The sequence below is a fragment of the Prionailurus bengalensis genome, chromosome C1, assembly GCF_016509475.1.
Source record: "Prionailurus bengalensis isolate Pbe53 chromosome C1, Fcat_Pben_1.1_paternal_pri, whole genome shotgun sequence".
NCBI lineage: Eukaryota > Metazoa > Chordata > Mammalia > Carnivora > Felidae > Prionailurus > Prionailurus bengalensis.
In genome coordinates this window covers 104,160,991-104,222,235 of record NC_057345.1, presented here as the reverse complement: position 1 = coordinate 104,222,235, position 61,245 = coordinate 104,160,991, and the positions used below count along the sequence as shown (strand labels likewise).

Below are 61,245 nucleotides of genomic sequence, written 5' to 3'. Positions count from 1 at the left end.
CTCCCAGCTGCCTCTTATTCTCCTTAAGCTCAGTACTACCATGAAGTGACATGGGAGCCAGGACGCACGGTGGCAGGATGCCCCACGCACAGCCCCCAAATCCTGCTGGCCTGCCAGCCTAAGATGCTGGGCAGCCTGTTAATACTGATCCCCAGTTTTTCCTCCCTTCTGCCCCCATCGCCGATGCCTCTCTTTGGCTAGGCAGCAGAAACGTGCCCAAGCCGGGGGGGGGGGGGGCAATCCCCTGGAGAAGGTTTCCAAGCTTCAGAGAAGATGTGCTTGCAAGGAACAGCACTAGAAGCACTGGAGGTGTCTGTCAGAGTGGCTCTGGGAGCCTCCTGGGGTCTCCCAGGAGAAGGCCCTAGAAAGCAGGGAGTGAGTCCTCAGTAGAAGGCCTTCATGAAGAAAGCTGCTGTCCTCCAAAGGCCCCCTTTGCCCTTTTGAATGGATGGTTTAGGTTGTCTACCCATGTTTCATCGTCTCCCACTTGCAATAAGTGAAACGGTATTTTGCAATTGCTTGCCATTGATGGGTCACTTGTGTTTTTGCAGTCACTCTACGCCACTTTTAGAAGCGTGCCATCCACTACTGCTATTCAGTTACGGGGTTCTAGGGGCTGGTGGGAACCCACGCATCTGGGTGCCAGTGGCTTGTAAGAAAGGCCTCGCTGAGTTCTGGTTGGTTGTGGCCCCATTGATCCCAACATCTCTCTGCACAGCGCGTTCACAAGATGGCAGGTAACAGTAGCCTCTCTGAGGGTGAAGGCACATGGCGAGTGTGTACCTCTTGTAAGGCAGGGGACAGCTGTAAGTAAAAATCGTAATGGGAGCTACCATTTATCGAGCAGTGCACACGTGAGGCCCTGTGATGAGGCCCTGTGATGAAAGAGCTTATTTGACCCCTCCAACAACCCTCCAAGGTGGACTATTTATTTTTTATTTTTTATTTATTTATTTTTTTTAATTTTTTTTTTCAACGTTTATTTATTTTTGGGACAGAGAGAGACAGAGCACGAACGGGGGAGGGGCAGAGAGAGAGGGAGACACAGAATTGGAAACAGGCTCCAGGCTCTGAGCCATCAGCCCAGAGCCCGACGGGGGGCTCGAACTCAGGGACCGCGAGATCGTGACCTGGCTGAAGTCGGACGCTTAACCGACTGCGCCACCCAGGCACCCCTAAGGTGGACTATTTTTATTTACATTTTACAAATGAGGAAGCTGAGACTTAAATAACTTGCCCAGGGTCCCACAACCTGCAGGGGAAGTGGGATCTGGTCCTGTTCATTTAGGTCAGTGGATTTGGCATGTGAAATTCCCCCAAACTGACTTAAAAATAAAGGCACATTTAGGCTACATCATTTATGAAATGTGCTCATGCGTGCATAAAATGGGAAGACCATCACCCTTAACTCTTCCGAGCTTTTGTTCGAGGCCAGGAAGGAGTTCACTGTGGTCTGACGTGAGCCTGCGGCCCAGAGACGAGCTTGCAGGTAGCAGGCTGTAGATGGCCACCAAGCTCTGATGATGGTGGTCCCCTCTGTGGGCCGGTCTAAGGTACCCCCAGAGGGCCGAGCTGGACCCCTCCCAAGGTCACATGACTCTGAACAACAACAGGAAATTCTGAGAGAGTTCCAAGAAGTGCCTGCCTGCCCAAGTCACCCTGTGCTCATCCTCCAGGGACCTATTGGGTCTGAGTGCGGGCCATGTGCTCCTGTGGGTGCAGTGCCTGAGCCAGCACTAGAGGTTACAGCACACGCGACAAGGCCGATGCCCACCCTCCACAGCCCCTCCCTTAGCCTCTCCTCCTGTGGCCTCTGTCACCTCCCTCACCTCCTTCAGGAGGCTACCAGGCGGGATGAGTGAATAGGGAGCAGTCAGGATAGGAGGGGGCTGGCATGGCAGTCTCCTTGTCACCACAAGCACAGCTGAGGCTGGGCCCCATCCAGTCACACTCTAACACTGGCTCCCACAATAGCCACACCCCGGCTCCGCTTCCAAGAGTCAGGGTGGCTGTGCCCAGTGACTCCTGGGGTGCTGACAGAGCCGAAAACTCAGACTGAAAAGTGACTCAACACAAAGCCAGAGCTTGAAAATGATGCTTTCCCACCCCTGTCCCCCGTCCCAGTCTGTTTCCATGTCTTATCCAGGAGGTGTTCAAGCTGCCTGTTACATGCAGAGGAAGGGTACAATACACATAGCACACATAGAAGTGTAAGCCTTGTGATGGTCATGTAGAACTTCTCTAGAAAGGATTGCAGCGAACATGTGTTGCAGACACATGGGAAACCCAGGAGGCCAGAGGCTTGTGTCACACAGATCACAGGTGATCACATGACTTCCGCCAAGCTTTGAGGCTTGTTAAATAGGAATCTATAAAAACTCATTTCCTCTCCTTCAAAAGGGGTTGGCACAATACAAATATGGGAAGACATATGAAACGAGGATATTGCCAATGACCAAACAGAAACCTTTTCACTTCAAGGTGAAACCCCTCCCGTCCCCTGCCCTGACCAACCCCACCCAACCTCCCTTACAGGTGGTGATAGAATCTGCAGATGGGGCCGAGAGGGTCTAAAGCAATGTTATCTCTAAGCTGCTTGATAGTGGTTCAGGCCAGAAAGGGACTAAAGGCAGTGAGCCCACAGTTCTAACCTCCTGTGATCTAGAGAACTCCTTATTCTGGGGATGCTGAGACCACCGAAATTCACAGATGAATCTCCATGATGAGAACAAGGCAGGCATTGGGAGCCACTGAGAACCTGCATTCTCTTCCTCTGGTGGATGCCTTCTACATTGCTGCTTTGCTTATATCCTGATTTGCCAGGAAAACAAGGTCCAAGTAACTTCAGCTCAGTGTGTGTCACCCTTCCGGCCAGTCCTCCAACTGAGACCTACTCTATGTAGTAAATGCATGGACAGTGAATTGAAAGGACATACACTAAAAACACAGGAGTGGGGACCTGTGGAACAGGGAGAGGGGTAAAAGGGATAAAACAACAAACAGTTTAAAAGGTCCTTGAATAAGGAGAAGCCAGGAACTGAGTTGGGTGGCCAATCTATAAAGAATTGATACAACTTAACACCTAAAAAACAAATAATCCAATTAAAAATGGGCAGACAACATGAACAGACATTTTTTTCCAAAGGAGACATCCAGATGGCCAGTAGACACATGAAAACTTGCTTAAAATCACTCATCATCAAGGAAATACAAATAAAAATCACAATGAGATACCACCTCACACCTGTCAGAATGGCTAAAATCAATAACACAAGAAGCAACAAGTGTTGGTTAGGACGTGGAGAAAAGGAACCCTCGTACACTGTTGGTGAGAATGCAAACTGGGGCAGCCTCTGTGGAAAACAGTACAGAGTTGTTAAAAATAGAACCACCCTACAATCCAGTAATCACGCTACTGGGTATTTACCCAAAGAATACGAAAACACTAACTCAAAGGGAGACCTGCTCCCCCCCACTATGTTTTTAGCAGCGTTATTTACAAATAGCCAAATTATGGAAGCAACCCAAGTGTCTATTGATAGATGAATGCATAAAGAAGAGGTGGTATATATATGCAATGGAATAATGTTCTGCCATAAAAAAGAATGAAGTCTTGCCATTTGCCATGACATGGACAGAGCTGGAGAGTATAAACCTAAGCAAAATAAGTCAGTCAGAGAAAGTTAAATACCATATGATGTCACTCATATGTGGAATTTAAGAAATAAAACAGATGAGCAAAGGGAAAGAGAAAGAGAGAGAGAGAGAGAGAGAGAGAGAGAGAGAGAGAGAGAGAAACCAAGACACAGACTCTTAACTCTTAACTTTGTTCTCTATAGAGAACAAACTGATGGTTACCAGGGGAGGTGGGAGGGATGAAGGAAATAGGTGATGGGGATTAAGAGGTGCACTTGTCATGACGAGCACTGAGTAATATTTGGAACTGCTGAATCACTATTGTACATCTGAAACTAACAGAACACTGTGTTGACTCTACTGGAATTAAAATTTTAAAAATAAAATGACAAAACTAGCATTAAAAAAACCCACCCCAAACCCAAATAAATAAGTAAGTAAATAAACAAAATGGTTTTCGTGATTGCTGCATGTCCATCTACTCATAGCCTTGGATAGTCAACTGAGAATCACACCCCACTGAGTCTTGAAGGAAATACCCTTAAATATCTTAAGTGAAGTGACGCCTTACAACAATATTAGATTTGTCTCCATCTGGGAACACTGATCTGGACTAATCGAATCCCATCTTCCATTTTTTTACCCTCATTGGCCCTCCCTTCAAGTCCAGCCACCTCTGTCTATGAAGTTTGTGGCTTTGTCCATGTGGCTCTCTGTGCCTAGAACGCCCTTGGTAATCAGGCTGAAACTTACCTCAAGGCTGGCCTCGAGGTCACTTCCTCTGTAAAGTAACCTCAGTAACCATGATAGAAAAAAAATCATTCTCTTCTCTGTGCTGCTTGGTACTCCTGTGGCACTTTTCATCCACAGATGTCTATTTTCCTATACGGCTTCTCCTTTGGCATCAGGATTCTTGAAGACAAGGACCGGGACTTGGCATTTTATCACCACATGGTGCTTGGCATATTGTAGATAGGCAATAAGTAGTTGTTGAATAGACTTATCGAAGCATTTCTGGTCTGCATTCAGCATTTTTTTTTTTTTACACCTCTATTAACTAATGATGTCAAAGCCAACCCCAGTCTCAAGAATCAGAAGCTAGATGTCCTAACTCCTTCGTGGGGTCTGCTTCTTTGGCAGCAGCCTCTAGCTGCCCCGGTCTTCTCTTTCATTCTCTCTTTTCGGCTCATCTCTCTTCTATGTTTCCCCAGAAATGAGAACGGAACAGAGCCTCTGTAATGCACACTATTTGAAAAGTTTTTCCTGCTAAAAAAATGTTTTTGTAGAAATGCAATTAAGCTACATCTTGTATACGTCTGTAGCCCTCCCAGTACCTAGCACGGTTCTTGCCTAAAAAGGTATTTGCTCAATTAATATATGGTTTTATGCAATGCTATACTTCCAGCGAACTTAAGATGTTTCAGACAGTCAAAATGGTTGATTATGAAGATATCATTTTTGTGGGGTGCATGCGTGGGGTTGGGGAAATTAAGTGCCTGAAGACTCTGTGCCTGCCCTGTGATTACCCTGACAGGCTACTGGGAGACTCGGCATATGCTATTGTGGTTAGCAAACCTGTTTCATAAGCTTAGCAAAGATAGACTTCGATTCAACCCATGTGAAAATAACATCAATTTTGAATCATCGTATCAAAATGGATGAAGATTGACTGTACTGCACACAGAAGCACAGCTGGCCCCCACATGCCTCTTTTGGTTGGATCTCTAGCCTCCAGCTCATTTCAGCTCACCAGAAGCATAAACATGTCATAAATTTAAAGCCTTTTTGGAGTAGAAGTGACTTTAGAGATCACCTAGCCAATCTGTTCAAGCTCAGAGACCATGTATATGCTCAGGAATATACTAAAGTGACAACGGGAGAGCCAAAGCTATTTCCAATATTTCAAAAAGTCTGCTGGAAATCATGCACTTAACCAGGAATAATATGACAGAACGTCTAAAGAAGTCTGGTCTATTTATATTTGCTTTTCGTTGGGCTTTTGTGAATTCAGGGTTATTAAACTCTCCCTTGCTTATTAAAGTTTCTGATTAATTACAGATGGTAAAATAAATTCTTGAAAATGCAGAGGATTTTTGGAGGAAGATCGATCTTTCAAAACATGAAGTCCACGCAGAGAGAAACGATAAAAGGGATGGTGGTGAAAAGTTGGCAAACTACTGACTTCACCCAACACGCCTGCTTTACAACCCAGGGAAGGAAGCAGACTGAGGTAGACAGACTTGCCTGGGTCACGTGACTCGCTGGCGGCAGAGTCAGGGAGAACTTGACCTCTATTTCCTGGATCAGTGCTTTTAAAGCTCCCACACTAGAACATTCACAGCTGCCTTCCCTTCACCTGTCTTTGCTTCCTGGTATTCCTAACATCATTGGATGCACAGAATGGCAGGAGCCCACCACGTCCAGAGCGAAGGAGAATGAAGCAGATCCCCAGAGCAGGAGAAGCTGGAGACCAGCGACACCCACTGCTCAGACTGTGATGAGAAGCACAGGTGTCCCAGGCAAATGACCCCAGGACAGGAACTCAGGGGGATGTTGGGGATGACTGACAGTTGTGGCTAACGGAAGTACGCTGCACAAGAATAAAGATGGTTTCTGTTTCCTGGAGGCAAGGGCTTCCTCATGAAAGAGGCATTGAGAATAGGAGACTTACTCTGCTGGCTCACGATGGCAAGTTACTGGCACTGTGGGGTGGGGTGAGCAGGCATGTGGTTTGGTAGAGACTCGGGAAAGCCCAAGAGAAATAAACGCAAAGGTGCAGAACGACCACCAATTGTATAGGGGACACCCTGCCTCTTGACACTTCCCTGGCTCTTTTCCCATAGTACTTAATGCCCACCTCCACGACTGCTCAAGTAATAACACTTTTATATAGTGTTTATTCCAGGCAACGCACTCTACCCTTGCCACAACCCTATAAGTAGGTACTGTTATTATCCCTATCTCATTGATGGGAAAATAGAAACCGAGAGTGGTTAAGAAATTTGCTCAAGGTCTCACAACTAGTAAGTGGCAGAGCTGGGATTCAGATCTAAGCAATCTGACTTAGATGAAAAGAGTCTATACTTTTTTTTTAATTATGCTATAAATTCTTTTTATTTTTTTTGCTGTAAATTCTATAAATTAAATAAATTTTAAAAAGACATTCAAGTATGGGGTGCCTGGGTGGCTCAGTTGGTTAAGGTCTGACTTCGGCTCAGGTCACTATCTCGCGGTTCCTGAGTTCGAGCCCCGCATCAGTCTCTGAGCTGACAGCTCGGAACCTGGAGCCTGTTTCAGATTCTGTGTCTCAAAAGAGTCTACACTTTTAACCACCTGCAGTATAATTACCAAACTCTATTGAAATGCTCCTTTTCCCCTTTTAGTTTCTGACTGAATTCCTGAAGCTCGGGCATTTGGTTTTTACTCATTGTTGCATCCACTCTGCTTAGCCAAGGCCTGGCATGTTGTATATTCTCAACAAATGCTTGTTAAACAGAACCAAACCCCATCCTTGTTCTCAAACCCTTTAGATTTCTTAGATTCCAGAAGCTGTCCTAGCTGGTGTAGATTTTATCCCATCATCTCCACCCCAAACCCGATTTACCCAATAGGCTTTTTCTCACCATCAGTGTCCCCTGCTCGGAGTGTTCCTTTCTCTTTCTCTGCCCTTAACCTCCCCCCTGTGCACCCCCACCAAAATCCTACAGGGCCTCCAGTTTGACAAAATCCTACGCTTAGCCATCAGAAATATCAATATCTTACAACACGTTGCCTTTCTTGGTGGGATTTCCTAACCCAAATGGAAAAATAGAAATTCATTAACTCAGACAATTCAATTCTTTACAGCCTGATTGATGGAAGATTAAAGCAAGACAGGACTTAAAAGCCCATCGGAGTTCAATCTCCTCATTCTACAAAGAAGGAATCTGGGTCTTGGAGAGGAAGTGCCTGGCTTTCAATCATACAGCCAGTTAAAAGTAGAGCCAGCTCTCAATAAAATTAAAAAAAAAAAAAAAAGTAGAGCCAGCTCTCTTAAACTTTTATTGTTGGTTAGGAAATGGTCCTTCCCTTCAAGAAGGAGGGAATGTAATGGAGGAACTGCTGTAGGTACTAGAAGGGGTGGGATTGGGATAGAAAGACCTTCCCAAATCATTCCATGTAGGCGGCTATCTCCTGGGTTGTCCCCTGCCTTGGATACCTAATGGTGGTTCCTAGAAATCTGGGCCAGAGGCAGGCAGCCTACAACAGGTAAGTAAGGTCTAATTATAGCCAGAGCCAAATATCACAAAGTCCTCACCCCATGTGTGCTTATGGTTTCAGTGCAAGTAGCACCAACTGTCTGCAAACTCATTTTTCAGATCTCTGAATTGACAGAACAGATCAAGAAGAAGGTGTTCATTTGCCTCAAGTCTTAGATTTGGGGGAATATTCCATTTCAGTACGGTTTGCCTTTAGCTACTCTTCTCTGTCGGCTGCCTGTAAAATGCTGTCTTTTTCATGGCTCCATCCCCGCTTTTTTAATTTATACACTTCTGATTAATCTCATCCATTCTCATAGCTCCGAACGTGACCCTCAAATCCTTATCTCCCAGAAGTTCCCCTGAGCCCCAGATCACTACGTGGAATGGACATCTTCCCTTGGCTGATGCACAATCTGTTAAGACTCCATAACTTTCAGAGAGCCTTCATCAATCCTTTCCTCCAAGGCCCTGCCCTATACCTACCACCCCAACAGATCAATATCCTGTGATCTACTCTCATATCCCTCTGTGCCCACAATTTATTATCACTGATAATAGTTGTGATGGGTAATTTTATCTTTCAACTTGACTGGGCCACTGGATACCCAGATAATTGGTCGAACATGATTCTGGGTGTTTTTGTGAGAGTGTTTTTGGATGAGATTAACATTTACAGGGGTAGACTGAGTAAAGCAGATTGCTCTCTGTCATGTAAGTGAACTTCATCCAATCAGTTGATGTTTTGAATAGAAAAAAAGGCTGACCCTTTCCTGAGTAGGGGAGAATTCCCCTGCCTAATGGCCTTTAAACTGGGACATTGACTCTTCCTGGTTCTACAATGGTCTGCTGGCTTTGGGACTTGAACTGAGACATCGGCTCGGTTGGTTTTGGACTTGCCAGCCTCCATGGCCATGTGGACCAATTCCTTATAATGAGTCTCATATACCCTATTGGTTCTGTTCCTCGGAAGAACCCTGACTAATTCAATAGTAATATTTATTTCACTGTTTTACTATGTGCTAAGCACAAACACATCCCAACTGCACTTACTCCTCTCTACAACCCTACATGGTAGGTATTAGCTCTGTTTTACAGATAAGGAATCAGGCTCAGAGAGGGATGGTAGTGTGTTCCAGGCACTCTCATTCCAAAGTCCAGCACACGCTGTACTGATAGGACTCACCAGTTTTCTGGTCACCCGTGTGACCCTTACCAAACAGGAGATTTCCTTTCATTAGATCCCAAACCAAATATTTTACCTTTTCTTCCAAGTTGCTTTTGGCAGACATTCCGGTCATCTAAGGAAGGAAGCTAGGGAAACTGGAGAGCACTAGCCAGATTTTGGATATGCTACTCTAGATGTGTTACTCTAGAATCTTTTAAAAGAGTGATGGAAAGTTCCTACCACCAACCTGCTCAGTACAATGCCTCATGCCTATGCACCATGCTGGTTCTTCCTCACCAAGATCTTCAAGTCTATCCATTAATTAACTTCTAAATTTTAACACAGAGAAGACAAAGCTCCAGTTTTGTGATGAAAGTCAGTGGGAAACAGAATGCACTTCATTCATGCATGTATCCACCCATTCATCACTTTGAGTGGCTACCATTTGTCAAGTATTGGGCTAGGTATGAGGTGGACAGATATTTCTAGATCATAGATATAAGTAGATCTTTTTTAATGAGAATGATATGTTCCTATATGTTACCAGATATACTGTTTTTGCAGAAGTAGAAATGATATGAGATGCACTACACAAATGCAAGACTTGTTTTTAAGGACATTTGAAGTGATTGGAGGTTTCTGAGTAGTATTTGAAGTCTGGCAGCATTCTGCAGAATGAATCAGAGAAATAAAAGAGAGAGAGAGAGAGAAGACAGAAGGCAGAGACATACATTAAGAAGCAACTTCAGTAAGTTGGAGAATTTTGTAATTAGGCATAAGTTAATAAAGTTCTGGCCTCAGGTACTGAAAACAGGAATGAAAGGGGGGGGGGGTGAAACAGTATTGCAAAGAATTGACAAGATGTGTGATAAGCAGATGTTAAGGAAAGGAAGAAACAGTGACTCTTGGGTTTTGAGTGGGGGTAGCCAGAAGAATGGAATTTGGAAGGAGGCAATAGTTTGGAGGAAAAAGCCCTGTTTGGAGATATACTGAGGGTGTGGGAATGTGGTCTCTGGAGAGGCTACCTGGTGGGCAATGGATGAGGCAGTATATAGGACCGCATAAACCATGCCTTCTTGTTCTACTCAAATACCTCTTCAGTTGATTCACAGGAATACTGCACAACCATTTAAAGTGATATATTGGAATTGTTGAATCATTATATTGTACTCCTGCAACTAATATAACACTGTATGTTAACTCACTGGAAGTAAAATAAAAACTTAAAAAAAACCCCACTCATATCTTCATGAAAAAAATAAAGTGATGTATTTGGAAGTATATTTATTAGTATGAAATTAAGTTTCCATATTAAGTGGAAAAAGTCAGTGAAGAGAAAAGCCTGGATCCCCCACATGTTAACAGTGGTTATCTCTGGGTGGTATTATGGGTGACTTCTTGCTTCTTCATGAATGACATTTTTAAACTTGAAATTTTTTTTTATGTTTATTTTTGAGAGAGCGAGGGAGAGAGACAGAGCATGAGTGGGGAGGGGCAGTGAGAGAGGGAGACACAGAATCCGAAGCAGGCCCCAGGCTCTGAGCTGTCAGTACAGAGACCGACGCAGGGCTTGAATTCACGAACCCCGAGATCATGACCTGAGCCAAAGTCAGACGCTCAACTGACTGAGCCACCCAGGCACACCCAAACTGTAGCATAAATATGCTACTTTTGTCCTCATCTGAGATTGTCCCCAGGTCAGGGACCGAAGGGGATCTGCTAATCCCTTTAGTCCATGTGGTTCATGCCTCCTGGGCTCGTGTCCAGAAGCTTCCCACAGCTCTCTTCCTGGAGAACACTCCCTCCTCATGGTAGGGCAGTCAACAAAACTGCAGTGGCCACAGCACAGCCATCCCCAGCAGCCTCAGTCCCCTCCCCTGATAGCAAAGCCCCCCTACTGCAATGTGTGGCAGAGAGGGGAGCAGGGGTGTCCAGGCACTGCCAGGAGATAAGGTCTGCCCTCAGCCGCACCCTAGAAGGCATCCTCCTCTTTGAAGAAGTCAGAACGGGAAGCCATGTGGGGAGAACTGGTGAGGAGGTTTGGCCCTGTCAGAACACAGGGAGCTCAGAGCCTGCTTCTCCTGAACGAGCACGGAGACCTCTGAGCTGCCTTGGGTTGCCCTGCTCCACCTCTCTTTTCTCTCCCCCAAGAAGTCCCCAAGAGATCTCTGAACATGGAAACCTTTGAGTAGGCATTCCTGATGCAGCTGAACGAGCATGGGACTGGCACCCAAGGATGAGAATATGCATTCTGGCTCCACCACCTACTAATCAAGTGTGTGCCAGGCATTGACACTCTACCTGTATTAACTCATTTAATCGCCTACCAACCCGAAGAGGCTGCTGATTATTATGTGAATATTTCTCCCTGCTAGAATACTCCTCACTCCAACTGCATCTGCAAAGACCTCCAGTGATCTTCAGGCTGCCAACTCAAATATGGTTTCTTCATTTTACATCACCTCGGTGCCTTTCAGTTGGCCAGTATCTCTTATTCAGCTTCCAAGATTCTCTCTGTTTCCCTCGACTGCCCAGCCCTAGATCCACCTGTTGTCTTTCAAAATCTAGTTCAGGCTCCACATTTCTGGGAAACCATCTCTGACTCCTGCGTCTCTCCTCTCTAATGACTCTCCTGTGTCACCTCCTTGTATAACATTATAATCTGTTTCCTATCTGTGTCCTGTTAGGCAGAGAGCGCCTTGAGCATCGAAACCATACTCCATCGCTCTATTCACAGTATATTATATATAGTAAGTCCTCAATAAATTGCTTATATGAACAAATGAATAACTGGATAAATTGATGAGGAAGGCCAGGAATGTGAAGAGCTCATTTAACAAGTTTGCTAAGGAAAGACAAATGGTGGTTGGAAACGGGACCAAGTGGTTTTGTGTGTGTGTGTGTTCATTGTACCTGGGAGATAGCTAAGCCCTGAGAAAAAGTGGTCCCAGGAGAGAGGAGAGATTTTTTTAGGAAAGGGGAGACCTGATCACATTTTCAGATTGAGGGGGTCAGTCTGTGGTAGAGAAAGAAGCAAGGGATGTATGTGGAGAAATGGAGGAAGCAAGAACTCGTGAGGGAAAGTCAGGATGAGCCCCAAGAGCACAGATGGAGCCATGAGCTGTGGACGGAGGAGAAGCCAGGGCTCTCTCCTCAGCAGCTCGCCCTGCTGCCTGCTCCTTCACCACTGCCCTCAGCTGGGATTCCTCCTCCTCAGGTACCAGCATGCCCCCTACCACCTCAGTTGCTGGCATTGCCAAGACCCAGCAGGGAGGAGACAGATGCTTCTCCTCTCAGTAATTCCTGAATACTGGTGGTGGCAGGATCGCCACCCCCCCACCCCCCGGCATGCTAATAATTCCTTTCTTAGACCACAGAACGGAGCCACCATGTGCCCTTGGTTCTCTTGTGCAACCTTCACTCCAGAGCTTTGTCCTTTGACCTGCTCCTTCTACGTACCATCATTCCCTTAGCTACTTAGTCCCAAGTCAGAAGATATTGTGAGACTTCATTACTTTTATGTACATAAGTAGGCATGAAATGGTCAAAGAAAAACTCTTACTGTGCAAGTGTGTATAGCGATGGTGTTGTTGCGGGGGGCGGGGTGCTCCAGTGGAGAAGATTTTGTTTTTAGCTCAGATCTCAATCAGGAAGTTATTCACTCTGGCAAAGGCACTAAATGGATTGGGTCAGAAAACAAAGATGGGTCACTGAATGCTCAGGGAAGTGTAAAGAGTCTGCTGGAGCTGCAGCTTTTTGCAATTTAAGACAGAGAAGCTTCTCCAGAATAACAATCAGGTAGGCAGACAGAGTTTTACAGGGTTTTATATTCAATTGCTCATTTGACAAATATCTGAGTGCTTCCTCTATGCCAGACACAGTGTAGACACCAGAGATCTAACACTCAGTGAAACAGATCAAAACCACCACCCGCAGGGACCTTACATCCTAGTGTGGGGAGACCAAAAGTAAACATCTGAAATAGGTAAACAATATGGTGTCTCAGAGGGTGGTGAGCACTATGGAAAGAAACAGAGTGAAGGTGTGGTGGTCAGCCTTCAAGATGGTGCCCGTGATCCCACCTCTCTGTATAGATCTGGCCTATGTGACCAACAGGAGACTGTGGGAGGGATAGTGTGTGACTTCCAAGGCTAGGTTAAATTGATGTTGTGGTCTCTGTGGGCTGTCTCTTGGATCGCTTGTTCTGGGGGAACCCAGCTGCCATGGCACAAGGCATACTCAAATACCCTGGGAGACATCCATGTGAGGAAAAACTGAGGTCTCCTGCCCACAGCCAGGTAAATAAACCATCTTCTAACTGAATCCTCCAGGGGCGTCTGGGTGGCTCAGTCGGTTAAGCGTCCAACTTTAGCTCAGGTCATGACCTCACAGTTTGTGGGCTCGAGTCCCGTATCGGGCTCTGTGCTGACAGCTTGGAGCCTGGAGCCTGCTTCGGATTCTGTGTCTCCCTCTCTCTCTATCCTTCCCATGCTCATGCCCATGCTCATGCTCTGTCTCTCTCTCAAAAATAAATAAACATGAGAGAAAGAAAGAAAGAAAGAAAGAAAGAAAGAAAGAAAGAAAGAAAGAAATGAATCCTCCAGCCCCAGTCAAACCTTCAGATGACTGCTGCAGTGACGTGTGACCTCAGCCTCACGGGAGAGCCCAAACCAGAATCCACCCAGCACTCCCAAATTCCTGGCCCACAGAAACTATGAGAGATAAGAAATATCTGTTGTTGTTTTAAGCTGCTATGTTTGGGGACAATTTGTTATGCGGCAATAGTTAACTAATATAAAGGAGAACCGGGAGGGAGAGCAAGCTGGGGTGGGGACTGCAAGGTTAAGGAGGATGGTCGGGGTGGGCCTCACTGAAAAGGTGACACTTGAGCAGAGCTTTAAGAGAAATCTGGGAGATAGGCATGCAGATCGCTGGAGGAAGAGCATCCCAGGCTGACAAAACAGCCAGTACCAAGGCCTGAGGAGAGAGTGTGCTGGAGGATTTGTGGAACAGTAAGGACTGTGGAGAGTGGGGACGGAGGGAGCCAAGTCGGTGGTGGGGTTGGAGAGGTGATGGGGGGAGGGGCAGTGGCCGATCACGAGAAAGGACTACTGGCTTTAGCTCCGTAGAAGTCATTGTTGACCCTGTGGACGGTGGCCTCAGCGACCTAATGGAGACAGACGCCTGCTTGAAGTGGGTTTACGAGATAATGGGAGAAAGGAATTGGAGGCAGCACCTCTTTCAAGGAGTTTTGCTATAAAGGGGAACGGGGAAATGGGATGCAGCTGTGGAAGGAAGTGGGGTCAAGAAAAGATTTATTGTCTAGATAGGAGAATAACAGCACGTGTGCATGCTGACCATAGAGAGCAGGGAGGCGAGGGCGGGTAGAGCTGCGCTGGAGTCGGTGAGAGAAGCTGGGATCAGAGGTCCAAGTGGGGGAGCTGGGACTTTTAGACAAGACAGAGGGCTCATCTACACCGAAGTCAGAAAGGCAGCATAGCCCCAACAGATTCGGGTGGGCGGGCTGCTGTGCTGGGGGCAGCTCTAGTCTGATTGTTTCTCTTTGCTCGTAGGAGGAAGTCAGCAATTTTCTTGGCAATATGCCGATAAAAGCCATGCATAAAGTGAACCAGCGTATAATAAAGACAGGGAAGAAAGGCCCCAGGAGCAGAAATACACGTCTCGGGGTGGCCTGTCATTTAGAAAAACTAGCATGGTGCATAGAAGAGAATCTACAGAACCAGAATAAGTGAGTCATGAGTTGGACACGAACACAGGTCATTCTCTCAGTCAGACCTGAGGATTTTTACCAGTGTCCTAGCACGTCTACTTTATATGCTTTGCAGCTTGTGTATGCATTTATGTGTGTGCGTTAGTCATATGGTAAAACGCAGGAAATTCTAATTCCAGAATGTGAGCTTAGTCATTCTTAATTCTTCCAACTTCATGAATTCCCAAAGCAATAAGACTTTTGTAGTTCTTAATATAGAGAGATATCTGGGATTGGATGGACATTACCTGACTTTTGAAAGTTAGTATGCGATTGTCCAAAATGCTCAGAACCAGGCAGAGACAGAGACCCACCTAAAGTTTTATTATCAGGGATATCACACCCCACAGTGTCATGCAGTTATGCTCAAAACCATCCCTCCCCATCACCCCATACAGCCTCCTTGGACTGACTCAGTACACTCGGTCTGTCCTTTTTCTCCAGGTAAAATGTTCCAGTTGGTGACGTTAAAAGGTATCCCTTTTACTGGCTGCAATTATTAAAAGGAGCAACCATTAGCTCCAGCTGGCCCTGGTCCTCTCCCTTGAGGCTCATTAAGCCCACACTCGAACAGAACCCACGGCCAGCCGCCCCCAACGTTCTGACATGCTCTGATATGCTTGAGCTCCCTAAATGGGCAGGCCCACTCAACTCCTCCACCCTGGACCCGCCTACACCTGCTTTGTGCTATATACTGAGGGGAGGATACTTCTATCTTAAGACCCATCTAGGATAAGTTAAATAGCCTGCCGATTTCCCCTGAAATACCGTGAGTTATTTTCAAGTCTCCCTACATGGCACTGGGGGAGGCTGGTGAAGAAAAAGGGGTGGGGAGAATGTTTGACTCATGTTTGAGAATTGTTCTACAATAGAGATTAAAAAATATATATATATTCCTTCTGTATGTGACTTTCATTCAACCACAAAGCTTTTCTTAAGAAAAATAAAAATCCTTAATGTGCTAACAACTGTGCATTACCAAAGTCCTCAATTAAATTGCAAGAGAATTGAGAAAATAGGGCTATTAAAATATTTGGGTTATTTAGTGACATTGAATGGGGAGAAAAAAAGACTGTTGTAGCTCTCTCCTGCCTTCTACCCCCTACCCACATTTCTCTCAGTCTCTGTCTCTGTCTCTCTCACTGTCTTACTGTCTCTTAATCACACTGACAGGACAAATAGCTTTGGGAAATGATAGGAGGGTACCTTGGGAACAAGGTACTGCCACAGCTTTAACTGACCACCATATGGACCCTCAGATGGATTTGTCCCCTTTCCTGCTCTACTCCTCCCTTTCAAAGCATTCCAGTTGGAATTATTCAATCCATATGCATTGAGTTCCTACTATGCTCAAAGCACTATGATCTGTAATTTGGGGGGAAGTGGGGCTTAAATAATTGAAAGGCATACTCTCATATTAAAGGAGAGGAGAACCAAGATTTTTCTTTTGCCTTATATTTGCCAGGCACTGTGCTAGAGAATTTATCTATTTCATTGACTCTTCGCATCAAAACCATGTCATAGATACAGCCCATTTTAGTTAGGGAAAGTAAGTCTTGGAAAGGATGAGGAACCCACCCAAGGCTGCAGAGATGGTGTGGAAGGAGGGGTTGCCTTCGATAGGAATAGATGAATATGCTGGAATTTTAAAGATTGACAGGAAAGAGAGGGGAGAGCGACCCAGGTTGAGCCTAGAAGCCAGGTCATAAGCAGTGCAAGGCTGTGCTGGCAGGGCTCAGGGAACAAAGTCAAAAGTCATCCTATCCACAGCGCGATGGACCACCATTATGGGGCAAAGTCCTGAGCTTACTGGGAAACACAGGAGAGAAGATCCATTACTCCTGAGGGAAAAGAGTCTCATACTCACCACCATCCAACAACTATTAAAATCTAGACCAGCAGATCTTATTGAACTGGCCGCCTGGAAAACCACTTTTATTGAACGGAGCTTTGGTGTGGTCACCCCTAATGAGTTCCACCCCAGTGCCTACCTTAAGAATTGCTGTGGTGGGTGAGGGCCTTTGTGATTGCATAATACACGATCTTGTTTAGGATATTCTTTCGGAAATTTTTTCTTTCTGGTTTTAGTATCAGGAGTATGTTGGTATGGCATGTTTATACGTCATGATCCCTGGGACTGGGGCAGTTAATTCGCTCTCCTCTTTCTGAATCATCTCCAGCAAGCACGGACCGAAGGAGGACCCGCTAGTAACCAAGAGTTGGGACTCTAAGAGATATACATTTGCATCTCCCTTATTACTTGCTCTCGTTTTTCTTTTGTTCACTTTTAATTTAAAATTAATTTAATATTTTAAATTTACTTAATATATTATCTTGGTCAACTACATCTCTATGGGCACCTTAAGTCCTTTTCTAGAGCAGGGAAGAGAAGGAGGAAAGGAGGACGTAAGGAGGACAATCAGAGACCACGAAGTCTGAGGACACCATGAAAGGCTAAGGCAGAACGGACTGCTAATTCTTAAAAATCACAGGGTGATGAATAATGCAGAGCAAAATAAAAGTCAAGAATAGAAACTGAATCAGAGCATCAGAGCTGGTCAACTGCGGGAGCCATGAAGCAAGAAGGGCATTTAGGAGAAGCTCCGGAGAGCACAAGGTCCTGTATGAACCACGAGCAAGGACTGTTTGACCCCGCCCAGATTTCCACTTGTGGCAAGAGAAGAGGGGGGGAAATAAATGTCAGTCTTGTATTGCTTATTATTAATAATGGTTTGGCAATGCCAGATCGCTAATATTGTCCTTGGATTATGCTTCTGCTTGTGATAGTGTCAGTGATTTTGTTAGCCCTACGGTATTTATATGACCTGGAGGTGCTCAAATTCTCTGACCTTTCATCCCCAAATAACATTAGCTTGAGCCCCTGTCCTCTATGACTGCAGGAAGTCCGGTCTCTATCCGTCTCACCTTCCCAAGCACCTCTAGTGGTCACTAAGAAAAGCTTACTTGTTCATAAATCCTGTTTGTCACATGTCATCTCAGGCGCAGTCCTTGCTCTAGAACATCAAGGCACTAAGACCCTGCTTTCACCTTGTCTCCTTGTAAGTGGAACAGCAGCCCATGCCACACACTGTGCCTTCCGTGTGAGCATAATCATACTCTTCAACTCCCCAAACATGGCTAACACTGGTCTGAATGTGTAATAAATGCCCTTGGGCCAAGGAACATACAACAGAGAGTAGCTAACAGATGTCATTACATTTCCACGTCCAGAAACTGGGCTCCACTTCCCACAGACCCAAAGTTCTCCCCTTCTTCAGTGCAAAGCCCACCTCATTTCTTTGCCTCTGTGTCTTCATCCTCATACGAGGTGCATCATGCCCCCTATCTGTGACACAAATGGCCCGCCTGCTGCTAAGTAAAACCAAAGGGTACGCCGCCCACCTCGTCCTCTTGTTTGTTCTCTGGTGTGCAACAAAGGAGCAACCAGGCCTGTGTGTCACACGTGCCTGCAATCTGGGCTCTAGGCCTTAGAGGGTAGGTGCTGGAGCAAAGCCCACGCGTGTCTTCCACACACACGCAGCTTGCAGAGTGCACAGGCTCGAATGCAAGTGTAGAAGGAAGTGTCCTCATGCTGCAGGTAACAGATCACACTCCGGGAAACAGATCTAAATAGCATACTTAACACGTGTGAGGCAGGCTTCTCCACTTATATCTCCTCGACCACACTGATCACTAAGAAGACCCTCTCAGAACAAGAGGAAGGTGTTCGCAAGCACACTCCGGCCTCCCCACCCAGGAGTGCAGAAACTGCCCCGAGCCCCCAGGTGGCAGTGTCGGGCTCTAACAGCCTTAGGATCCATCCTTCATCTGGCAGTCTATGACCCCTTTAGGACTCCTTCATCGTGTCTGTTCCTGATTCTGCTTCTAACACTGTTCAAGACAGCAAAGCATTTTACACACAAGACATGAATATATGGAAATGTCCAAATCTACCTGTGAACTAAATAATTATCATCATAAGCAGTGCAGTGGTGCTCGTGATGTGTCGTCATTTACGCTTTTTCAGTGCAAACTCGGGCATTTTAGCTTAAGCCCGTGTCTCCGTATATAGTCGGTTGGACATGAAAATAAGTAACTGCTTTCTAACCTTCATGACGGTTAGTGACTGAGTAATGGATCAATCCCCGAAAGAGCGAGTCGCTGTCGTTATCCTAAAGACTAAAATAACAATGTGAGTTGAGTTGCCATGAGTCGGGCTTCCAAAGCCTGGACACTGTGAAGGTCCTGATGAAATGGGCCCCATGAAACTGAGGACTGCAGCCCACATTCATGATAAGCTCTCACAGCGCAGCAGCGACAGGAGGACCTTTCTGAGCCATCACTTGGCCTCTCTCTTTGACATCTCTTCAACAACAGTAGCACTCAGGTGCCAGCTAAGGACATTTAAAAAAAAATTTTTTTAATCTTTATTTATTTTTGAGAGAGAGAGAGACAGACAGACAGACAGAGTGTGACTGGGGGAGGAACAGAGAGAGAGGGAGGCATAGAATCTGAAGCAGGCTCCAGGCTCCGAGCTGTTGGCACAGAGCATGACGTGGGGCTCGAACCCACGAACCGTGAGATCATGACCTGAGCTGAAGTTGGATGCTCAACCACCTGAGCCACCCAGGCGCCCCTGGTCAAGGACGCTTTTCACCAAATAACAACAAGGACCTTTTCATCAAATGTGGTTTGACTGAATAATACTCTCAGTGGCAGAACACGCTAAGATTTATTTTCAGCTCTTGACCACTTGCTCCCCTTGTGGCTCACCCTCATTTATTGAGTCGTTGCTAAGTGTCAATCTCTGTGATAAGCTATTTATGTAACTCTTATCTTTAAGAAAATCCTGTGTGGGGGGGGGGAGGGCATAATTTTCCTGTTTTACAGATGATAACACGAAAGTTTGTGGTTTAAATGCCTTGTCTAAGGTCACGTTGAAGTAAGTGGCAAAACTAGAATCCGGATGCACATTTGTCTAGCTCCGAGGCTTTCTCTTTTTTGTATTTCTTTTCTTTCTTTCATTTTTAGAATGTTTATTTATTTTTGAGAGAGAGAGACAGAGAGACAGAGAGACAGAGTGTGAGCAGGGGAGGGTCAGAGAGAGAGGGAGACAGAATCCGAAGCAGGCTCTAGGCTCTGAGCTGTTAGCACAGAGCTCAATGCGGGGCTCAAACTCATGAACTGTGAGATCATGACCTGAGCCCAAGTCAGATGTTCAACTGAATGAGCCACTCAGACACCCCTCATATTTCTTTTCTGAGTATTTCCTACTTGCCTATCAGAGAACAGATGTTAGTAGCCACGTGTATAAATCGGAATGCAATACAGAGAGATATCACACAGTAATTTCAAGAGGGGAAATTTCATATGAAGAAATACTAACTATAACAGGGGACTGGAATAATGCGGAATTGTCTAAGTAAAGAAGCCCTCTTACAACTCAATGATAAGAAAAAACTCATTTTTTAATGGGCGAAGGATTTGTCAATGTTTTTTTTTTATTTATTTTTTATTTTTGGGACAGAGAGAGACAGAGCATGAATGGGGGAGGGGCAGAGAGAGAGGGAGACACAGAATCGGAAACAGGCTCCAGGCTCCGAGCCATCAGCCCAGAGCCCGACGCGGGGCTCGAACTCCCAGACCGCGAGATCGTGACCTGGCTGAAGTCGGACGCTTAACTGACTGCGCCACCCAGGCACCCCTAGGATTTGAATAGATATTTCACCAAAGAGGATATATGAATAGCTAATAAGTACATGAAAAGATGCTCAGCATCATTACCATTAGGAAAAAGTAAATTAAAACCACAATGAGATAGCACTTCATATCACTTGAATGTTTATAATAAAAAATACCAGACAATATCAAGTGTTGGCAAGGATGTGGAGAAACTGGAACCCTCATACATTGCTGGTGGGACTGTAACATGGTTCAGCTGCCTTGAAAAACAATGTGGCAGTTTCTTAAAAAGGGGGAAAAAAATCCTTACCGTAACACCCAGTGAGTCCACTCCTAGGTATTTACACAAGAGAAAAGGAAACCTATGTGCATACAGACACGGACATGAATGCTCACAGCAGCATGATTCAGAACAGCCAAAATCTTGAAACAACTCAAATGAATTGTGAATAAATAAATAAATAAATGGGATATATACACACAGTAGGCCATTATTTGGCCATCAAAAGGAATAAAGTACTGAAACATGCTTGACATGGACGAACTCTCGAAAACATTATGCTAAGTAAAAGAAGACCACAGGTTGTATGATTCCATTTCTATGAAATTTCCAAAACAGACGAATTCAAAGAGACTTAAAGTAGATTAGTGATTGCCTGGGGCTAAGGGACAGAATGGGGATTGGCTGAAAATGGGCATGAGGGATTGTTAAGGGGTGATGGAAATGTTGATAAAGTTGCATTGTGATTCTGGCTGTACAGCTCTATAAATGCACTAAGAATTATTAAGTTGTATACTTAAAATGGGCAATATAATTTTTTAAAGAAGTAAAAAAAACCTCTAAAGAATATAGGAAGAACGGATATGAGGAATTTCTTATATCTACTTCTGGGGCTCAGATAGAGCCCCCAAAGGAGAGCATTCTCCACACCACAGATTCCACACCCCAGTCCTCTCCTCCAGCCACCTGCCTCACTTCCAACTTGAAAGACATTTGAAACAATCAAACATGAGTTCCAACTTCCTACTTCTTTACCCACAACCTCCTTCTCCTTTTTTTTCTCTAGACCCAGCAGGTGAACGGTCCCTTTCCCTGATCTTGATGCTGGCCCTGTGCTTTGCACCCCACCTGCACTGTGCTGGGCTCTGCTCCACGCGTACTCCACACCCCGTTAAAGTCAGCCCCTCTTTCCCCACTGCAGTCTGCAACATGTCAAAATGCCCACACCTCTTCCACCTGAAGAAAAAGCAAGCACCCTTTCCAATTCTGCAATTTCTCTGAACTACTTTTTATCTCCTTCCTTCCTTCCTTCCTTCCTTCCTTCCTTCCTTCCTTCCTTCCCTTCCCTTTCCTTCCTTCCTTCCTTCCTTCCTTCCTTCCTTCCTTCCTCCCTTCATTCATTTTCTTCTTCTTCTTCTTCTTCTTCTTCTTCTTCTTCTTCTTCTTCTTCTTCTCAAAAGAATAGTTGGCAACCACATTTCCACTCTTCTCCCATTGATGTGTCAACTCACAGCAATAGGGCTCCTGTCTCCATCCCTACAACTATTGTTCCCTGAAAACAAAACAATGACTTCTTTCCAAACTTCCAAATAGATTCTTCCCTTCACACCCCATTTTATATGGCCTCTCTAAGCACTCCCTTCTAGAAGTTCTCTTCTCTCTGGGCTTCTGAGACTCCAGCTTCTGATAGTCGCCATGCCACTGTGAGGAGAAGTCTCTTCCCAGTCTCCTGCTGACTCTTCCCCTGCCTGGTGCTTCCTAATACTTTAACTTTGGCCTTATTCTCTTCTCAGACCGCATCCCCTCCCTGGCCCATCTCTTCACTCTCATGGCTTCATCATCCACCTCAGAGCTGGTGGCTCTGCAAACTCTATCTTCAGTCCAGGCATCACCACTGAGCCTGGGAGTCAGAGATCCAATTGTTTTCTGCATCTATCTGGTGCTCCCCAAACCTGCCCCTCCTCCAGGCCTCCACTTCTCAGTAAATGTCACCACTATCTTCCTAGTTATTCAGCCAGAAATTCTGGAGACATCCTTGTCTTCTTTCTCTCCCTCACTTCCCATAATCAAATTACTAAACTGTATTGCTTTTACAACACAGTTCAATAATCTCTTTTTATAACTGACCCCTCCTTTCTATCCTTAGTGACACTGCCTGGCTAAGAAACAGTATCACTTGTGTGTGTGTGTGTGTGTGTGTGTGTGTGTGCATGTGCGTATGCGTGTGCACGTATGTGTATATGTGTGTGCACGTGTGCGTGCACATGTGTGTTTTCTTTGAAAGCCAGACTTGGAATTATCATCACTGCGCATGAGGACCATGAAGCTGGAACCCCTTTGGTAATGCTGCTCTGGGACCCTCTGTTCTGGGTCAAGGTCTGCCATAGAACAAGAATCATAAGCTCGGTCTAGGGGACCCAGACAGGTCACCCTTAGCAGTAAAGCTGGGGAGATATGTAGGCAGGGGAGGTGTAGGGACAGAAGTGAACTGGAAACACAAGCCCTGTCTGAAGGCAGTGACACTACTCTGCTCAATCCACTGTAATGTGGAAGTGCAGAACTAATGTTGACAAATACTTCAATTTTCCCCCCATAAGCTAGAAATTCAGATTTTTTTTAATGTTTATTTATTTTTGAGACAGAGAGAGACACAGCATGAGCAGGGAAGGGGCAGAGAGAGAGGGAGACACAGAATGTGAAGCAGGCTCCAGGCTCTGAGCTGTCAGCACAGAGCCCGACGTGGGGCTCGAACTCACAAACTGTGAGATCATGACCTGAACCGAAGTCGGACGCTTAACCGACTGAGCCACCCAGGCGCCCCTAGAAATTCAGATTTTTATCTAAAATCGTCCCTGTTCAACATTGGAAACAAATTCAAAATATTTTTTAAAACATCACACAAACAGAGCATCTCTGCAGGACTGATACAACTTGCTTGTGAGTTCCACCCCAAAAGAGTTTCTGTCTGGGGAGGGCACGGTAGAAACGGGGTCTGGGGAGCAGGTTTCTGGCAGTCCCAACCCCAAGGGAGAGGGCAAAGGGGGGCTAGCTGCAAGCCCAGGGGGGAGACACACGAGCCCACACTAGGGGGATGGGAGCCAAGAGAGCATGCGGTGAGCATCCCCCACATCATAAATCAACCGAACAAGACACAGCCAGAGATCAGGTCTCGGTGGCACCACTGTGCAAAGGGATCCAGTTCAGTCTGAGTGCCTGCCTCCATCGCAAAGTCCACTCACCTACGGACATTTGCCTGCACTCCTCAGCCCCAACCCATCCTCTTGAGGTGCCTGTGGGACCTCGGCATGGTCCATATGGCACCAACGAGGAAGTCTGCCCGCTAGTCCCCTAGCTGCCATAGTCTCACTCCATTACCTTATGCAAATGGCAGGCACACAGAGGCTGTTTCTCCATCTGGGTGCCCAAAGGAAAGCCTTCTGGACACCCTGACCTTCCTCTCGGACACGGTGAAAGGAGCAATAAGGAAACATTTGCAAAGCCCCCAGACCCACCTGTTGGCAGACGAAGGAGAGTTGCTATATAAATTATTAAAGAGACCGACCTGAGCCAAAGGGAGTCAGGGAAACTTCATTATTATGCGTGGTGCATGGCTGTCTTTTGAATATTCTGCTTCCTTGGTTTCCAATTTCCTTTTCTTAGTGAATCTTTCTCCCTCATAAATCTTTGCATCGCAATGTTCTGTTCTTTCTTCTTTTGTGTTCTGAACTGGGAGTTCTCGCAACCCCTCCATGGTTAATCCACTCCTCCAAACGTTGCAGGCTCCGAGCGGCACTGTGCATGGTTATTGCTCTTGAAGGCAGGTGACACCCTTCTGCCTCCACTCTCTGTAGGGCCTGCTGCCCTGAAGGACAGGTTCTGGAGGGAAGGCAGGGGAGGGGGCGTTAAGGAGAGCCAGGCAGGCAGGGAATGCTCCCACCACTCTCTCCTCCTCTCCTAGCTGGCCAAGGAAACACTCCCCAACCATTTTCTAGAACAAACAAAGCGAGCACTAGGGCCTTTCTGTGAATCTGGCAGCCGGTGATCACAGAAGGAAGACTTCCAATGCCCCCAGGGATGGCACCTGGCCCAGAATTAGCATCAAGTGCCCTCTAGTGGGAATCAGAGGCACCCTTTCTAAGAGGCAAATGTCCTGTCCTGTCCAAATCGGACATCAGCATTAGTGGTAGCATACGATGGGGAGGAAATCACAATTGGTATCTTCATCACTAAAAACCAGAGAGAAAGGCTTCCTTTGGTATCAAGAGGAATCTGACATATGAGCAAATGTGTGCCACTCTAATTAGGCCCCATTTCTCTGGCAGAGACCGTACATACACAAGTGAGGGACCAGCAGTGATCTCGGGGTGGCACGTGAGCGTGTGGTAGGCACACAGGCATGAACATGTTTCCCCTTTGCCCTCGTGTTTGAAACGTGTTGAGGCAGACACAGCTGTTTAAACCGGCATCCCTGTTAATCTCTGTGTTCCCAGTGCCTAATGGTTACGTGACTGAACTGAATTTAAATTGCTGTAAGCTTGTTAATTGCAAAGGAACAGAAAAATTTCAGGGGGATGGTGGTTGGGAGCTGCATTTCTACCACTCTGCCTGCTGATACACACCCCCCACTCTGCATAGCTCCTGCCAGATAGTCAAAAGAACGGGGTTGGTGTTGGGCTTAACTGTTTATGCCTGGAGGGTCACATGGTATAATGAAAAATCTTGGGTTCTGGACTCAGATGTGACTTCAGTTCAATGGGAGTTACTCCACTTACTAATTGTGGGAACTGTACAAGTTTGTTAAGCTTTCTTCCCATCAGTGCCTTCATCTTTAAAATGAAAATACTGGGGCGCCTGGGTGGCTCAGTCGGTTAAGCGGCCGACTTCGGCTCAGGTCATGATTTCACGGTCCGTGAGTTCGAGCCCCACGTCGGGCTCTGTGCTGACAGCTCAGAGCCTGGAGCCTGTTTCCGATTCTGTGTCTCCCTCTCTCTGACCCTCCCCCGTTCATGCTCTGTCTCTCTCTGTCTCAAAAATAAATGTTAAAAAAAATTAAAAAAATAAAAATAAAACGAAAATACTAAGACCTGTTTCAGAATCTATATATTTTATTTAGCCTAATGCAAACTATTCAAGCCATGTATAGACACGTATTTAATGACATGGAAACTTTATGATATATTAAGTAAAGAGAAGGTTATGGAACAGGTGTAGAACACCTACAGGTATAGAATATTCTATAGGTGTAGAATAGCACCGTTTGTAAAGTGAAATAACACTACTGTCTGGGTGTCCCCAGGTTTTCTTGTGTTTTGGGCCCACTGCTACCACACACGCACAGCACTGTGACAGAAATGAGGGGACCCACTGGGTCCAGGGTGCCTGTCCACTGGTGTAGTCTCTGCCTGGACAGTTCTTTTCAAGGCCACAGCTTCTGTGATTTGTCTCTAATTACTCCCCAGGGTGGAATCTCTGCACATTTACCATCACACCTATTCCTTTTTCCCCACAAAAGCATCCCGAGAGTTAGCATTCCACGTCTAAGAATAAAGTACACTGGTGAGCTGATGAGAAGAGCTGCTTTGCACTTTTGGGTTTTATACACATTTGGGCAAAAGAGAACTAATCTAATCGAGGATTCAGGAGACTCTTCACTGTCACAAATGACTAACCAGTAATTATCTCATCTATGAAATGATAGGGGAAAGGCACTGAAAGGGGCACCCCAATGCCCTGTTGTACTCTGTTGATAATAGTAAAAGCTGGTTCAAATCTTTGGAAAACTATCTGATAAGAGCCTTTAAAATGGCACACCTTTAACCCAGTAATTCTGGGACTGGAGCCTAAGAAAATAATTTAGAACACATAAACACTTTCATGCACGAGAACATGCATGGTAGCATTATTTATGCTGGTAAAAAACTTAAAAAAAAAGAATAAACAACAATAATCATTCAAGGCATAAGTAAATAATGACCCACCCAAATGTTAGAATAGTTACCCAACGCTGTGAGAAATGGTTTCCAAAGATGGCGGACAACATTACGAGTGATTTTTTTTTTTTCTTTCTGCTGAAATATTTACTTCATTCTACAAGTGAGGACTAGAACACTTTCTTACACGCTTCACAAAAATAAACTCAAAATGGATAAAGGACCTGAATGTGAGACAGGAAACCATCAAAACCCTAGAGGAGGAAGCAGGAAAAAACCTCTCTGACCTCAGCCACAGCAATTTCTTACTTGACACATCTCCAAAGGCAAGGGAATTAAAAGCAAAAATGAACTATTGGGACCTCATGAAGATAAAAATCTTCTGCATTGCAAAGGAAACAACCAACAAAACTAAAAGACAACCAATGGAATGGGAAAAGATATTTGCAAATGACAGATCAGACAAAGGGCTAGTATCCAAAATCTATAAAGAGCTCACCAAACTCCACACCCGAAAAACAAATAATCCAGTGAAGAAATGGGCAGAAAACATGAATAGACACTTCTCTAAAGAAGACATCCAGATGGCCACATGAAAAGATACTCAATGTCACTCCTTATCAGGGAAATACAAATCAAAACCACACTGAAATATCACCTCATGCCAGTCAGAGTGGCTAAAATGAACAACTCAGGAGACTATAGATGCTGGAGAGGATGTGGGAACCCTCTTGCACTGTTGGTAGGAATGCAAACTGGTGCCGCCACTCTGGAAAACACTGTGGAGGTTCCTCAAAAAATTAAAAATAGATCTACCCTATGACCCAGCAATAGCACTGCTAGGAATCTACCCAAGGGATACAGGAGTGCTGATACATAGGGGCACTTGTACCCCAATGTTTATAGCAGCACTTTCAACAAGAGCCAAATTATGGAAAGAGCTTAAATGTCCATCAACTGATGAATGGATAAAGAAATTGTGGTTTATAGACACAATGGAATACTATTTAGCAATGAGAAAGCATGAAATATGGCCTTTTGTAGCAACGTGAATGGAACTGGAGAGAGTTATGCTAAGTGAAATAAGTCATACAGAGAAAGACAGATACCATATGTTTTCACTCATATGTGGATCCTGAGAAACTTAACAGAAGACCATGGGGGAGGGGAAGGCAAAAAAAAAAAGAAAAAAAAGTTAGAGAGGGAGGGAGGCAAACCATAAGAGACTCTTAAAAACTGAGAATAAACTAAGGGTTGATGGGGGGGTGTGAGGGAGGGAAAAGAGGGTGATGGGCATTGAGCAGGGCACCTGTTGGGATGAGCACTGGGTGTTGTATGGAAACCAATTTGACAATAAATTTCATATTTAAAAAAATTTTTTTAATCTGAAAATTTCAAAAAAAAAGAAGTGAGGATAATTTTGAATTTGGAAAAAATAGCTTTCATTATTTAAAAAAAACAAGAGTCCAGATTAGATCATCATTAGGGTCACTGGTCACAGGTTGGGTTCTTCAGAAGCAGATGCCGAGCTGGATTTCAGGTAGAAGATGTTGGTCAAGGATCGATACTTGGGCAAGGAAGGGAGTGGAAGGAGAATGAATCAGAGGAGGCAGTAAAGACCTGAAGAGGCTTTACCACCCCACTAGAGCACTTTAGAGCAAGCACTGCCCACATGAGTGTCCCACATTGGGTCAAAATGGCCTGACCTTTCTCAGTCACCAAATGCAGGCTGCACGCAGAAGGGCACGACCTCAGGTGAAGAGTGGCCTCTGTAGCTGAGGCAGAATCAGACGGATTTAACAGCTAGAGGCTCCTCTTGATTACACCCCTTGCAGTTGGGCAGTAAGTCTTTCCTGGAAGGGAGATCTAGGTGCCTTCCACAACCATGCCTTCCCTCCTCGATCCCGGTTCTTAGGCTCCCGCATCACATGCTTAGTTACTACACAAACAATAACAAAACAATCTTACGTAGCACGTTTACCATGTTCTCACATATGGCACGCTTCCCTAATTCATAGGACGGAACCAAGAGGACTGTGAGGGATGTTTTTTAAAAGCACTGCACAGCTTTTTCATGACATTTGCTTTCCCCACTTCAGTAAGGCCATTTCATCTAAGATTGGTTCAAATTGTGAAACAGGGAACTTAAGCGCTTCCTCTTCTCAATGCAATTCTCTCCCCTGCTAGCAACTCTTTTCCTTGTTCCTGTCAGACAGCTGTTGCTCTAATATTGGCAAAAATCCCTGCGCTCATGGTAACATCTTACCCCAGCCTCTCCTTCAGGTAGCTCCGTCTCTCTTTTCTACAACTGGCTAAGCCTGGAAAATGACCGACACACTTAATGCAAACAGGTTCTAATGACTAAGTACAATGCACTATTCTGCCAAACACAGTTGTGTTTCAAAAGTGGTGCCCACATGTAACAACAGAAGCATAGGCAACAAAAGAAAAAAATAAATTGCATTTCACCCAAATTCAAGACTTTCGTGTATCAAAGGACATTATCAATGGAGCGAAAAGATAACCCACAGAATAGGAGAAAATATTTGCAAATCATATATCTAATAAGGTACTGACATATATATAAGGAACTCCCCAAAACAAACAAAAAAAAGCCAAACAAAACTCAAAAATGAACTTTTTGGGGCACCTGGGTGGCTCAGTCAGTTGAGTGTCCGACTTTGGCTTGGGTTGTGATCTCACGGTTCATGAGTTCGAGCCCCTCACCAGGCTCTCTGCTGTCAGCCTGTCAGCGCAGAGCCCACTTGGGATTCTCTGTCCCCCTCTCTCTGCCCTCTCCCCTGCTTGTGCTCTCTCAAAAATAAATAAACATTTTAGAAAATGAACTTTTTGATTAGAGATTTCTCCCCAGAGTATACACAAATGGCTAATAAGCAACCGAAAAGATGCTCAGCATCACTAGTCACTGGGGGAAATGCAAACCAAAACCACGATGAAATACCACTTCATGCTCATTAGGATGGTTATTATAAATAAACAAAAACAAAATGAAAAACAGAAAATAAGCATTCGCAACGACGTGAAGGAATTGGATCACTTACGCATTGCTGGTGGGAATGTAAAATGATGTAGCTGCTGTGGAAAATATGGCAGTTCCTCAAAAAAGTTAAACATAGAGTTATCATAAGAGTCAGCAGTTCCACGTCTGGGGACCTACCCAAAAGAACTGAAAGGGACTTGAATGGACATTGGTGCACCCATATTTGTAGCAGCATCATTAACAATAGCCAAAACATGGAAATAACCCAAATGTTGGATGAAGTGGTGTGTACATACCATGGAATATTATTCGGCCTTAAAAAGGAAGGGAATTCTGATATGTGCTACAATGTGGATTAACCTTGAGGACATCACGCTAGGTGAAAAAGCCAGACACAAAAGGCTACATATTATACGATCCCATTGATATGAAAGGTCTTTAATTGGTTAATCCACAGAGGAAGTAGATTAGTGGTTGCCAGGGGCTGGGGGAACGGAGGAATGGAGAGTGACTGATAATGAGTCTGAACTCCCCTTTGGGGGTAATGAATATGTTCAGGAATTAGACTGTAGGGATGGTTGTACAGCTTTACGAACATACTAAAAACCACTGAATTTTATACTTTAAAAGGGTGAATTTTATGATATGTAAATTATAGCTCAATTTTAAAATTTGTTCAGATAGTTCCAACTTCACGAAGACCTCCCTGAGCCTTCTGGTTAGGGTTAACCACTCCCTCTTGTGCACAAGCTTTAGATCACATCTTTATTGAGTCATGTCATTTTTTGTAATATCCCAGCCCCTGAGCTCCACCTAGACAGGACTGCATCTTGTCTATGCCTGTATCTTCTACCGGGCACACTGCTTGAAACTCAGCACACAGTCAATAAACACGGGTTGAACTGAAGATATTACCTACTTTCCAAGACTTTATAATACACAGCAATATTGAGCAATCCATTTGTTGGATATGATAAATACTATCCACACATTATGTGTAAGACTTCAGTGACATAAAAATGAAAGATGCATGGTCTCTACCTTTGAGGAACTACAAATTTTTGGTGGAAATAAGCATACTTATATACAGGCATACCTCAATTTATTGCACTTCACAATACTGTGTTTTTTTTTTTTCTACAAATTAAAGGTTTGTGGCAATCCTGCATCAAACAAGTCTGTCGGTGTCATTTTCCCAACAGCATTTACTTTGTTTCTCTGCATTACATTTTGGTAATCTTTGCAGTATTTTACACTTTTTCATTATTGTTATATTTGTTGGTCGGCGATCTTTGATGTTACTACTGTAATTGTTTTGGGGCACCATTGGCAAACTTAATCTATAAATGTTGTATGTGTTCTGAATGCTCCAGCCACCGAGCATTCTCATGTCTTTGTCCCTCTTCTCAGGCCTCATTATTCCCTGAGGCACAATACTATTAGGCTAATTAATAACCCTACAATGGTCTGTAAGTATTCAAGGGAAAGGAAGAATCACGTCTCTCACTTTTTTTTTTTTTTTTTTGCAACGTTTATTTTTATTTTTGGGACAGAGAGAGACAGAGCATGAACGGGGGAGGGGCAGAGAGAGAGGGAGACACAGAATCGGAAACAGGCTCCAGGTTCGGAGCCATCAGCCCAGAGCCTGACGCGGGGCTCGAACTCCCGGACAGCGAGATCGTGACCTGGCTGAAGTCGGACGCCTAACCGACTGCGCCACCCAGGCGCCCCACGTCTCTCACTTTAAATCAAAAGCTAGAATGATTAAGCTTCATGAAGAAGGCGTGTTGAAAGCCAGAGCCTGAGCCAGAGCAAGGCCCTCATTCTCTTCAATTCTATGAAGGCCGAGCAAGGTGAGAAAGTTGAAGAAGAGTTTGAAGCTAGGAGAGGTTGGTTCGTAAGGTTTAAGGACAGGAGCCGTCCCTGTAACCTAAAAGTGCAGGAGGAAGCAGCAGGTGCTGATGCAGAAGCTGCAGGAAGATATCCAGAAGATCCAGCTAAGACAATTAACAAAGGTGGCTACACTAAACAACAGGTTTTCAATGTAGACAAACAGCCTTATATTAGAAGAAGATGCCATTTAGGACTTTGATGACTACAGCAGGAGAAGGCACTGCCTGACTTCAAAGCCTCAAAGGACAGGCTGACTCTCTTGTTAGAGGTTAATACAGCTGGTGACTCAAAGTTGAAGCCGATGCTCAGTTACCATTATGAAAATCTTAGGGCCCTTAAGAACTATGGTAAATCTACTCTGCTTATGCTCTAAACGGAAATGGAAACACAAAGCCTGGATGACCGCACATCTGTTTACAACATGATTTACTGAATAGTTTAGGCCCACTGTTGAGACCTGCTGCTCAGAAAAAAAAGATTCCTCTGAAAATATTATTGCTCATTGACAATGCACCTGGGTGCCCAAGAGCTTCAATGGAGATGTACAACAAGATTCATGTTGCTTTCATGTCTGCTAACACAACATCCATTCCACAGCTCATGGGTCAAGGGGTCATTTCAACTTTTGAGTCTATTTAAGAAATACATTTCATAAGGCTGTAGCTGCCATAGATAGTGATTCCTCTGATGGAGCTGGCCAAAGTAAATGGAAAACCTGGAAAGGATTTGCCATCCTAATACCATTAAGAACACACATGACTCATGGTAAGAGGTCAAAATGTCAGCATTAACAGGAGTTTGGAAGAAGTTGAATCCACCTCTCATGGACGACTTTGAGTGGTTCCGGACTTCAGTGGAGACAGTAACCGCAGATGTGGTAGAAACGGCAAGAGAATTAGAAGTGGAGCCTGAAGATGGGACTGAATGGCTGCCATCTCATGATCAAACTTGAATAGAGGAGGAGCGGCTCCTGATGGATGAACAAAGACAGCGGTTTCCTGAGGTGGAATCTACTCCTGGTGAAGATGCTGTGAAGCTTGTTGAAATGACAACAAAGGATTCAGGACACTACCTAATATTACATACACTCAGTAAAGCAGCGGCAGGGTTTGAGAGGATTGGTTCCATTCTGAGAGAAGTCCTACTATGGGTAAAATGCTATTAAACTTTATTTTTAATGTTTAGGTATTTATTTTGAGAGAGAGAGAGAGAGAGAGCGCCCGCGCACGTGCACGGTGGGGTGTGGGGGGAGAGGGAGAGAGAAAATCCCAAGCAGGCTCCACGCTGTCAGTGCAGAGCCTGAGGTGGGGCTCGATCTCACAAACCATGAGATCATGACCTGAGTTGAGGTCAAGAGTCGGACACTTAATCAACTGAACCACCCAGCCTCCCCTAAAATGCTCTTAAACAGCACATGCTACAGGGAAATTGTTTGTGAAAGGAAGAGCCAATTGACATAGAAACTTCACTGCTGTCTTAGCATAAGAAATTGTGCAACGACCCAACCTTCGGCAACCACCATCCTGCACCCCTGATTGGTCAGCAGCCAATTGACCACACTGAGGCAGGACCCTCTACCAGCAAAAAGGATTATGACTTGCCGAAAGCACAGTTGGTGGTTAGCATTTTTTAGTGATAAAGTGTTTTTTAATTAAGGTATATGCATTTTTAAGATATAACACTACCGCACGCTTAATATACCACAGCACAGTGGCAACGTCACTTTCGTACGCACTAGGAAACCAAAAAATTCATTTGGCTCACTATTTTGCAGGGAGGTCTGGAACTGAGCTCACAATGTCTCCGAAGTATACCTCGACACAAGGTAGAAAATAAGCACCACGTGAATGGCATGACAATCCATAGCTAGCAGTTCAGTGAAGTAAAAAATGACTACCTTGGGGGTGATGAAGAAGATTTTGTTGACGTAGAGGCATGAAAGTGAACTTTAGGGTTGTAACAAGATGAGAAAATGAAAGCTTCCGCTGAGGCACATTCCAGAGCTGTGTGTTGGACCAAACTGCAAACACTTTCAAAGTAGGTGGTAAAAAGTGGGGGAAGAGAGGCAGGTAACTCTTAAACTGTCACCTACATTGATGGCATAAAGGGACGTTGAACTGGAGAGAGGAAGCATTTTGAACAAAGCATTTCTTTGGAGAGAGAACTACTGAGTGTGAAGAATTCTACCCTCCTCCCCAAGGGTGAAGGAGGAGAGAGGGGGAGATATGCTCCTTACCTCAAATTACAGCGCAGGACTTTGAGGGAACCACCTGCAGAGCTTAATGTGTGTCTCTGGCAGTTTGAGGCACACAGGACTGCCACCTGGCATGTACTTGAGACATGTAAATCTAGAGGGCTGAGGTGTGGGGAAGCAGCCACACTCCCAGAGGCCACCTGGGCAAACAGTGCTTCCTTCCAAGGGACCAGAGGAGGTCCCCGAGGGAAAGGGAGTCAGTCTGCTCAAAATGACCTCCCGCAGGGGTGGGGGCCTTAGCAGAAGCAAGCTGGATGGGGGACTGCTGTGCCATACCTCAGGGTGAAGTGTGGGGAAAGGGAAGGTCTCTGGGGAACCCACGAAAAAGTCCCTAAAAGAGCAATCAACTTTAACCAGCTGCAAGGTTCAGACAGCACCGGTTCGATCATTTCCACAGTACGTACTTATCAACAAGGGTTGTGCTAATTTCCCTTCCTAATTCCTCTTTACTAATGTCCCTCCCCAAACTCCAGACCCTGAAGGGGTCAGAGATAGGTTGATACAATGGAAGAAGAGAAGAAGGAACATTCGAGGAGGAAAGAGAAGCCAAGAATGCTTCTCTTCCTCACCTTCAAATGTCAAACTTCTAGCCTACGGTCAGCCCAAGCATGAGGAGGGGAGAAACTTCAAGGTTCAAGTTCTAATTCTTCTCTTGGACTGCCATTTTAATTCCTGATTGCCACTTTATTTTGTGACTTAAAAAGTGACTGAGTGCCTCTGAGGGACAACCTTTGTCTCCTCTAAGGGCAAGGAAGAGACAGCCCCTTGGTGAGATGTAAAGAGACAGTTGGGGGGTCAAAAATGAATTTGCCTTAAGATTCCATTCTACCAGTTGTGCTTGTTCAATGATTACAGGCAGAGAAACAGGAAAAGGAGCCTCCAGCAAAATTATGGAGGTAGCCAGATCCAAGTTTTATTTGGCAAAGGAGACATAGATAAATACATCTATCCCAGGAGTAGGGACAGCGTGAGGGAGGCTGTAAATATGGACAGGGAGCTGACTGGAAGGGCCTCCAGTGCCAAGCTAAAGAGTCACTTAAATACTAAAGTAAAATGTCAGTGTATTTGGCATTTATTTCACATAATGTATTTTAAGTACTTGAGATCAGTAAAACAAAGTATTTAATACATTACAAATACAAAAATTGATAATCGTAAGTAAAATGTAAATATACTGAATATATATTAAATATGCTCTAATATAAAGATAAAATGTTGCTTAAGCACTACATAAAATTTAATTGAGAGTTAAAGATGAATTGAAATTGACAACAACAAAATGAAATAAAATTATGATCTTTTTAAAAAAGTGATCTTGGTCTTTCAATGATGTCATCATTGAGTTATGAAAAACTTTCCAGTTGCTGAAAGTTTCTTTCTGAATCTACACTGGTTAAGGGAATAATAAGGAGATAATTGTAAGCTGTTCTCAAATATTTTTCTCTAGCCTATGATCTTCAAACAATCCTATCTCTTGGGAGATAACTTTGAGGAAATTTGGAGGGGGGCAATGTTTTGTTTCTCTGCAGAAACAACAATTTTTTTATTAAAATTTTTTTAAATGTTTATTTATTTTTGAGAGAGAAAGAGAGACAGAGAGACAGAGCATGAGCATGAGCATGGGAGGGGCAGAGAGAGGGAGACACAGAATCTGAAGCAGGCTCCAGGCTCTGTCAGCACAGAGCCTGATGTGGGGCTTGAACCCTCAAACCCTGAGATCATGATCTGAGCCAAAGTCGGGCACTCAACCAACTGAGCCACCGAGGCACCCCTAACAATTTTTTTATTGGTTACAAGCTACAAGCCATATATATATATATATACACATATGTATATGTATATATGCATGTGTGTGTGTGTATCTTCCAAAAAAGTATTTCTCATTTGTTTTCATCTTCCTATTTTATCTTACCTAAGTAGAGATGTTAATGCAGATACCATATTAATGCCAATAGTGTCTGTTCATATTCCATTTGCTGGAAAGTCTTTGTAAGAGATAAGAATCATTTCTGCATTAGAAGCTTTCCTTTGGTGGTTGCTATTTTCTTCTTTTGCTTGAAGTTTATGGAAGTATAGAAGACAGCTTTCTCAACAAGCTCACCTATAGTCAAAGTCTTTAAAAAAATTTTTTTTACATTTATTTGTTTTTGAGAAACAGAGTGAGACAAAGCGTGAGCAGGGGAGGGGCAGAGAGAGATGGAGACACAGAATCTGAAGCAGGCTCCAGGCTCTGGGCAAGCGGTCAGCACCGAGCCTGATGCGGGGTTCGAACCCACAAACTGTGAGATCACGACCTGAGCCAAAGTCGGACGCTCAACCGACTGAGCCACCCAGGTGCCCCATCTATATAGTCCAAGTCTTAATGAAGCATGTCTGTGGTATATCAAGACGTAAATAATTGAGATTTTTTTTTTAAACTCCTAAATTAACAGTATGACACCAACAGAAATACCAGTATTCCAGGTATAAAGCAGCACGGAATACCAGACTGGTGGGCCACTGAACGCTGATACCAAGAATCATCCTGTGGGCAAAGGGGAGCCAATACAAGTGTTTACACAAGGAAATGACGGAGGTACAGAGGCAGAGTAGACATACCTAATTGGAGTTCTAAGAGCTGCAGGAGAGGATTAAGCCCACGTCCCTCTGCTGAAAGGTGAGCAACTTCGCCGTGAGCCCCTGACAAGGCGCACAGGGGGTTGATTAATAACAGGACGAAAGACGGGAGAAAGGTGTGGAAGACATCTGCTGTGTCCCCTCATCATCCATTGTCCCTTTGCTGCTGAGAACAGTTCTCTGAGTCTCCTTTGAAGAGCTGCTTTCACCCCTCTGCTCGTTTGCTTTGGGTGGGTTTCACTTACTTCCCCATCAACTCCAGGGATGGTCAGAAATGATTTGTTCAGAAATTAAGCATGTGTCCCGAATCTGGCAAGTGATTCTGAGGCCCAGGATCTCTGTTTGCATGAAGGGAAAAAAAGCTCATTGTTTCCAGCTAAGCTGAACGGGGAAGAGCGACGGCCACGGTGCAAACCAGGGGCAGCCTAGCAGTCGCCAGACAGTTTGAAGTTACCCGGTTTGAGGCTCAAAGCAACAGAGAGAGAGAAATGAAGCTGGAGGCCGCAATAGAAGTCAGAAACCATCTGTATGTCCTCTTTGGAAAAACATCCATTCAGGGCTTCTGCCCATTTCTTTTCATTAGAAACCAATGTTATCAGTGCTTCTAGCCAGCTAAGCCTGAGGCAGTTCTGAAGTTTTCCATAACGTGGGCTAATCAATTCCTCTCTTTTCTTTCCTCCTGTTAACCCAGCTTGAATCAAGTTTTCTGCCACTTGTGACCCAACAAGTGCTAAATGATATTCAAGAAAATAATCGAGGAAGCCATCAATCACTGAGGTGATAACAGGAAGAGAGAGACTTACTGGTGAGAAGTTCTGAAGGAAAACCAACGTTTTAATCTCACATGTTGGAGGGATACCACACACGCGATATAGCACACAAATTACTAACCCCTTCCCCAGCATAAGTTTAGCAGTATCTACCTGGGGCTCATATTATAGGTCCAGATGTTACACGGGCAGGGGCTCTAATTCAAACTACCCAGCAATCCAATTATAATTATGTACTTATGTTATATCTTTATAATTAATATGATAATACATAAGTAACATTATTTTTTTTATTATTATTACTATTGATGGGTTTTCTCTTTTCCAAACTTATTGGGGAAAAGAGAAAACCCATCACTGGGGGAAATAATTTGTTGGAGGTGAAACTATCAATCTTACCTGCCTCAATGTGTGTCTTTACCTCCTTCTTCCCTATCTTGCTGGGAGAGGTGACCCTTAATGAAAGACATAACCCTCCAGTGGATGGCTGATCTTAATTGGAGAGGTGGGACTTCTCCTGTTCAAGGTGGATCCTTCCTCCTTTCTTTATCATACCTTCTCCCACCTCCTTAAGGGCTTTGTCCTATCAATGATTCCTTTTTTCTTGCTTCCTCTCTACTGGCAATTTTCTCCCATTTTTATAAAAAATCCCCCTGTACTAAAATAACGCCGTCCTAGACTATCAGTAGTTCTGAAAGTGTGATCTGAAGAGCTCCTATATCAGAATCACCTGGGGGTACATGTCTAAAACTAAAATTACTAAAATTGCAGAGTCCTGGACCCCACCCCGATCTGTAAGACTCAATGGTGCCCTGGAACCTGCACTTTGACAAACCCTCCAGGTGATTCCAATGCACCAGGCAATGGTGCACTACCCTCTCTTGTGTGTACTGTGAATATTTCACTTTCCCATGATCCTCAAATCTTCAAAAGCATCAAGCCTGGCTCCCCTCCCATACACATACTGATTTTGCAGAAAAAAGAACCATTAAAGGAAAAAAAAAAACCCTCTAATTCCCATATTATAAAGGTAACTCCATTCATGGGGTGCCTGAGTGGTTCAGTCAGTTAAGCGTCTGACTTTGGCTCAGGTCATGATCTCACGGTTCGTGAGTTCGAGCCCCGTGTTGGGCTCTGTGCTGACAGCGCGGAGCCTGGAGCTATGAGCTCTGTGTCTCTCTCTCTCTCTCTGTTTGCCCCTCCCCTGCTCAGGCTCTGTCTCTCTTTCTCTCTCAAAAATAAATAAACATTAAAAAAAAAAAGAAAAAAAAGAAACGTAACTCCATTCACACACACCCACCCTTTCTACTTTTCCTCCTGTCAACATGGAAAATATGTACTTTCTCCTTCTGAGGCTAATTATGACATCTGAGTTCATTTGTCCCCTTTTCCTACCCTCCTAAGCGCTCCACTCGATCTTCTATCCTGTCTCTTATATTTTTAACCTCTCCATATCCACAGCCTTCTTTTTATCAACATTTAAACATATGTACAATTGACCCTCAGACAACACGGGGTTAGAAGTGCTGACCTCTCCCTCCCGGCGCCCGGAGTCAAAAGTCCACCTATAACTTTTGGCTCCCCAAACACTTGACTACTAACAGCCTACTGTCGACCAGCAGTGTTACTGGTAACACAAGCAGTCAGTTAACACGCAGTTTGTACGTTATGTGTATTAGGTACGGTAGGCTTACAATCAAGCAAACTAGTAAAAAGAAAATGTTATTAAGAAAAACATACAGGAGAGGGGCGCCTGGGTGGCTCAGTTGGTTAAGCAGGCGACTTCAGCTCAGGTCATGATCTCACAGTTCGTGAGTTGGAGCCCCATATGGGGCTCTCTGCTGTAAGCTCTGAGCCCACGTGGGATCCTTTGTCTCCCTCTCTCTCTGCCCCTCCCCCACATGCATGCACTTTTGTCTCTCTCCAAATAAATAAATAAACATTAAAAAAATCATAAGGGAGAGAAAACACACTTACAGTATGTACTGTAATTACTGAAAAAACATCCATGTGTAAGCGTACACGCCCTGCTCACACCTGTGTTGTTCAAGGGTCAACTGTGCAAACATCTCCCATCTTCAAGACGATTCTCCCTTAACTTCATGAACCAAACACCTCCAGCGACTGTACTCATTCACCTCCTCTTGTCGGCTAAACTTCTTCAAGATGTCTACACTTACTGCCCACTTGCTGCCCACTTCTGTTTAATTCCCACCCCGCTATTTTCCTGCAACTTCTCTCACTAAAATGACCCCAAATTCCTTTGTCGTTAAATCCAGTGGACACTCAGTCTGCACGTTATTGGACCTTTCAGTTCCATTTGACACTGTCGTCCATTCCCTTCTTGGAACCTTGGCTTCCTTGATATCTCACTCTCTTCTTCCTATCTCTGTGCTGCTCCTTCCCACTCTCCTTCTCAGGCTTCTCTCCCTCTGCCCTTCCCTTAAACGGCAGACCTGTCCTAGCCCCCTTTTTTTTGCTTGCCCCACTCGATCCACTCGCCCCATGAATCTTACCCAGGCCTATTGTTTCAGCTAATAACTAGGTGCAGAAGAACCTCATGTATACATTCCCATCTGAGCTCCAGACCCACACAACCAATTATCTAGAAGGCATTTCTACTTAGATGCCTCACGGGTACCTCACATCAGATATATTCAAAATTACCTTGGCAACTTCCGCTCGACCCCCTTCCAGGTAAAAAGGCATTCTCGTGGAGCTGCCCAAGTCAGGAATTTACCAGTGATCCTTGACTCCTTCCTCCCTCTCTCTCCCCGTTAACTCCCTCCTAAATGTTTCACACTCGGAACAGCCTTTCCCCAATCTTGCTCCCTTCCCATCCAGGGTGATACCCTGGAAGAAAAGGCCACAGTTATACTGACCAAATATTTGCTGTAGTTAATTTAAAAGTAGGCTCCAAGCTTCCTGTCAACCCAGTAAAAATGAAGGAAAAGTAATCTTCACAGTTTATAATCCTCATATATATTTATAATCCTCATATTTATACATATTTATAATCCTCAACTATAATCCTCATAGTTTATAATCCTCGTTAGAGTAACTAACACGTTACTCTAAAAGAAATTTCTCAGGAGGAGATTTATATAGGGAGCAAAATGTGATGAAATGGACAATGTTCTCAACAGCACTCCTGTGATAGATCCTATAATTTCACTCGGCAAGTATTTTTGGAGTACTTACTATGAACCAGGCTCTGTGCTCACCACTGCACATAAAACAAGTGAATGTGGTTCTTTCTTATCTAATCTCATGATTAAAACCAATTTGGGCATCATGTTAAATGCCACTGTCTGCACACAATTTGGTGGGTTTCCCAAGCCATCCCTGCCTGATGGTAAAACTGGGGTCACAACAACAGCAATTCAGTTCGTCCACCTCCTCCCCTCTCCCCCCGGGGCCATCCCCAGACCCTAGGGCGTGACTTCACGATGTCTAGCCTTTCCTTTAAACCGCAGCTCACTTAAAAAAAAAAAAAATTATAAACAAACAAACAAATGGCACTTACCAGCAGTATCAGCACCACCATGTATCACGTACTCAATATTTATAGGACTCCCCAAGAGTTGTCGTATATGTGCTGACAAACAGTGCTCTCAGCCACCACACAGAATCTGTCATTTTCCAACCTAACCTGCTCTGGCTTCCTGCGGAGATCCACTGCTAAGATATCCCCAGCGCAGTCACCCCAACCACACATGTGTGTCCCGGCCAATGTGTGTGTCCCGCTGCTCTTGCTTAAATAGGTCAAAGGTGCTGCTCCTGATGCTTGACAAACTTGTGCTGAGGCTGCCAGAGTGGAGGGTGTGGGCTAGGGTGGCCTGTCCATTGTGGCCGAAGGTACTGGTTCTCAGATGCCAACGTTACGTCATCTTAAAGCTTACCCTGATGTACTGAAGCTGCCGAAGCTGTTCAAATTATCAGGGTCCTTCCGCACAAAAGTTGTACCATGTTTTGCCACGATGTGGAAAACAGATATCTCTAACTACGGGGATTATAGTTTCCAAAGCAGTGTTGTCTGGCACTCCCGGGGCCTATAGAAAAACAGCTTTCAGTTTGTACTCACATCAGGATGCACAATAAGACTTTGAAGAGAGTCCAACCAGGCAGGGGTGAGGCCAGGGGGAAAACTGTGACAATGAGCCCGTTCCAAAATCACCCTTCCCCCATAGTAGGGTATTCATAACCTTGCAGCTTGCTGAACAAGCTTAGATCCAGGTCAGAAGTCATACTCCGTAAGTATGTTGTCTTCAGATTTGGCCCAGTTTGATCCAGGACTAAAAATCAGAAGGATTTAGGAACTGGTTAGATGGCCTATATTCAGAGTCTTCTCACACAGGTCTCTCCTCTCAACTTGACCTTTGCCTTCAGACACAGCTGGTTCCATTATGTTCTGTTGTCAAGATTTAGAACCCAGGCTTGAGGCAGTCCTATATGCAAGAGAAACCAGACCAACAGGTGCTTACAGGTCACACTGTCCTTTGTAAATTAAGGTGTTTAGTCACTGGGACACTCATAGGCAGGCCCTGGATTTTTCCACAAGAAATATTATGGATATAAGTGAGCTTAAAGTTTTACGTGTATGCGACAACTTGGGCCTCTTTGAATTCAGAAGGGGCCGTTTAATCTTTAATCTTGGTAAGTGAAGATTAAATATAAAACGCCTAGTGCCATCCTTCGCAAGGGGTGATCACTCAGTAAACTGGTGTCTGGGCTCTTAGCCTCACAGACCCCAGCTTCCAGGACGGAAGTGTCCTACACGCCTTAGACTCAAAATTACTCCCCTCTATCACCCAGTTCTACCCCAGTCTTCTCTTTTCCTACCTTATCGGCCAGGCAAAGTCGCGGATTCATTCCTACCAACTACATTGACCACCCAGTCCCGGAGACTTGGACCCTCAGCTGCTGGGGAGCGAGATGCAAAGTCTGGGGCAAGAAATTACCTCCCAGCGCGGAGCCCGCCGCGCGCAGCCTTGTGGGAGTTGTAGTTCTCACAACCCAGAGCCTCCAAAGAGGCGTCACCGCGGGACTCGTTTTCCCGTGCTCCTCGGCGCGGATCCACTTGGGACTGGTCCCTGGGTGGTTGCAGTGGTAGAGTGCGAGCTTGCTGACCGAAAAGTGGAATCCGGTCCCCTGTGTTCGTGGAGTCTCAGCCGCCGAGGATCTCAGGGCTGGTTCCCGTCCCTTCGGAGCCCCGGAGGCCAAACTGGGATTACAAGTTTAAGGTTTCCTAGAGGGCGAAAGATAAGGAGCCGACCTCCCCCCCCCCCCCCCCCCCCCCCCCCGCTGCGGTGTCTGCTGCGGGAGCGGCCAACCCCTACCCGAGTTAAAACTCCCGGGGAGTCTTCGCTGCTCCCACCTCCGCTTCTCCCGCCACGCTCCCACTTGGGGTTCCCCCCACCAGGGCCGCGAGTCGCCGCGGTCGCCGCAGCTTGGCTGCGGGCTGGATGTGCGCCCCCGCGGATTCCCGGGAATCTGGAAGCGGCCGCTGAGCCGCGGCGCGGGCGGAAAGTTTGTATTCGCCCCGTGCAGCCTCACCCCGCAGGGGCGTCCACCATGATCACCCGTGTCTTCAGCATGCGCGTGTGGGCCCCGGTGGGCGTCTTGACTTCGCTGGCGTATTGCGTCCACCAGCGGCGGGTGGCCCGGGCCGAGACCCCGGGGGCGCCTAGCCAGCGTCCCGTCGACCGGAGTCTGCTGGAATTGAAAATGGTGCAGGTCGTGTTCCGACACGGGGCGCGGAGTCCTCTCAAGCCGCTCCCGCGGGAGCAGGTGAGAGGTCGGCCGGGGCCGGGACTGGTGGGGCAAGGACCGGGGCGGTCGACCGCAGGCGGACCGGGCGCCTGGCCCCGAAACACACCTTGGGAGTTTTACCCTCATCGAGCGGGATTCCGGCTGGATCCAGACCAGAGGAATACTGCAGTACCTTGAGCAGAGGGGCTGGCCTGGCACTGCTAGCCGCCCATCCTCCTCGTACCCTCCGGATGTTGGGCACCCCGGGGACTTCTAGTTGTAACCCCTGATTGATGGCAGTGGTGTAGCACAGTTGGTAGCACTGCGCTGCTTGGAGGGCTTAGAAATCGCCTAGGGATCTTGTTCAAATGAAGATTCGAATCCAGCAGGTGTGTGGGGTAGAGCCTGAGATGCTGCATTTCTAACAGATGCTTGGGTGAACTTGAGAATGAAAGTGTAGTGCATTTCTGTGTGACTGTTTGAAGGTTGTCAACAGTTGCAGGAACCCCCATAACTGGGATTACAGCGGGTAGCAGAGGTCAACATCTTTGGAAACAGGTATCACAGCGGCTTTCAGTTTGCTGGAGATCATTTGAGATCCTTGAAGGCTTTTTTTTTTTTTTTTTTTTAAATAAGTGCTGTATCTTGGGTCTTATTTTCTATTTTGGGTTTCTAAAACTATCGTGGAAGGGATTTGAGGTAGGAAAACATTTTTAATTGGCTAGTCCTGTGTTTATAATGTCTTAAAATCTACCAGGTTTGGCCAGGGTAATTATGACTAAAGCACAAATAGTTTCTATTTATTTATTTATTTTTTTAATGTTTGTTTATTTTGAGAGAGAGAGAGAGAGTAAGCAGGAGAGGGAGAAAGGGAGAGAGCATCCCAAGCAGGCTCCGCACTGTCAGCCGCAGAGCCCCACAGGAGGCTGCAACTCACAAATTGGGAGACCATGACCTGAGCCAATATCAAGAGCCTGAGCTCAATTGGCTGACCCACCCAGGAGCCCCTAGGTGTTTTTTGTTTTTGTTTTTGTTTTGTTTTTTAATGATTAACCTTCCTGGATTTGATTTTTGGAGAGAGGCAGTTGAGGTCTCTGGCCTTTGGTGCAAGCAGGCCTGTAATTGAAGAACTGGCTTCCCAGCGAAGATAAAGAGGCAGCCTGAAATCCTCAGGCCCCCAGCTGTCACACTTACCTGTGGAGTGCTTTTGCATTAATTGGTCCTCCAGGCTGATGTTGGAGCAAGTTCAATAGATGTCTAAACCTCATATTTGGCATTCTCTTCATGATCATCATTGCTTTCCAGAAACCCTTAGGGTTGTGTCCTCACAGTGTCCAACTGAAAATCTGGTTTTTAAAGCTGGCCACACATGAACTCAAACCTTTAAAGCATCTCCCACATGAATAAACAAATTTTGGCAGGCACTTAATTCTGCTACCAGATTTCTAGTTAGCCTTTCTGAATGGCTGTACCACTTTCCATCTGGTATTGGAATTTTTTTTTTCTCATCTTCCCTCCTCCCCCACCCCCCCACCCCCACCGTTCCTTCCTTTCTTTTTGATGCTTTTTCAATCCCTTACTCTCCCTTTTTGTGTTTTTACTAAATCTTCCTTGTGACTTTTGCACATCGCCCATCTCATGTGCACTCCCCCCTTCTTCGTTTATTCTTGTTACAGAAAGGCTGGAAAGTAACATAGGGATAGAAGACTCATCACGTTAAAGACAAAGCTGTCGGTGGTAGCAGAGAATTAAAGTCTGAGTGTCTAGGCTTGGGCCTAATATATACAGGATATATACTCCCTTAAGGCCTGAGAAAGATTTAGATTCTTTTAGGACTTCTTCCTGAGCTAGCGGGGGTGTGATGGCTACCTTCTGCCATTCTGTTGGAAGGCGCAGTTTGTAGCTCAGGTAGAATGCCAGCTTCATTCTCTTCTGTCTGTGTAGCCACAAAGTAAGAAGCATCTGAGTCCATGGCCTCCCTTTGCAGTTAGGGAAGGCACGTCACCTCCTGCCTGCTCACATTCTCCAGACGTCAGGCCAATGCATTAAACATCTTCGATTAGCACAAATGCCAGGGGTGGGACCAAACCTCTTTCCATTTAGGCTGTGAGCCTGTGTCTTTGGCTCCCTGTAACTTGTTTCTGGATGATTTCTCTCAGGTTTTCTTTTCAAGGTCCAGTTTGATAACGGTTGTTATTGGGATTTTCTAATCTTCCTGGTTCTGTTACTAACTGTAGTCAGAAGGGACCACCTGGTAGCAATTCTAAAATGAAAATTGCCTTTGGTAGATGTTTCCAGGCTTGTGACTGGTTAATGGATGAATACAAGTGACAAGTCACTTCATTCAGTTATCTCAGAAATCTTCAGAGAGCAGCATTGTTTAAAACGAGGTGTGTTATTGAGTTGTTTTCATTTGGCTTGAATGGCTGTTGACTTAATTTGTCTTCCTTTAGCTGTGCTTGGGAATATAAGCTCTGGAACTTGGTTGGCTGTTTTTTTCTGATCATGAGATTCCACTCAAGTACATATTCACAAGATAAGTGTGGCCCTGCTTTCAGATTTCCCTTAGTTCACCTCTAGGCAAGATGGCCTCCAACTCAGGCAGGTTCCTCCAGTTTTTATAAAGTAAAGTCTAGCTTATCTCAGTTCCACTGTTGATTAAGGCATTTGGGTTCCTATTTATTTGGTAATGTAGGCCAGCTGGAAGGCGTACTGTTAGTCTAATTGTTACTCAATACTTACCCAGAGCTCAGCTAAGAGAAGCACTCACTATTCAGGAAGCGTGGCATGAAGGATGTGCCCATAGCCCCATTCATTCCTCTGGAGCAGTGTTCATGACTGCTTGTTCTTGGAAAGACTTTGGACTCCGATGGGGAGCTTTCAAAAATATTGATGCCTGGGTGTCCCTTCTGGAGATTCTGATTTAACTGGCCCAGAGCATCCAGACATGGCAACATTTTCTCTGGTGGAGCTTTAGAATTATCTGGACTGGATAGCATTAACAAAGTTGAGGCCCCATCCCAGGAGAGCCAGATGTGATGAGCTCAGGATGGGGCTGTTTTGTTTTGTTTTGTTTCGTTTGTGATGCCAGTGTGCAGCCAAGGTTTCAAACCACCGCTTTATTCTAAAATCCACACCTGGAAGGGTTTTGTTTACTTTTATGCAGATTTTGTCTTTTACCTCTGGAATGTAGCATATCAATCCCGGTATAGTACTGTCTTCACAGAAATGTGCTTTGGTGAGATGCCATCATTCTGTGTTGAGAAAACTATGAGAAACAATCCCACAGAACTCGTTGCTGTGACTAGTGAAAAGATGTTCATTATATTACTCTATCCTCTTTATGAGGACCCTTGGGAGGAATTTGTCTGTTCGCATTAGAAGTGGTATGCTTCTCCTGAACAGTTGGCTTGCTTTTATCTTTAAGCTTGTCTAGCTGATCGAGTTTCTCCCTTCATAAAAGCCAGAAAGCTTAGCGCTGAATCTTTGGCCCACCTACAGTGAAATCCGTGGGTCTTTAGAGTGTACCTTTTTGAGAGACTTTATTTCCGTATCCAGTTTTTGTCCCCATACTTGTTTGCTGTTGTCTTTCTTGCCTACTTTGAATGGGTTGTCTTACTCTGTTTTAGCTCTTGTTATCCTCTCCTTTAAGTTAGTTCTTAAAAATGGGGCATAAATAAGTAAGATTTTAAAGTTAGTCTTTGCCATGAACTCGGAAGCTGAAGAGCAGGAACAAGAATGAGAGTGTGTGTTGGGGGGGGAGGCGCGGTTAGACACCATGTATGGAACTAGTGTATCGTGTAGTCTTAAAAACTTGAAAACGTGCATTGTAGATTTGGCATGAACTGGACCGCCAGGAGTCATCTCTTGGGAAACACCAAAGATCCTCTGTTGGTGAATTGTCGCTAATAAGAGGAGATTTCTTAAGTGAGCCTGAATAGACCCTGTGGACTTGGTATCGGAGCCTGTGCTAGACAATGGCCTTACCAGGATGGATAATTCAGCCTCGGCTGTAAAAGAATTTTAAGATGTGCTAAAGGAGAAAGAAAAGAGATTCCTATGCTGGGAGCCCTGGGAACGCAAAGAAGGTACCTCAAACTTAAAACCGAACTCAGTTTGTCTGTTCTTCTGCGTTGGCCTTAGTTTTAGTCGAGGAGGACCTCTATTACCCTTGTCGCCTTAGGCACCCAGGCTCAAAACCAACGTAATTTCTTTCTTCAACCTTCCTTATTTACCTACCAACATAGCCCCCACATAAGGCTTTTATCCACTCACTTGCCAGGTTTGACTCGAATCTCTTGCACCCACCCCTTCTATTCCTACTGCCTTAGATGGGGCCTTAGGCCCTCCTCTGCAGACATCAGAGAGTTGGCTTCTGCATCTAGACTTCCCATTCTAGTTATGATCTATGCTGCTGGTTGTCAAGCTATTCCCTGGAGCCTGTGGCCTCAGAGGGTATGAGGGGCTACGGCTCTGTGTTCCCACTCCTGCTTCAACTAGAGGAACTCCAGTTTTTGCCTTTGTATGTGGAAATCTAAAGTTAAACTCTACTTGGTATTTGCTAATTAAAAATTTTGTGGGGCGCACGGGTGGCCCAGTAAGCTGACCATCTGACTCTTGATTTTGACTCAGGTCATGATCTCGCATTTCGGGAGTTTGAGTTCTGCATCGGGCCCTGCACAGACAGTGTGGAGCCTGCTTGGGATTCTCTGTCCATCTCTCTCTCTCTCTCTCTGCCCTTCCCTCACTCTTTCTCTTTCTGTCTCAAAATAAATAAATAAACTTAACAACAACAAACTGGGCTGTTATTTAAAAAAAAAAAAGTTTCAAAACTGGTCCCAGGTTGAAGCCAATCAAACCACTTCTTTCCTACATGGCATTCTCGGCCATCTCTGCTTCGCTCAAGCTTCTTTCCTATTCTTGGAATTCTGAATACCAGTCTCTCCTTACCCACCTTTTACTCTCAAGTCCAGGTCTTTGCTTTTCTAAATCGTCTTCACTTCAAAGGCCATCCCTTCATGAAACTTTTCCTGAATCCCCAGCCAGAAGAGGTCTGTCTCTCCTTTGAACTACTGTGACCCTCATCTGGTTTCTTGTGGCACACAGTTTCTGTTTTTGGTGCTGCCGTCCTTTCCATTCTAGCTTGCTAGCTCTGCTAACCCGAAAACCTAGAAAAGGCAGGATCATGCTATCTCAGTCTTGGTTTCTTCCACAAGGTATGGCAGATCATCTGTGTACGGGCCCTTTGCTGGGCTTCCAAAATGCAAGGGTAAATCGATGACCCAATCTCTCTTCTCCGAGCAGGACTGCCGAGCAGGACAGACTAGTAAGGGAGCTCTTCTAATACAGTTTGGTAAAGGCCACCAAAAAGAGCCACCGAGGCTACTTTGAGACCATGGGGCCATTGACACAGCTCCTGGGAACGTTTAAGCTGTCTTGCGAAATAAGCAGAAATCTTTTCAGATGAAAGGGAAAAGAAAATTCCAGGTAGAAGGAACATGAGGTTGAAAAGCTAGGAAGTTCGAGGACGGTGCTGTAGAAAACAACGTTGTGTGGCTAGAGAGTAAGTGTGGAGGGCAGGGAAGAAATGGTGAAGAGAGAGAAGGAGAGGCAGGGGCCATCATGCAGCTGTGAGCCCCGGAAGGGTTTTATGCAGGCAAGTTACAGGATCAAAACTTTGGAAGGAGGAGCCATAGTTACAGGATGGTAAGAAGAAGGTCTGTGCTCTGAACACCCAGTCTTCTGATGTCAGTTGCTGCAGCTCCAGTGGGGGAAGAGGCCCAGGTCTGGAGGACTGGCTGCAGGTGGGACTAAGACAATGCCCTTTGAAAGATAGAGGGTTTCCTTTGTGTAAATGGAACCTGGGGTCCCCCCCCAGTGGTGCTCCCCTTGGCTATTTCTGGGAGGGGCCAAGATAGATACAGTGCTACAAGACATAGTAAGTTTTCAAATGTTAGTTTTAAAAGGAATGGGAAATCGCATAGTGGGAAACTGAGTTAAATGATCTTGTAATTTTAAGTGCTACACGTCTCCCGCTCTCTCTTCACCATTTCTTCCCAGTCCTCCACACTTACGCTCTAGCCACACAACGTTGTTTTCTACAACACCGTCCTCGTACTTTTAAGAAGACAAGCACTAAAAGCTAGAGTAGTCACTGAAGGGAAGTAAGACTTGAGCTGTCATTGGACCTTGAAGAGAAGCTGGATGGGCAGGAGTCCCTCCGAGCACAGGAAGCAAGTTGAAAGAAGATGCAGAGGAAGCAGTGGGCATGGTCTGATCTGGGGACGGGAGGAGAGAGGTACAGTGACACTATAGCAGGGGACAGGGGCTCGGCCGAGGTGTAGGAGTCCTGGAATGCCAGGTGCCTATCTCTTGAAACATTAGGAAACAACTATTGACATGATGAAAGTGGCTTAGCAAGATTAATGGGGGGCAGGGAATTGTATCTATGTATGGATTGTGGGGGTGGAGGGAAGGGAGTCAGTCACACGCTTTTGCCTGAGGTAGTAAGGTTTTACACTCTTACCAGATAAAAGGAGGACCTTTGGGAATGACTTTTTTCCTAGCCAGTGATCCATAGAGTTTAGTGCGGCTGGTGGAGTAGTGGGGGAGAGTCAGAGGTTTGAGTTTTGGGGCCTAGGAGACCTGTGGCATCATTGCGAGCGACGTAATGTGTTCGGGAGAGGAGCTGGCATATGGGAAGAAGAAAAGATTTTCGTTTTTAAAATTGGAGTCATCACATCTGACTCAGCGAGTGTAAGAGTTTCATGGGCAGTTGGAGCTCTGAGACCTGTGGCTACTGGGGATGTTTTGAAACCGTGACAGTAGAGCGGAGCAGGAGCCAGACTGCAAGGAGAAAAGGAAGATGGTGAAGAAGTGAAGAAGGGGCAGCCCCTTGTTTGAGAAACTCGATGAAAGGAAGGCAAGGGGACATTAGGTAAAGCCCTTAAGGGCAGGGGAGGCATAGAAACCTGGAGGTTGATTCCTGGAAAAATCTTACAAGTGTCTGCTCACTGAGGTCATACTATTTTTATTCATTCATTTATTCATTCATTCACCAAGTATTTGCATGCCAGGCCTTCTGGTGACTTCTCCCCTTTACTGCAGTCTGGGCTTAGTGCCAGAGCAGCGTCTTAATAGCCAGTGCTAGTGGAGCAGTAACAGGGCTTGGGCTGAGGGTACCCGGAATAATAAATTACTGTCTTTTCTTCCTTTAATTGGAGCTAGAGTTAAAGCTTCTTTCCTTCCCATGGGAAGGTTGTGAGTCTAGTGTCTGTGATCCCAGCTATGTCTTTCAGGTGCTGCTGGATATTAATGCTATAAGTTTCAAGAACCTTCTAAACAATGTGTTGTTTTTTTTGTGGTCATAACAGGCAGAGTGGAATCTCCAGCTATTAGAGGTCCCACCCCAAACTCAGTTTGATTACACTGTCACCAATCTAGCTGGTGGCCTGAAACCACATTCTCCTTTCGACTCTCAGTACCGTAAGACCGTACTCAAGGTGAGCATTGCCTCCCTGCCCTGGGAAGCCCCCTGTAAAGTTTCCATGGTTTTCTCTGGGCTGAGTTTTGCAGACGGGGAGGTTATTTTCATGCTTCTCTTTCTGCCCCGCACCAGGGAGGCATGTTTTCTGGACAGCTGACTAATGTGGGCATGCAGCAGATGTTTGCCCTAGGACAGAGGCTGAGGAAGAGCTATGTGGAGGACATCCCCTTTCTTTCACCAACCTTCAACCCACTGGAGGTCTTGTGAGTCACTTGTAAAAGGGACGTGGCTTCCATTTTAAGATCTTACACATGAGGAAACCTGTACTGACCCCCCAGGATGGTGCCCATTCTCACCCAAGGTAGTTTGGGGCAGTTCCCCTTATATAACAGCATCCTGTGAACATGTGGTCAGTGGAGATCACGTTCATTGGCTTTTGGGTCCCTTGGGGCACCCATCCCGCAGAGAAAGGATTCCTCCCAGTCCCATTGCCCCCCTCATGTGATCTTAAAGCCTCCCAGTTGCTCTGTAGGATGAGACAGTGTATAGAATCAAATCTTCCTTTTTTGAGTGTCTCTACCTTTTTGTTTTTTTCCAGTGTTCGTTCCACTAATATATATCGGAATCTGGAGTCTACCCGATGTTTGCTGGCTGGGCTTTTCCAAAGTCAGAAAGAAGGTTTGAGTTTGGAGTCTAGAAGTCTGCCCTGTCCCTGAGGAGCTTTTTCTTCTTCCTTCCAAAGCCCTTCCGCCTCTCTTTCTTCGTGCGTTTTCCTTCGGTTTCTCTTCTCCTGCACACGTGGCTTCCATGGCGTGCCTACTCTGGTGGGCCCTCGCTTGTCTGGCCTCCTGCTGGCCTTGCCGGCCTGACCTCCACCTCCATGGTGATGTGTCAGCCACTCTGATGTGCCTCTGGCCCCTGACTTCTCCTCTTAAGCGTCTACACAGGCCACTTAAGGCATCCCCAGCCAGGTCTTGTGAATAATACTGGGGCTTTTTGCTTAGGTAAGACACCGCTGAAAAGGAGGGAGGGCAGGAGGAACACTTAGCCGAGACCCAAGCCTGCTGCCATTGGCTTGGTCTTGGTGTTAACCCACAGCATGACTCAGATGGTATTAACAGTATTCTGTTCAGCCTTTCCTCACTGAGAAAGTCTATTGAGTTTGGGTTTTAACATGTTCAACCGGTGAGTGATTACAGCTAGTGGTGCCCAGCCTTTTCACCACCAAGGACCACATGTGTTATTTTCCCTCATGGATCTTATGTATTGAGGGCCTTTGACTATCAGAGGGACCTTCATTTTGCCATTTATACTTGACTGAAATTTACATGTAATTGCCAGTCTGAGTTTCATATCCTCACGACCTCACCAATATTGAAATACTAAAATGGTGCTATAAGGCAAAGGTTCTTGCTTAGCTTCTTTTGTAGTATCTCAAATAGATATAAAATTGCCATCAGGCTTATTAAAACAAACAAACAAACAAACAACAACTATGTAAAAGAATAGAAACCTCCAGGGTTTCTCCTCTGGGAAGGCCAGCCTGACCCTAGTCGGGGTTGGATACAGCTGCTAATTCTGGCTGAAATTGGCTGCTGAGCACAAGCAGGGTGTGTCTGAGTAACATAGAGCAAACAGAGGGGCTGCCCCTTAGGAGCCCCTGAGCTTTGGAAGAGTCCACAGTGCCTGGCCTTCTGAGAGCTCTTCACTTGCCCAGCTTCGAAGAGGCAAATAAATACCCTTTCCTCTGAAACACCAAAAGTAGGAAAGCTGTTTCTTGAAGGCAGGCTGACCTACAGGCAGGTCTCGGACCGAGACTGCCCCATATTCCCAACAGGGAGGGAAGTGGTGTCACCACGAGCCACTGGACCCGCATGCCCTGGGACTCCAATTTGACCATGTCCCAAAGCTTTTTTAGTAGCTTTGTATCTATTGTATTGCCGTAGGCAATAGTATCCCCAATTTACAGATAACAGAATTCGGGCACAGAGAGGCTAAATGACTTTCCCAGGAACACACAGCTGGTAAATGGTGGAACAGGGATTCAAAGTATGGCAGTCTGGCTTCAGAATCTAATACTCTTCATCTTTACACTCTGCCGCTCAGAGGACACATCTGTCTGGAGAGGGCCTCTGATCATTTGCCCGACAAAGTGTGTCTGAATTTTGATATTCTAGTAAAGTTACCATATGCTACTAGAATTTTGACTGTCACATTTTTGTTTGGGAATAATAGCTCTTTGGGGCTTAGATTCACCTAATCACCCTGTATTGATCGGAGTGAATTCCGGAGAGCTGCTGACAGCAGCTGTCTCTTTGCCATTTAGAGAAGGTTGGTCTTGAGTTGTGTAGCAAAGGAAGCTGCCATAGGCCCTTGCCATCTCTGGCACAGAGCAAAGCCTTGGAAGGTGTTAGAGCACCTTCTCTGGGTATTGATGGGAGGGGATAAAGGTACTTGTGAGCTCTGAGAAGTAGCGGGCTCCTGCGAGGTATACAGTTGACCTTTGAACATGGGTTTGAACTGCATGGGTCCACTTACGCATGGGTCCACTTACACATAAATTTTTTTTTTGTAAGTACAGTACAGAACTATAAAAGTATATTTTCTCTTATTCTTAATATTTTCTTTTCTCTAGCTTACTTGGTTGTAAGAATACAGTATGTAATACATATAACATACAAAAGATGGGTTAGTCAACTATTTATGTTATTGGTAAGGCTTCCAGTCAACAGTAGGCTATCAGTAGTTAAGTTTTGGGGGAATCAAAAATTATACATGGATCTTTGACTGCATGGGGGGATTGGTGACCTTAACCTCCGGGTTGTTCAAGGGTCAACTGTATAATAAGAAACATTATTTGTGGTCTAACGTGTGGTTCTTGGCAATTCATCTGGAAACCTGGCTTTCCTTTTAGGCAAGGCTGTGGGGTCTGACAGGATTTGTGGCCTTGTGGTGGCTTTCCTTAGATTGTCATGCGCTGAGTCACTACATTGGTCTATAGGATTGGACTTTAAGAGGCAAGAAAGTCACCTAGTTCTGATGGAGTCCGGGACAGCTCATTCTTTGTTAGAATGCCCAAGTCTGATCCAGGTCTGTACCTGCTCTAGTCATATGTGGCCCAATAGGAGGGGTTGTGCCAGACAGAACAAGGCTGCTCCTTGCTTTCTCCATTTCTCAGCCCATAGAAGAGCTGCTGTTGGCAAGGCCAGGGCATGTTCAAGGCAGTTACTGTCCTGAAACAGTGACCTTGATGATCTGTCTCCTAAAGCAGACAAGAGAAGGAGGGGGTGGGGATGCTGGGAGGGACAAGCTGAAGCCTCTTCCTGCCTGTGCTCTCACCTTCCTTCCAGGACCCGTCGTCATCCACACTGATGAAGCAAGCTCTGAAGTCTTGTACCCCAACTACCAGAACTGTTGGAGCCTGCAGGAGAGAACGAGGTAACCGCCCTGGCTTCTTGCTCAATGGGGGGGTGGGGGGGGGGAGAGGTGGAGGGGGGTGTGGACAGCCAGCCTCGTGGCACTTCTGCTTGCAGGACTCTGCCTGACCTGAGGGCCTGTCCAGGCTTACTGTGTTGGTGGGTGAGTGGTGGGAAGGATTGCTTTGCACTCAGGCCTGCCATCACTGTCCGGGAAATGAAGGTCTTGCTCACAGCGGCAGGCCTCTAGGGAAGGTACAGCAAGCCTACGGGAGGCCACCTGCTGGGCCAGAGAACCGGTACCAACAGCCCGAGCTGGGTTTGCCTTTACAAACTATTGTCCTCTCGGCCATCATGGGCTCTCCGAGGGGGCCGACGAAACTGTCAGGTTAGGTAGAAGGCAATGAAACAGGTCATAAAACTGCAAATCCACATGGGCAAGCAGAAGACCCAGATTTCCCTCCTCTTACCAGCTTGCTGCCCTGTAGAATGGCTCGGTTTGGGCTCAGGGCGCTTTTCAGCATTCAGATATTTCTGGGCTGCACAAAGACTATGTAGTATGTGTTCCACAGAAGACAGAGAATATTGTTTTCAAGCAGACTGCAGGGCCATGGTTGTATCATTTTGGGTATAATAGAAGAAAATGCTAGAGTGGAATTTGGAAATCCAGGCTATTATTCTAGCTCTGGTACCTGTTAACTTATTTTATAAGTCATTTGAATTCATAGAACCTTAGTTGACTCGTGTAAGATGGGACTAAACCCAGCTAACCCCAACGTCTTATTATTGAAGATTAAATGAGATCCCAAATGATGAATGAGATACACTTTGTAAACTGTTAATTACTATACAATATAAGGGTTTCCTTTTTATTTTTTGGCAGGGGCCGGAGGCAGGCTGCCTGTTTGCAGCCAGGAATCTCCGAGGATTTGCAAAAGGTGAAGGAAGGGATGGGCATTGCCAGTAATGATGGAGTAGACTTCCTCAGCCTCCTTGACAATGTGGCTGCTGAGCAGGTTGGGTGACTGTCCTTCTCTGGCCCTGGGGGTTGGGGGGCTGGGGATAGGCAGCTGGACCTACTGGCTCCTGAGTTAGACTTGGGCGGAGGGGTATGGCCTAGGGGTGTGGGTGGAGGGGAGGGGTGTGGGCGGAGGGGTGTGGGGTGGAGGTGAAGGTGGAGGCAGAGGTCTCCCTTTATGGAGGCAGCTGTGGGAGGACGTGCAGGTGGGGTGGATGTGGGAGCGGAGGGATAGGGCCCATGTAGGGAGGACTCCTCACTTGGTTAGGCACATGGTCATTTAATTCTAGATCAGAGTTTCTCGAGGCACATTCCCCAGAATACCTATGATGTGAATGTGTACATCCCGGGCCAGCAGGGGCAGGGTGGGTGATGGGTAGGGAGGGATTGCTGTCTGACTGTTTTGGAATCTCTGTTATATCACCTTGTGGAGAGTCTCTACACACAGCAGCATATTAAAGAATCTGAGAAGTAAAGAAAGCTGATCAGTCTTTAAATCTATTTTTCCCAAATGTATCGAGCCATAGATTCTTTATCTAATGGATACTGAAGACCACCCAATGGGAAAGCCTTCTCTAGATTCAAAAGGCAGACACCCAACGGTGCAGTGTAGCCTGGGTCCCCCTTCCTTCTCTTGTCCGGACGACAGTGTGCCCTGAAGGCAGAAATGCCCTGTGCTTATGGGTAATATAGATGTAAGGTTATAAGGTGAGAGTTTATATAAAAGTGTTTACATGGCATACTTTTTAGAAATCCATTTTGGGAAAATAAAAGCCATGTGGAAATTTACGAATTCCTTGCTCTGTGTTTTATTTATGTATTTTTATAGTTTAAAAAAAAATACAAATGCTTTTCATTTTGGAGTAGACGGAAACCATCAGAAAGGGAGGAAAAACAGCTTCCTCCCCGCCCCCCCACCCCGGGCCTCCAGATCTCTAGGAATTGCTTTAGAAGGGCCTTGGGGGTGTAGCTTTGGGGGCTGCTGAGGCCCTCCCAGGTAGAAGACAGGCCCCTGAAGGCTTTGTGGAAGCTGGTCAGTTGCCGAGCTCAGCGAACGAGAAGCATTTCTTTGTGAAACTGTCCCTGTGGCCCTTCCAGGTGCACAGCCTCCCGAGCTGCCCCACACTGAGGAGATTTGCACAGATGATCGAGCAGAGAGCTGTGGACACGGCCTTGTACGTTATGCAGAGGGAAGACAGGTGAGAAGCCTTCAGCCACCGTCACTAAGTCACGCTCGGTCAGGCCTCCCTGTGTGTGGGGAAAAGGGTTCACCAGGCCTGTTCACACCTGCCAGCGCATGTCTCTACATGTGCTGAGGTGGAAATCACCCTGTTCTGCTGGCCTGTTGGGTGGGTTCGGCCCTGCGTCCTTATACTTCTGGAGCTGGGACTGGTGAGCTGGTGCTTCTGTTCACTGTTAGGCAGAACCAGGAGTCACCTCTCGACTGAGTTTCTCTTAATCACTGACTTTTTCCCCATTTGCTTTAAGTTTCAAAGGGTTTGGGTGGGGAGAGCTGACGGAAGAATAATGATTGCTGACTTTGTTCATCAGTTTACAACTTACAAGCCATTTTCCTGTTCTCGCTATGAGGTAGGTGTCATTTCCCTGTCAGGGTCCAAGTCCTGGCTTAATAGATGAAGTAGGTGTGAGCCTCCCCTAGGCTCAGCTAGCTGCCAGGACTTAGGCTCTTCTGATTATCAGTCCTGTGTTTTCTGTGTTGCTTATACTTAGGGCTCTGTTTTTAGAAGGCCTGTTTCTTGCCTACCAGAATGGAGAGTTTCTCTCTTAACCAAATTAAAAAATAAAACACCTTTTTCTGGTTGGTTAAGAATATCCAGCTTGCACTCAGAATAGGTAACTTGGTAGAGAAGGAGATGGGAAAGAGAGGATCAGTCCTGGGGAAGAGAAGTGTGAGCAAAATCCAGCTAACGTTTCAGGAATTTGCAGGGTCTGTTGCATAAGGGTAAGGACCCCTGGCTGCTTTTCTCCCGCTCAGATTCAGTGTGTCCGCTTGTGTACTTGCTCGGGGCCTCCAGAAGACTCCAGCTGTGCCAGCCAGCCTTCCCTCATCTGTTCCTGAAGTGGCCCCACCAGACCTAACTTATCACTCACTGTCCCCCCGTGCTTCCCCCCCACACACACTTAGTAAATATTTTAGACTTTATGGCCCATACATTATCTGTTGCAGCCACTCATTTCTGCCCATGTAGCATGAACACAGCCATAGATGATACGCAAACAAGTGGGTATGGCTATATTCCAAGTTAAACTTTATTTATAGAACAGGCAGGTGGAGCGGATTTGGCCAATGGCCGTAGTTTGTTTTCTCCCAGTGTAAAGCATTTTAAATAAGCCTTGACTCTTCTTTGCATTTCAGTTAGCCCTGGTTTCATAAAACTGATGTTTCCTCAAGGACAAATTGGATGGCCTCACAGTGCCAGCCAACTTGGCTTGGCCTGTGTACCTTCTTCTGGAAAGTAGATGTTGCATATGGTATTGGTTGCCTACCCCCCATCCATTACTTCAACATTCCCGTTTATTTACACATTATACACATCGTAAGGGTGGTCATGTATTTACCCAGTCACCATGAAAGGATTGCTCCAAGCCAGTCATGATGACCTCGTTCCCTTTTGTCCAGATTGGGCTCTGGGAATTTCTGGAAGAGGTTTTGTCCTCTTCGATAAAAAGTGAGAGGCACCACGACCAAGCCTTTGTGCCGCTTCCTGCACAGCTTCCTGCTCAGCTTACTGCTTCATTTACCACTGGGAGACAGGCTTTGAGCCGCAGCAGCCACCCTGTGATCATAAGGCACAAGCCCGAGGGGGAAAGTGGCGTGGCCACCGTGCCAACCCTGCGGGCACCACCGCTGAACTTTGTGTTGTATCAGATACATCTGACACGTCCTTGTGGTCTACACTCCAAAGGAGGAGGACTGGCATCTGGGAAGCCTAGCTTGGGATGCTGTTCCTTCCTATCCCTTTTCTAAGGGCCTTCTGGAATTCCTGGAAATCATTATGCCCTGCCCTTCCCAGCTTGTTCTTTTCTCCCTGAGGGCCTGGTTCTTCCTGACTTACCCTGGTTACCACTGCCGTTCCAGTTGTGTTCTTACCAGATCCACATTCTGGCGCTTTTGTTGTTGGACGTCTCTGTGCACAGAGAACCCTCACGCCAGAGGTGGCTCCACGCGCCCCCCTCCCACCCCCACCATCCCGCAGGTTACTCTCTCCTCCGCCGTCTGATTGGGCTCATGAGGTCCCGGTGGCAGACCTGCCCGCAGCCCCGTGTGCCGGCAGCTTCAGTGTTGTTTACTTGCCGCAGGGAGAGCCTTCAGATGGCAGTTGGCCCATTCCTCCACATCCTGGAGAGCAACCTGCGGAAAGTCACGGACCCTGCCACCGCACCAGGCAAGACCAGGTACCTGCCACAGCAACTGGCTTTTGTGCGGCCAAGGGCAGGAGAGGCCTCTGGCTGCAAGGGCTGGGGGCTGGGGTGCTGGGGGGCAGGTTCTAGGGGGGCAAGAACCAGGCTGTCAGTGACAGTAGGCAGTTGTGTAAGAGGCCAGGAGTCCCAAAGACGTTCACAACATTGTTACCATTCTTCCTGCTGCAGCAGTCCTGCCATGGTTTGAAAATTTTATGTTAGTGATTAAGAACCCTAAATTTATTTTTCCTTTTTTTTTTTACTAATGGAACATGTGTGAAAGAGTAGCTAATTATGATATCATGCTGATACAATTGCTGAATAGACTGTTTAGTTGGAACACCTTCACCGAGGGTATGATATCCGCGAGGCGTTTTTAAATGTCGGAAGTAGCACCTAAACCTCTGTCGCCACTTTGTAGTGCCTGGAACCTGGCTGGGGGCACAGATTTGGAATGTGACGTGTCCTGGGCATTTGCTGGGCAGAGTGTGATCTACAGGTGAACAGCTTCACCGCTACTGGGGGAGCTTCTAGATTTGGACTGACCTATTGAATCAGGATCTGCATTTTAACAAGATCCCCAGGGGTTTATGCACACACTGCAGTTGAAGCGCTGTTGTAGGCGGCCTTCTTTAGAGAGATTGTACATAGCTAGAAACTCACGAACGTGGGAACAGTAGGGGACAGTGAGGTAACATAGGAACATTCAGGAACTTTGGGCCAGATTTATAAGAGCAGATCATACCAGTGCCCTTCCCTGTCCTTCACAGCACCTGCAGTGACAGTACATTTCTCACTGGCCCTGGCCACCTTGCCCCCCTTGACTTTGTATCTGTAGAATACTACAGGGTCCAGTGTTAGTCTTCTAGTTTAAGAGTCAACACATAGGGGTGCCTGGGTGGCTCAGTCTGTTGAGCATCCGACTCTTGGTTTTGGCTCAGGTCATGATCTCACAGTTCCTGAGTTTGAGCCCCACGACGGGCTCCATGCTGACAGAGCAGAGCCTGTCTAGGATTCTCTCTCCTTCTCTGCCCCTCCCCTGCTCACACATGTGTGTGCGCTCTCTCTCGAAATAAACTAAAAGAAAAAAAAAGTCAACACATGAAATCCTTGATCTTTTTAAAGAGATAGATGCAGGGGATGGGCAGATAAAGATAAAAATGGCACCTTTCTTACTGATTAAAGCCCTTTGGAGAATATATTGAAGGCCAAACAGGCTTATTAATATTCCTTTGAAATGAACTTAATTCCCCCGAACTGCAAGCCTCCCCAACAAGGAGGAGCATGCTGTACTACACTCATCACACAACTGAGAGCAGGAGGGACATTTGCCACAGGCAGGCAGGTCCCAAGGGGAGAAGAGAGGTAGGACCAAGTGACCCATGCTCGGTTTCGACTTCAAAACTCATCAGGGGAGGGGTGAGTGGGTGGGTGGGCAAGCAGGTGGGCAAGAAGGGAAGGCCAGCTATCCCAGTGGGGATCCCTCCTCATGAAAATATGAGAGTGGCATCAAGGTTCCCCCAGCATCTACTTCAAAGCAGTTTTCCATCAGGCTCACTGATAAGTGTCAAAGGAGGCAGACATCATCCTGGTCTTCTGAGTCCTGAGGGAAAGGCCTATAGAGAACTGTTTCCTCCTTGCAGAAAGCTGTACCTCTATGCGGCTCACGATGTGACCCTCATGCCTCTCTTAATCATCCTGGGGATTTTTGACCACAAATGGCCCCCGTTTGCTGTTGATCTAACCATGGAACTCTACCAGCACCGGGAATCTAAGGAGTGGTTTGTGCAGCTCTATTACCGTGGGGAGGTAAGGTGGCGAGGCACCCTTCCTCCAACCCTGCTCACCTGGTTTACCGCCAAGGCTCCCTCCTTGGGCCCAGTGGAGTCTCCTTGGTACAATCAGCTCTCTGGACCCAATAGAGTGACTCACAGCCATGGCCCAGAGACAGGGCAGAACTGGAAATATGGTGGCAGGCTGGGATTTGGGCCTTATCATGAGCCTGCTACAGACTCCTTCTAGGAACAGGACCCCCTCCTCCTGAGTGTCTCTGCCAGGATGTGGCATCCTGACTGGGAGTCTGTGTTGAAAATTAATGCTGGTGTCCTTGGGAGGCAGTGTGCTGTCTGCACTGCGGTGCCTCAGCTGCTGTCCGGGTCAGGCGCTGGAGCACCCCACCCCCGCCCAGGGCAGACTTTCGCCTCCCAGCTCAGGGGTATGATGTGACCGTGTCTCCTCGGTCAATTCAAGAAGCAGTTCTTGAGTGACCGTCTCAAGTAGGGCATGGTGCGCCTATTCCGGAAGCTGACCGGCTAGTGGGGCCTTCCAGGCTGTTACATGTGTGCATGCACACACCATTGGGTCAAGTTCCTCAGACCTCTGGGCACAGCTGAAAACAGCAGGCCAGGGTCCTCAGTGGCCCCGCTGAGTTTTGTCTCTTCCCCAGGAGCAGGTGCCAAAAGGATGCCCTGACCAGCTCTGTCCACTGGACAAGTTCTTAAACACCCTGTCAGCTTACACCTTGAGCCCAGAAAAATACCACACACTCTGCTCTCAAGCACATGTGATTGAACTTGGAGATGGAGAGTGACCAATGTATACAAACAGGATGTGTTGGTTTTTTCAATAAAATGCCTTAACACACTGCCTCTGGTTGTCGTGCTTGGGGAAGGCAGGAAACAAAGGTTAATGTATTTTAACCTAAGGCTGCGAGGATGCAGGCTCCACAGTGGCAGGCTGGAGCCACTCTAAGAACTCCACCTCTAACTGGGCCCCCCAAGGTACCTGATGGTCCCCCCATTTCCTTATCAATTTTCTCATTCTTCCCCAGAATCTCTTTCAAACTTGCTCTCATCTCAAACCAATCGATCTCTTTACCTCTTAGGGAAAACAGCAATCACGAAACCCTCTCCACTTCCGACCATCTTTGTGTTGACAGCTCCCAGACCTACTTCTGTAGCTGAGGTTTTTCATCTGGCCTGCAGACACTCATGACCACTAGGACATCCCATAGGCCCCGAACTTTCAATGTCAGAATCAGCCCCCTCTCTCTCAGACTTAACTCCTCCCTCAGCCTTCTGTATCTGAATGAAAGACCCCTCCACTCAGTTGCTAAAGCAGAAATCCATTCTTGTCTTTTTCCTCTCCCATTTTCCTGTGTCTAATCAGTTAAGTTCTACCAGTCTCTCATGT

General features: G+C 46.0%; 1 protein-coding gene and 1 long non-coding RNA gene across 2 annotated transcripts; one reads left to right on the top strand and one right to left on the bottom strand.

The window, feature by feature from the left end:
• Positions 1–24,072: 24,072 nt before the first annotated feature.
• LOC122481049 lies at positions 24,073–42,054 on the bottom strand. The gene is made up of 2 exons (XR_006296738.1): positions 40,486–42,054; positions 24,073–24,371 (listed from the first exon to the last, which is right to left on the bottom strand). It is a non-coding gene; the product is annotated as an uncharacterized LOC122481049 (long non-coding RNA).
• Positions 42,044–60,699, top strand: ACP6 (acid phosphatase 6, lysophosphatidic). The gene is made up of 10 exons (XM_043576030.1): positions 42,044–42,749; positions 50,084–50,212; positions 50,329–50,459; positions 50,795–50,874; positions 53,547–53,634; positions 54,496–54,628; positions 55,729–55,829; positions 57,952–58,047; positions 59,697–59,862; positions 60,500–60,699. Exons 1-10 carry the CDS (start codon positions 42,534–42,536, stop codon positions 60,641–60,643), a joined length of 1,284 nt encoding a protein of 427 aa, XP_043431965.1. The 5' UTR covers positions 42,044–42,533; the 3' UTR covers positions 60,644–60,699.
• The last annotated feature ends 546 nt before the right edge of the window (positions 60,700–61,245 follow it).

Excerpts from the sequence above, each read along its gene's own strand:
- ACP6 (XM_043576030.1), top strand. The coding sequence starts at position 42,534 with ATGATCACCCGTGTCTTCAGCATGCGCGTGTGGGCCCCGGTGGGCGTC. Across the intron at positions 54,629-55,728 it reads ACAATGTGGCTGCTGAGCAG|GTGCACAGCCTCCCGAGCTG; the intron begins GTTGGGTGACTG and ends TGGCCCTTCCAG. Across the intron at positions 55,830-57,951 it reads GTTATGCAGAGGGAAGACAG|GGAGAGCCTTCAGATGGCAG; the intron begins GTGAGAAGCCTT and ends TACTTGCCGCAG.